This window comes from Vulpes vulpes, chromosome 12 (assembly GCF_048418805.1).
Source record: "Vulpes vulpes isolate BD-2025 chromosome 12, VulVul3, whole genome shotgun sequence".
NCBI lineage: Eukaryota > Metazoa > Chordata > Mammalia > Carnivora > Canidae > Vulpes > Vulpes vulpes.
The window spans coordinates 76,568,890-76,628,336 of NC_132791.1; the positions used below are offsets into that span (position 1 = coordinate 76,568,890).

General features: G+C 41.5%; 1 protein-coding gene and 1 non-coding gene across 9 annotated transcripts; one reads left to right on the forward strand and one right to left on the reverse strand.

Annotated features, from left to right (window-relative positions):
- Positions 1–12,274: 12,274 nt before the first annotated feature.
- TRNAM-CAU (transfer RNA methionine (anticodon CAU)) lies at positions 12,275–12,347 on the reverse strand. Its single transcript has one exon. It is a non-coding gene; the product is annotated as a tRNA-Met (tRNA).
- An 18,289-nt stretch (positions 12,348–30,636) lies between these two features.
- On the forward strand, positions 30,637–53,236 carry ZNF322 (zinc finger protein 322). Of its 8 annotated transcripts, none has more exons than XM_072728921.1 (5): positions 30,699–31,005; positions 31,852–31,938; positions 33,673–33,706; positions 43,602–43,676; positions 48,892–53,236. In XM_072728921.1, exon 5 carries the CDS (start codon positions 49,074–49,076, stop codon positions 50,280–50,282), a length of 1,209 nt encoding a protein of 402 aa, XP_072585022.1. In that variant the 5' UTR covers positions 30,699–31,005; positions 31,852–31,938; positions 33,673–33,706; positions 43,602–43,676; positions 48,892–49,073; the 3' UTR covers positions 50,283–53,236. The 8 variants fall into 8 exon arrangements, with proteins under 8 accessions (XP_072585026.1, XP_025842314.1, XP_072585022.1 ...); XM_072728923.1 differs by having other exon boundaries at positions 30,701–31,005; positions 43,602–43,643; XM_072728922.1 differs by lacking the exon at positions 33,673–33,706 and adding an exon at positions 45,994–46,077 and having other exon boundaries at positions 30,708–31,005; positions 43,602–43,643.
- The last annotated feature ends 6,211 nt before the right edge of the window (positions 53,237–59,447 follow it).

Below are 59,447 nucleotides of genomic sequence, written 5' to 3' on the forward strand. Positions count from 1 at the left end.
CCCAGATTTAGGAGACGGAGTACAGAAGGTGGTATTCAAGTGCAATGCACTCCCAGATGACTCCGAGTAGTTGCTAATGAAGGACCCCTTCCCCCACTCTCATCTAATCCGGAGAGTGAAGCTGGCAGAGCTAGCTGCACAGCTTTGTCCCTCCCTTCTGCACGCAGAGGTGGTGTGTGCCTTTCGGGTCCCAGGCTGTCTCTGACCAGCTCCAGTCCCGGCTCTCCCTTGGTAGTGAAGTTTCCTGAGGGTGTGAACTACCTGGAAACTGAAGTTGCACTGGAATGAAATTTGTGTCAAGATTATAAAAAATAGGCTGAAAAGCAAAGACATTACGGGGAATTAGCTCAAGTGGTAGAGCGCTCGCTTAGCATGCGAGAGGTAGCGGGATCGACACCTGCATTCTCCAGCTTTTGCACCCCTGTCAGGCTCCCCCAATTCCCGGGCTGCATGGGCATCTGGAGAGATGTACACCAGGCAGACTTCTCTTTAGCTCATCTCCCCTGAACGCTTATGTGCTGGTTTAAACAGAAAAAAATAAAACATAAAATGTTACATACAAAACCAAAAAAGGAACAGATAGATCAAAATGTCTTTTACAAACACAGGTTTTGGGGCCTCTGCTCAAAGTTAATAAAAAATGTGGTAGGAAAACCAAACTTTCTCCTTTGGGGTACAAAGTGTGAGGAACAGCCTGAGAATTGTGTCAGGAGGCACACATAGGAGAATCTGGATTTTATTACATCTTAATTTCTTTTCATAAAATACATCTTACACTTTGTAAACAATAAATTTTATTTTTATTTTTATCATGATATTGCTTTAGTATTTCATTCACAGTGACAACCCATGGTATGGTAGCTAATGTAAATTTGTCTATCAGATTCTCTGAGAGTTGGCTAAGTATTAAGAAGAAGACAAAGAAGGAAAGAGGGATTTGGAAGGACGATGGGAAAAGATGTGAGCTAGCTATTAATTCTGCTTTCAGGTATGCCTTCACTAAGAAGGCAAGGTCCAGTGCTTTGCTTATCTCCCTTAATTTTCTGAAAATGTGCTCAACATATATTGGGCTCCAGATTTTCCTTTAACTACCAAGAGGAACCACATTTTTAAAGATGTATTTTTGAAATTGCAAATTATTCCATTTTACTTAGAAAGAGCATGAAGTTCTCATTCAGTTCAATTGGCCCTAGCAGAGTCATGCTGACGGGGGCTTTGATCTCTGTGCTGGATTTTGGGAGATCCTGTGGGTCCTTAGGGCTGCTGCCAATGTTTTACCCTTTCATCAAACATCTTTCTCTTCTCCCCCTCCCAAATCTCCCTCTTTGACACTACATGATCCTTCTCAGTATTGCCCGATAGTGATCAAAGTAGAAAAACATTTTTATTGAATAAATGTGCTTATCTCTTTCCTTGTTTATAAATTTTGCCAATAAATGTTACAAATAATAATGCATGTTGATGAATTTGTTTCTCATATGAGAATCGCATTCTTAGGATGTGCACTCCTCATAAACTGGGACCATGAAGAAGGACCCTGCCCTGAAGCTGCCCAAAACCATCTGCAGTTCCAGAAGGTCAGTGCCTCATGCCTGTCACTCTTTGGATCATGCACTCCTAATCTTCCCCAACCACATTTCCTTCTCACACATAGGAATTCTTGTGGATTTGTCAGGCTCAAGACTTTAAAAAAAAAAACAAAAACATTATTTATTTTAGAGATTGAGACAAAGAGAGAACAGGGGGAAAGCCAGAGGGAGAGAATCTCTAGCAGACTCCTTGCTGAAAGTGGAGCCCGTTGTGGAACTTGATCTCAAGACCCTGAGATCTGGACCTAACCCAAGACCAAGAGTCAAAGGCTCAACTGACTGAGCCACCCAGGCTTCCCGAAAGGCTCAAGCTTCTTATTCACTATCCAGTCTTTACTGAATCTCAAATGACTCTCTCCTTCAAGGCTTCTAAATACATGTATATCACATTTCTCCACACATCAAATACTAATAAAATCCCTACTTGATATTAGTTATAGTTAGAGGAAATGCCTATGTTCTTATCTTAAACAAGAATTCTGCTTGGGAGGAAAACAAATTTGAAGTTCTCTACACTCTGGGACACGAGCTAATTTAGGGACCACTGAGATGACAAGGGAAAATCCCTCTTCTATTGGCCTGTGGAAGTGAAGGTCTAGATAGTAGTAAGAAAGATGTGGTTGCCAAGTGGACCAGAGAAAGAGAGGTAGGGATGGAGGAAGGAGAATCTAAAGAGCAATGTATCACTTCCATTTGTTTTCCCTTTTGGCCATGAGAGTCTTGAGGTCTGCAGCAAGAAATTTTCATAATTTTTTTCAGATGGAAATGGAAACTGTAGGCTATCTCTAGGTATGTTACCTGGATTAATACATGTACAGCATCAAGAACAGGTCTAGACCACAGAAATTGCTCCATAAATTAATGCTAGTGCTGCAGTTTCTGTGTAGGTCACTGGCCTCACCCTCTGGGCCTGGTGCTAAGTGCTTCAGCAATGAATCTACAGATTAAGGTTAAAATGCTCAAGATACAATACTGGCTCCCCTCCAAGGTTCATCATCGCTCCCTGAGCCCTACAAGAGAAAAATGCCATGTGCAGCTTCAGGAATGGGTATTCTCTGAGAAATCTAAGAAATCTCCACTACAGACTAGCATAACTGTGAGGACATTGAGGCTCAGATCAAAGTTGAAATGGAGGCAAGAAGATCAAGCAAGATCTTTTAATGGAATACCCAGATTGTGGTGGACAGCTTGCAACAGACAAAATACTGAGGTCAAGTGTGTTGATTCTATATCCAGAATTGGAGAAGAATGTGGAAGAGTATCCACTGCACTTAGAAAGGAGAAGAGGGGCAAACGTGGTCATTCTCTCAGGCTAACAGCAAACTATTATTTCAGAGTCACTATCCCCACAGATATTCAGTTCTGGGAAGGGACTGATACTGGCAGTTGCCTTCTCTGCCTTTCTTTGAAACTATTAATCCACCCAACTTAACAAAGCTTGTGTTTTCCACTTAGACCTACTGGTCTCAAAATTCTCTCGCAGTCGTTCCTCTTGTCCCCATCCTGGGCGACAGACAGGTTTCACCTTTGGGAAGTTGAACAAAATTAGGTCTTTGGTTTTCTGGGGCTTCTCTAGGAAATGGGAGTAGGGCTTTCCAGTGGCCTGGCCCAAGGATGTGATATGGATGGCTTGAGGCCCTGGACTTAGAGAGGCTGCCCCATTACTTCTCTCTGGCAGCCATGCCTACAATGAACATTAATGATCACAGCTCGGGAGCAGGCTGGAATAGACATGGTGTGTCCACATCTGGAATGTGTTCTCTTTACTTCCAAGAGGTCAAGAAAGTGAAACTGGGAAGACGTGACAAGGCTTTCCAAGGAAGTCCCCATCCTTCACACTTGAGGTTCAGAGATTTGCCCATGGCAATGTCTGATCATCTCCACCCTCAATCTGGTCCTGGCTGGGGCAGCCCCAGCAACAAGGAATGAACTCAAATGAGAGTGGGGTGTGGTCAGTCTGCCCATGGGTGGGCTACAGGAATTAGCTCAAGTGGTAGAGCACTTGGTTAGTTTAGAGGTGTCCTAAACAAGCCCCTTCCTTAGTTTGTATATTGCTTGCTCTCCTATTTACAAACCTGAAGCTTCTCCCCTGGGAAAAGATCCAAGAAACTTTGTCTCCTCTGTTGTACTTTGTTACTGTTCCTCATGGAGAGCCTTGATCCACCATCCAGCGTCCCTTCCTTCCTACTCCTGCCCCAGGCTTGGCATTTCTAAGTACTCTGGTCCCAACTCAAATTTTCCTTCTTCAGACAAGTAAAGCTAAAATGGCGCCTGCACAGTCTCTCACTCCTTGTCCTATCTTCTTCACAAATGTTATGTCTTCCAGAAAGTTTGTTTTTAAAGTTATTGGTTTGTTTTTCTCTTTCCTAGAGCTTCCTGAGTGCCCAGGCACAGTCTGTACAGACCACTGAATCTTACTGTACCCCCAGCATCTAGAGTGAAGGTTCTATGACATATGGCCACTGCCTTGGCCAGATGCAGTGGGTGGTGCGGGAAAATCAAACAGATTAATTCTTCAAAAAATTATCCCACCACATCTCTAAAATCTAAAATAATATCCACTAACTCATTCTGCTTCTTTCTTGTGCTTTCTTCATCTTCCTGTTTTTCTTACATTTGACTGATAATTGGCAATTTTAGGTTTTTGTTTTTTTTTTCAAATGATGAACTAGATTTGCTATATTCCAGCTAATCCCTGTTTTTCCATTTACCATTCTTTTTTCTGTCTTTCTTTAGAGTCTCTTTCTGTTTCTTACTCCTTATATTAAATGCACAGATGATTTATTGTAATGCTCTATAACTAAAGAGTATTTAAGGATAGAGTTTTAAACTAGAGAGCAGTTTCTGCAGAATCCAAGAAATAAGTCATTCAAAATTCCTATTTTTTTGATCATCTAAGGAGTCTGAAAGTATGTTTTTGATTTTTCTCTAAGGTGTTCATTTGAGAATTAATATTTTGTTTGCACTTATGTTTGTTCTTTTAATAGTGTCTAAATTTATTTTGTGTGTCAATTGTATGTATCAATATATGATGATATATATGATATAAATGTTATGTATATGACATTCGAGCCCACGGATGAACGTTAACACTGACGACTAAAAATGGGAAATTCAGATATTATGTACCTCGTAAAGTGATGCACATAATGCCTCTCAAATTTTACTGTTGAAATATTTGAAACTGAAACTAAGTGAGCCTGTACCTCTAACTACCAGTTTACAAGAAGTAGAGCAAATTGAAAAATATGTCAAGGGATGCCAAGAAGATGAGATTGAATAAATCCACAGTGTAGGAAATTATGTAGGATAAAAAAAAAATATAGTCCCTTCAACAAGTCTGTTGGCATAACCAATAATCTGTATGATCCTAGAATAGTGGATACATGTATTGTACATTTGTCAGAACCCATAGAATGTATAACACAAAGAGTGAACCCTAATGTTAACTATGGACTTCAGTCAATGATAATAATGTATCAATATTGATTCACCTGTTATAACAAATGTCCCACACTAACACACAATATTAATAATAGGGGAAACTATACAGAAGGAAGGGTGACCTTGTCTACTGGGAACTATGTAACTGGCTCGATTTTTCTTCAAATCTAGAAGTGCTCTAAAAAATAAAGTATATTAGTTAACTAACGACAATTTTAAAAGAAAAGCAAGGGATCATCTATGAACAAAGAGAGACTTAAAACACTAAAGAAAGTGTGGGTTTTGTTTAAACTGCTTTCCTTCAGGCCACTATGATCTCCTTGAAATTGTAAAATCCAGTGGGAACGTCTATATTTCTTCTTACTTGGGGTTGTAGTTTTTGCGATACTCTCCGTCCTTCTCCCTATCACATAGGAAGAGTAAGATCTCTTCCTTGGATTTAGATAGCACCAATTAGTTCTCCTTTAAAAAAAAAAAAAAGATTTTTATTTATTTATTCATGAAAAGCACACAGAGAGAGGCAGAGACACAGGCAGTTAGGGAGAAGCAAGCTCTATGCAGGGAGCCTGATGTGGGACTTGATCCTGTAACTCCAGGATCATGCCCCTGCACCAAAGGCAGGTGCTGTACCGCTGAGCCACTCAAAGACTCCCCCAACTGGTTCTCCTTGAACTCTTCAGGGGCTTTTGTATCTCCACTTTTTCTCTATCTTTCTCTATAAATATTCTTTGAGGTTCTGTCCTTGGGCCACTTCTTATCTCAAGCTAATTTGGGGGGAGGGCAGGAATCTGTGACGATTCTTGTACGTAAAGAATTCCGCAAATGTGATCCCCTTCTCACCAGGAGGTTCAGAACTATTGCCTTATACCTATGCTACCCAATAGAGATATGCATCATACACATAATTTTAAATATTCTAGCAGTCACATTAAGAAAGCAGAGGGCAGCCCGGGTGGCTCAGCGGTTTAGCGCTGCCTTCAGCCCAGGGCCTGATCCTGGAGATCTAGGATTGAGTCCCACGTTGGGCTCCCTGCATGGAGCCTGCTTCTCTCTCTGCACGCGTCTCTCATTAATAAATAAATAATTTTTTTAAAAAAAAAAGCAAACAGAAACAAGGGAAATTAATACCACGCTTTATCTAACACTATATCCGAAATATTATCAATTCAACAGTGATCAATATAAAAATTGTTAATGAGGGATTTTACATTCTTTTTCTCTCTTACTAAGTTTTTGAAATATGCTATATATTTTACACTCATAGCACATCCCATTTCAAAGCATATTTCAAATACTTTATAGCCACATATCATTAGTGGCTACTGTATTGAGTAGTACAGCCCTATACAATTTATTTCTCTGTGCTTCATTACAAGCCCTATCTATATTCTGAAGGGTCATCTCTCCTGAGTTCCAACCTTTATCCATAACCCCTCACTGATATCTCCACCCCTCACTGATATCTCTGAATATCATCCCATGATATTTCAGAACTAATAGAACATGGCAAGAACCTAATAATTTCTCTCTCCAAATCTGCTTTAGTGAAGAATATCCACTCTTGGAAAAAGCACCACCAACCATGCAATGGACCAAGCAAGAGACTCCAGGACTTTTCTGTCCCTTCTCATCATCTGCATTCAGTTGTTCACTACATTCTATGAGTTCTACCTCTTTGTCTAAATTAGAAACACTAGCTTCTTTTCATTTTTCCCTTTTGATAACTCAAGTGAATTTTGTCTCAAGGTCTTTGCATTACTATTCCGTCTGCTTCAAGGCTCAAGAGTCTTCATATACTTAACTTTCCACATATTTAGACTCACCTCAAAATCATCCCCTCAGAGCACTTGCCCCTGAATCATCAAGTTGTTACTTCCATCACATTTGAAACTATCTAGTTTATTATTTTGTTTTTGTTTTTATCTCCCCATACAACAGTGTGAGGCTGATGTCTGCCCCGATGGTGACTGAACTCCCAAGGCTCATAGGGACAAATGAGCCTACCCTGACTGCCAGAAAAGCCATTCCACGTCTCTTCCAGGTCCACTAAAGTGATGCCCTAATGTTTCTCCTAACCTTTGAACTTAACTTTCAACTCTTCCCTTTGCGCCAGCACCACAGCTATCTTTTGAGAAACACAGACTTGGCCATGTTGTAAAATCACTGAAACAGGGCCCTTTTTGAAGGTGCCTCTCACCTTCGAGAACCTCACCCTGCTCTCCCTTCTATGCATTAGCCACCTGTTGGTTCTCCTCCATTCCTGATGACTTCATGCCTTTGGGACCTTGCCTGTGCGTAAAATGCCCATTTCTAAATTGTTTGGCTCTGTAGCCAATAAAACGTAATTACAAGCATGACCTTGAGAAGAAGAGGAAAGAAAAGGGAAGAACAGGAACAAGTGTTCTTTTTTAGTTTTCTGATTAGAACAATGTTCAATTTCCAGTCATTCCTTCCAGGAGTCCAGCTTCTAAGGGACAGGGGACAGAAAAAAGAGTCAGAGGCCTCTAACTGCGTGGCGCCGGCTCCGTGGACTTGTGGCCAAGGCCATGAGGCAAAGTGTGTGTGTTCACAGCATACCTCTGAGAACACGGCAAATCAATTTTATTCTATTCCTTTATTCATATGTATTCAATTCTATTTTTCTTTCTCTTACATTTTGAGATGTCTCTGAGATTTTCATGCAGTCAGCATCTGGGGTTCTGTCTGCTCTTACTGAGAACCTCCTCTCCCCCCCAGCCTTCACCCCAGGTCCCCCCCGCCTGCAGACCCATCTGGACTGACCTCTGATGGACCGTGGCAGGGGCCCCCTGGGACTTGACCCTGGATCCAGCCTGAGACTCTATCTGGAACTGGACAGCCCAAGGGATGGAAGAGGCATTCTGGGTTCCTGGCCTTATCAGGCCTCTGTGGACACGAAGACTCAGTGAAGACTGTGAAAGGGAAAAGTGGGACAAGTCCTGGAAGGAAGAGAGAAAGGCGCAGGCCCCTTCTGAGCACAGGAGCAACGGGAGTGGGAGCGGCTGGGGGAAGCCCCCCCCCCCGGCAGAATATCTTTTCTTTGTCTTACTGTAACCCCAGAACCTACATGTTTCTGGGACTTGACAAGTCCCACCAGCAAGGAGCTGTACGTCTTCCCTGCCCCAAAATGTGCCCATACAAATGTTGGGCCATTTGAACAAGTGACACTTTCTCTGAGAATTGTCATTCCTGTAAATAAATATCAGTCTCTGAGAAACCTGATCTGTTTTCCTCCCTGACCACAAAGGGTTAGTTTACTTCACCTGTGATTCCCTCCAAATCTAGTACAACACTTTTTGGAGCACAATTTGGCCAAATCTCTCAAAATTAACCCAGCAACTGTACTTCTAGGAATCCATGCCACAGATCCCCTTACATATGCCAAAAAATGTGCGTAATATAATAATCTTAGCATTGTTTGTAACATCAAGGGACCAGAAACCCCCTAAGGGCCCATCAATAGCAGAACAGTTAAACAAAATATGGTAAATGAATAAAATAGAATCTTTAGTGGGATTGAAAGGGGAAAGAGGAGCATAAAGTAAAAAACAAACAGATCCAAGGTCTATTGTTAAAAGCAGATTTTCACAAACCATGTAGCAAGGGACCAGATACATAAATTACACTTAGCTGGACACCTGAGTGGCTTCATAGTTGAGCGTCTGCCTCAGCTGGGGGTATGATCCCGGGGTCCTAGGTCCTGCACTGGGCTCCCCGCAAGGAGCCTGCTTCTCCCTCTGCTTATGTCTCTGCCTCTGTGTGTCTCTCATAAAAAAGTAAAAATCTTTTATAAATAAATCAATAAAATTACACTTAGCTACACAGATAGCTTCTCATACATTCCTTAAGTATCTTTGGAAATATACATAAGCATTTGCTAACTTTCATTGGTTTCAGGGGACAAAATTGAACACCAGGAACATTGTCATCCTTTGGAAAACCTCTTGAATATTGAACTGTGTTAAATTGTTATCTATTCAAAAAAATATAAAATTTAAAAGTAAGGTAACTGCCCCAATAGTCTCTACACTACTAGTTTATTATTTCAAAAGGATAAAAAGAAAAGCAAATATCCATCATATTCTTTTTTTTTCTAAGTAGGGTGGAGCCCAACACAGGCTTTGAACTCACAAGCCTGAGATAAAGAGTTAAGAACTAACCGACTTGGCCACACAAGCATCATGGGGTCATTGTAATCTTGACCCCAAGTCTCATCGATGGCACGTCTTACTTTTTTACCTGCCCAAGGCTGAGAGCAGGGACCAGACTGGGCTGGAGTTGTGAGGGAAGGGGGAAATTTGAAGCAGGCAGCCTCAGTGGTACCCATGAAGCTTTAGCAATTTGAGGGCCAGATAGATGCTCACAGGAGTAAAGAAGTTCAGGCGGCAGAAACTTCAAGCCCAGTATTTACTTCCCCTGCTGCTCAGGCACTCTGTGGGGAGAAGATCAACTAGGGCCTGCTGGGATATAGGGATTTAAGGGAGGTAACAGAATGCAGCCCCTGTCATGTCCCCTGCAGACCCTGAACTGTAATGAGATGGAGCTTTAGCCCTGCTGCTCTGACTGCAGCTGCAAGAAGATCAGCTGGTAATCCAACAGCTGCCATTCACCCTAGAGATACTGCACTCACGTCTCCGCCCAGTCTCAGCTCCTGGACAAGAGACATTCTGCAGATCGACCCAGCCTTTGATCAAGTTTCTATCAGGCTGTCCCAGTCCTCAAAGATCAATCAAACTCTCTTTTATTTAAGTCACATAAGTAGTGTATTTATTCATTCAGTTAGTATGGAATTTGTGGGATGAGATCTCTAGTTGCCAGGAATATGCAGTGAAAGTGAGATTGCTGGGTAGTGAAACTCAGAATTGGAATCCATGAGAGTGACTGAGAACTGAGCCAAGGGAACAGCATGCAGCCCCCAGATTTCCAGGGAAAGCCCCCTGCTGCTGCTCCAGGGGGGGCTGATGGTCTACCTATGAAGGAGATGGAGTAGGGACAGTATGAAGCACAACAGACCAGCAGTACTGTTGGGGGAAGAGTGAGAAGCAGAAGCCTAAATGACAGTCTTCAGACACTGCATGGTCCCTGTCTGTTTCCAAATGGCTCTTGTAGCAACAAAAATTAAAGCTGAACCTTGATTTCTTTCCACCAATTAAGCTCAGCTACTTAAAAAAAACAAAAACAAAAAGCCCCTGGTTCCTTTTTACGTCTAAGGAGAGAATGTTTAACTAGCATTTTAAACAAACAAAAAAAAAGTGTTTATCTTGAGTTACACATAAATGATAATCTTTCCCATAGACATGATCTTTCCACTTACACGTGGACTAGACATGCTGGGAACAGATGTGCAAACAGAGAGTGTAGAATGGCCTACCCCAAAGCTACCAGATAGCCACAGTGTCAGCCACAACAGTCAGCTGACAATCATAACTTTAAAAAATATGGAAGGAAATTCTGGAATTCCTGTATTAACTAGCCAGGCAGTTCCTGGTGTGGTCTTCCCCAGATGGACCACGCTCCCTTCCATGGGCCTGGGAACTTTACTGTTGTGGAGACAACAGAGCCATGGCTGGTCCTCCTGCTCCCACCCTGGGTACCCTCTGGGATGGTAGGCGGTTATTCCATCCTCACTCCAGTTTGGTGGCCTTAAAAGTCAAGGGCACATGGGATTTGTGGATCTGAAAGCCATGATAATGTCTTATTATCCAAGGGTGATTCCTGTCACAGGACCTCCTCATGCCGCCTGCATCATCCTCAGATATCTTGGGGCTTGGGCTCATGCTGAAGCCGTGAAAAGGTTGTGAGAAAGAGTCCAAAGGCAGAGAGTGTCCCACTGCCCAGTATCACCGAGTGAGTCCCTTCCCTCCCACTGTCTAGACCTCAGTAAGTTCTGACAACAGTCGGCGTGGAATTGCTTTTTTGCTTGGGAAGCTGTTGCATATTTGCTTCCATCTCCGGGAGCCTCTAAAACAAAAGAGGGGAAATTATCTGGGTTCTGTGTATGGCACAGACAATGGCCTCTTTGTCTCCATCTCTAATTTTGAAGGGTTTCAGAAGCTATTGTTCAGGACTGGTCTTACAGTTGAAATAGGGAGGCCATGGGGTCCCCGGCAGGTGGGTTAGCACTGAGTTGACAGACCTCCCCACACTTTCTTCCTTCCTTTCTTTCCACGTGAATCCAGTTTCTATAAATTCCACTGGGTGTCCTAACCTGAGTGAATCCAGTTTCTATAAATTCCACTGGGTGTCCTAACCTTCCTTTGCCTGAGTCTCCGGCACTTTGCACTCCATTCTGCAAGCCAGCATCTGCCTGGAGACCTTGCCCCCGCATATTATAAATAGTCCAGCTTCTCCAGGCCCACGACATTAGCTTCCTTTACCCCAGGCTAATCCCGCATGTAAATCCCAGATCCAGGGAGCGGAGAGGTGCTGTCACCACTAAAATTAACTTCTCACAGCTGCTGGTAAGGGGGGTGCGGGGCGCCTGGCACACTGCACCAGCACAGCGCACTGCGGGCGCCCCAGGGCCCCTCCTGGCCCGGACCTCCTCCCTCTCTGAGCCCTTCCGAGGCCGCGGGGACGCCCACCCCGTTTCCCCTGTGTCCCCTCGTCGCACACAAGCGGTCTGTTAGGAGAGTCGATCAGAATATCGCGGGGCCTGCTGAGTGTGGGCGGAAACGTAGGAAAAAGGGCAGAAAGAGCCCATTCACTACGCTTCAAAGATATCCACTATGTCCCCGTCTTCTACGTGCCCCTAAAACTGAAAACAGACGGGAAAAGCAGGCCCCCGAGGTGCACGCGGCGCTGGGATGCCCCTCGGCAGGTGGCCGCCGGGGAAGGCGCGGCCCGACCTCCAGGCACTAGCGCGGCCCCTGCGGCTCGTCCCAGCCTCGGTGGAGGATTTCCTCGCGGCGCCCCTGGCTGTCCCCGCACAGGGGTGGCGCGCCCCCGCCCCCGCGCACCCCCCTGCTCGCGGGTTTCTCGCGACCCGCAGGCTTCCCGGGCTTCCCCGGCAGGAGGCAGAGCGCGGGTGGAATGCGGCTCCGAACACCTGCTGCGGGAACTCCCCGCATCTCACAGATTGTCACCTTCTCGATTTGGGACAGGAGCAACCACATCCCAGGCGCAGTGAGCGCAGCCCTCAGGATGCCCCCGGTCTCTAAAAGTAAGGTTGTCGTCGACTGTGAAAATGAGGTGAGGTGAGCAAGCTTCGAGACAAAAGCGAATGCCCTCTCTGAGACTCGAACTCAGGACCTTCAGATTATGAGACTGACGCGCTGCCCACTGCGCTAAGAAGGCGGTGAGAACTTGCTTCTGGTTAGATTTTAAATGAATCACGGAATTTTTGGAATTTCTGGTGTACCTACTAAAAAACTGACCTGTGGCCAGTATTTTCTTTATTCCCTATTGATCTAGATCGTCTTCTCTTCAGAGATGCCGATCTTTTACCGTCCACAGCCTCTTTTGTTGCAGAAGTAGACTCACTAAATAGTATGTCCATGGTCCATACCTACCTGTCAATTTGACTACATTCCCACTGATGTCTCCGGAGATATTACCCTTGAAATATCACAAACTGATTTTTAAAGTCTCCATGCTTTCTCTACCTGTATACAACCACAAATTCTATTAAAGACTTTATCCATATAAGAAAACCTGGATGGTTCTATGGGTAGAGTGTGTGATCTTGAGATTTTTGAGTTCAAACACCATGTTAGGGGGTAGATTGCACTTGTTAAAAGACTTTTATACACATAATTTCATTTAGTCCCAATTTAATTTCTTGGTCATAAATCTATATATCATTATCCTGGTAAAAGTGAGGCTCTGCAGAATTAACCCCACAGCTGCTAAGTGGCAAAGCCAGACCTTTAAAGCAGATTCTGATTCCAAAAAGCATGCTTTCTCCACTTTAGATCATATTCTCTCCACCATTTTTACCCACATCACTGCATTCATTCAATTAAGCAAATATTTATACAATTATGGATTCTCCAGTCCATTCAACCAACATTAATTCGCTTGAGGACTCAGTTCAAAACTTCCAAGGCAAGCTTGGTCTCTTGTCCTTCAAATCGCCATATTTTAGAACATCAGTTCTCAAAGTGTGGTGAACAGATCCATGGAGATCCTGAGACATTTTCAATGTCTGTGAAGCCAAACTTATTTACATAATAATATCAAGGCTTTTATTTGTTATGAAAAAGGCTGATGGTGCAAAAACAGTAGATAAAACTGCTGGTTCCTCTTATGGATCAAGGCAGTATATCAAGAGGTACTCACCCTCATTGTGTTCATAGGGGTCACATATAGGGCTGGGGCGGGGGTGGTTGTTGGTTTATTTGAGAATATCCTTGATGATGCAGTAACAAAAAAAATCACTTTATTAGCTCTTACCCTTAAGTACATGTCTTTTTAATAATCCATATGAATAAATGTTAAGTGCAGAAAAAGCACTTCAGTTGTGTATAAAAATAGGATGATTGGGATCCCTGGGTGGCACAGCGGTTTGGCGCCTGCCTTTGGCCCAGGGCCCGATCCTGGAGACTCGGGATCGAATCCCACGTCAGGCTCCCGGTGCATGGAGCCTGCTTCTCCCTCTGCCTATGTCTCTCTCTCTCTCTAGTGATAGAGAGATATGATATGTGTGTGACTATCATAAATAAATAAAAATTAAAAAAAAAAATAGGATGATTGTCTAAGAAAAGTGTTTGGATGACTTTTGACTTGCAAACTGATCTAGATGTTTTGTTTTCATGGAACATCATTTTTTTTTTTTTTTTTTTTAATGATAGTCACAGAGAGAGAGAGAGGGGCAGAGACACAGGCAGAGGGAGAAGGCAGGCTTCATGCACCGGGAGCCTGATGTGGGATTCGATCCGGGGTCTCCAGGATCGCGCCCTGGGCCAAAGGCCGGCGCCAAACCGCTGCACCACCCAGGGATCCCGAACATCATTTTTATTTGAAAGCACAAATAGGCAAAACTATGATATATTCAGAGATTTTTCTCAAAAATCAAAGAAATCTGTCTAAAAAACAATTCAAAGAAAATAATTGAGAGGATTTGTTTACAATGATGAATTATTAGCTTTCAAGTGAAAATTAGCAGTTAGGAGACTTCATGAACTTGCAGCTTTGCAATACTTAGAGATATTTGCTTTTTTATTTTTTTTTTATTTGTTTATGATAGTCACAGAGAGAGAGAGAGAGGCAGAGACACAGGCAGAGGGAGAAGCAGGCTCCATGCACTGGGAGCCTGATGTGGGACTCGATCCCGGGTCTCCAGGATCGCGCCCTGGGCCAAAGGCAGGCGCCAAACCGCTGTGCCACCCAGGGATCCCCATATTTCCTTTTTTAAAAAAGATTTTATTTATTTTTTTTTTTATTTGAGAGTGAGTGAGTGAGTGAGAGAGCACAAGCAGGAGGAGAGGGAGAAGCAGGCTCCCTACTGAGCAGGGAGCCCCATGCCAACTTAATCTCAGGACCCTGGGATCATAACCTTAGCCAAAGGCAAACACCCAACAGAGCCACCCAGGTGTCCCTAATACTTAGAGATATTTCTGATGAGATATATTCTGATGAGATTGGTGATGGTATTAATGAATGTTTTTTTCTGTTTGTTTGACATTATATACTGAAATGTTTCAGTATTTGGAAAAGCTGAATACCTCCGTGGACCAATATGCCAACCTATTTACCAAACGCACATGGGTTAAAAGATCCATTCAAACTTAATGATAAGGCTTCAGATTCCACATTACAACCAACCCTAAGAAGATGCCACCTGTCAAGTTTTGTTATAAAATCAAAAAAGAATATCTACAATTTACTAAAAAAGCTATTAAAATACTCTTTCCTTTTCTAACAACATATCTGTATGAAACCAAACTTTGTTCATATATGACATAGCCAGTCATTAAGGACAGTTAAAGAAAAAATATATAGCTATTTTTTCATAAAATGTTATTTAATAAGTTGATTGTTTTTATTTTAGAAAAAATTAACAATTTTTCCAAGATTTTAAAAATTGTTTTTAAAGTAACCTCTACACCCAACATGAGGCTTGAACTCACAACCCCATAATCAAGACTCATGCTCTGCAGACTGAGCCAGCCAGGCACCCAACAAGTAAATGCTTTTAAATTTGCAGTTTTAAATCTTAACATAGTAAATGTTGATGGATATAATCCAGAAAGATCTTTGGTTTCACAATAATATTTAAGAGTATGAAGAGTCCTGGGGTGCCAGCCTGAGTCAGTCAGTAGAGCATGCAACTCTTTTTTTTTTTTTTTTTTTTTTTTTTTGAGCATGCAACCCTTGATCTCAATGTCATAAGTTCAAACCCTACATTGGGTTCAGAGATTACTTAAAAATAAAATTTAAAAAAAAAGGGTCCTGACACCAGAAATCTTGAGAATCGCTACAGATTATTTCTATACAACCTCTCTTAAATCTCTCTTCCTTTTAATCCCATCATTCATTTTACGTATAATTATTGAAAACACATTCTGTGCCAAGCATTATACTGAGGTTGGAGATTTACAGAGACCTGAACAATCCTTAACCTCAGGAGCTGGCCGGATAAACAAAGGCCCAGTTCCCACACTCTCAAACTTCCTCATTCTTACAATTAAATATATCCTCTGAAATACTTCATTTTGATAATATAACCCTTCCCCTCTGTATTCTTCAGCTAGGGCTGCTGCAACAAAATACCACAAACTGGATGGTTTTAAACAACAGAAATTCTTCTCACGGTCCTGGAGGCTAGATCAAATCCTAGTTCAAATCAAGGTGTCAGCAGATTTGGTTTCTCCTCAGGCCTCTCTCCTTGACTTGTCCATGGCGACCTTCTGTGTCCTCACATGGTTTTTCCTTTGTATGTACATGTCTGGTTTCTCTCTGTCCTAATCTCCTCTTCTTAAAAGATACCAGTCAGATTGGATTAGGGTCCACTCTAACTCATTTAACTTGATTACGTCTTTAAAGGCCCTACCTCTAAATGCAGCCACATTCTGAGGTAGCAAGGGTTAGGGTTTTAACATACAAATTTTGGAGGGACACAATTCAGCCCATAACATGCTCAAAATGCTCAGCCTTTGCTGTCACTACTTCCCTTTATGTGTTTGTTAAAGCCTCCTCAATTAAAAAAGTCATTAGAAGAATTCCAACTTCATGCCTGATCCATACATCCATGATTTCTCATCTTCATTCTTCAAGGCCCATTCTTGCTATTTTCATTCGTATATGATCTTGTCTTATTTTCCCTGAGCCCCGTGACTCCTTGTCCATAACTATCTTATGGGTTTGGGACATGATGATATAGACCATATATTTGAAGGTGTTCCATTATCATTTTATTTCCATTCACTGGGACTCATTTTTTCCCCTATGTCCATATGAAGACCTAAGTAGTTTCATGACTTATCCTGAGTAATACAGTCTCAGTCCCAAAATTAAAATGCTGAGCTCCCTGTCACATTCAAACTCATACTTGACATAAATATCAAACTTTTCCCTTCACTCCCTGAAGCTGCTGAATAGCAGCTACTTGACAATTGTTGGGGAAAATGTTTCCTCTCTCTTTCCTCCTGCTTCTTTTTCTCTGAGTTGCTTTCATTTCTCTATTCAGCCCATTTATGCTGGGTTTTTTTTTAAGATTTTGTTTATTTATTCATGAAAGATACACAGAGAGAGGCAGAAACATTGGCAAAGGGAGAAGCAGGCTCCCTGCAGGGAGCCCAATGTGGGACTCAATCCCAGGACTCTGGTATCATGCCCTGAGCCAAAGGCAGACACTCAACCACTGAGCCACCCAGGCATCCCTAAACTGGCTTTAAGTTGCTCCTGGGCCAATCCTCTTTCTATTCTGTTTCCCACACGTGTGGGAAATGTTCATGCCTGGTTGTCCCCAAAGAGCTCTGAAACTGCAGACTAATCTCAATAAAGAACTAATTTGGGTAACATTGCCTTAATATTACCCATGGCCTCCCCACTGTGTCCCCCATATTTTGGTGCCATTGACTGGCATCTCTCTTGTGAAGATTTAGTAAAAAAGAAGAGACAACTCATTCTGAACTTTTGTATGTGGGGAATGTACAAAAATAATAGTTCACCAACAGCTCACTCCAAAGTCCGTTTCACAAATTCTATTTCAATTGCCTTTGCTTTGTACTACAGAGATGCTCTCCTCATCCTGCTCAGGGTTTGACATCATTGGCTGGGCTTCTGCCTCTGACAGATACCTTCCTTGCACTAATTAGGCTTGAACACCTCATACTGACCCACGCTCTTCTTCTCCAACTCCATACTTTGGGCCCGTTCCTAAATGGATGCCCTCTGCACTATGCTTGGGTTAAACAATCCAAGTCTTTGTACTTGTCTTCCTTATCCTGCCTGGGCTCCTACATTCCTGCCATCTCTACCAAAGCAAAAAGAACTTGCACAGTGAAGGAAACCATCAATAAAATGAAAAGTCAACCTACTGAATGAGAAAAGATATTTGCAAATGATATATCCATTAAGGGGTCAATATCCAAAAATATATAAAGAACTTAATCAATATAATAATATTATATATTTTATAATATATAATATTGTAAGTTGTATATAATACATAATATTCTTGTATGATATATAACAATAATCCAATTAAAAAACAGGGAGAGGAACTGAAAAGACATTTTTCCAAAGTAGACATTCAGATGGCTAACAAACATATGAAAAGATGTTCAACATCACTAATCATCAGGGAAATGCAAATCAAAAGCACAATGAGGTAACACCTCACACCTGTCAGAACAACTAGAATCAAAAAGACAAAAAACAACAAGTGGAGCCAAGGATGTGGAGAAAGAGGAACCCCTGTGCATTATTGGTGGGAATGCAAACTAGCACAGACACTCTGGAAAACAGTATGGATGTTCTCAAAAACTTAAAAATAGACCTACTATATGATCCAGTAATTTCACCACTGGGTATTTATGCAAAGAAAACAAAAACACTAATTTGAGAAGATATATGCTCCCCTTATGTTTACTGCAATATTTACAGCAGCAAAGATATGGAAACAACCCAAGTGTCCATCAATAGATGAATGGGTAAAGAAGATGTGGTATATAGAAACAGATATAGGAACATTATTTAGTCATAAAAAAAGAATGAGATCTTGCCATTTGTGGCAACATGCATGGACCTAGATGGTATTATGTTAAGTGGAATAAGTCAGATAGAAAAATACAAATACCACGTGATTTCACTTATATGTGGAATCTAAAAAACAAAAGGACAAACACAAAAGCAGAAAAAAATCCTTAAATACAAAACACAAACTTGTGTTTGACAGAGGAAGAGGTCAAAAGGACGGGTAAAATGGTTGAAAGGGAGTGGAAGGTCCAGGCTTCCAGTCATGGAATGAATAAACCACAGGGGTGGGAAGTACAGAAAACATGAGAAGATAATCAATAGTATTGTAATAGCATTATATGGTGACAGATGGAGGCTACACTTGGGTGAATATAGACTAACATATACAGTCGCTGAATCATTATATTGTACCCTGAAACTTATGTAATATTGTGTGTCCACTATACTTCAATTAAAGTTTTTTATTAATTAAAAAGTAAAATAGGCAAGGGAATCAAAGAGAAATTTCTCTAAAGATGTACAGATGGCCAAAAAGTACATGGAAAGATGTTCATCATTAATCATCAGGAAAATGCAAGCTAAAACTACAATGAGATATCACTTCATACCTACTAGGTTGGCTATAACTAAAAAGAAAAGGAAAATAAATGTTGGCAAGGTTGTGGGGAAATTGGGACCCTCATATAATGCCAATGGGAATGTAAAATGTAAATTGTTGTGCAAAACAGCTGACTTCCTCAAAAAGCTAAACATAGAATTACCATTATCAGCTAGCAATTCTACTCCTAGGTATACACCCAAAGTAACTGAAAACAAAGATCCACACAGATACTTGCACACCAGTGCCCATTGTAGCATTGTTCACAATAGACAAAAGGTAGAAATGACACAAACATCCATGAACAGATGAATGGAGGATCCCTGGGTGGTGCAGTGGTTTGGCGCCTGCCTTTGGCCCAGGGTGCGATCCTGGAGACCTGGGATCAAATCCCACATGGGGCTCCTGGTGCATGGAGCCTGCTTCTCCCTCTGTCTCTCTCTCTCTCTCTCTCTCTCTCTCTCTCTCTGTGTGTGTGTGTGTGTGTGTGTGTGTGACTATCATAAACAAATAAAAATTAAGAAAAAAAGTGGATGAATCTTGAAAACATTATGCTAAGTGAAATAAGCCAGACACCAAAGTATAAATATTATATGAATCCATTTAGAGGAAATATCTAGAAGAAGCAAATTCTTTTTTTTAAATTTTATTTATTTATTCATAGAGACACACACAGAGAGAAAGGCAGAGACACAGGCAAAGGGAGAAGCAGGCTTCATGCAGGGACTTGATCCTGGGTCTCCAGGATCACACCTCAGGCTGCAGGTGGTGCTAAACCACTGCACCAAATTCATAGAGACAACATGGATTTGAGACTATGAGGAGTTGGAGGAAAACAAGATAAAATGGTTGAGTTTCTAGTTGGGTGATAGATAAAGATTTGGAAATAGTAGTGATGGTTGGAGAACACTATAAATTTAATTAATGTTTTCAAATTGTACACTTAAAAGTGGTTAAAGGTGGCGTGCTTTACATTTTTTTACTCACCATATATTTTACCACAATACAATTTTTTAAGAAGAAAAATTGATCTTTTAAAAAGTTATTTATTTATTTATTCATTCATTCATTCATTAAAGACACAGAGAGGCAGACACATAGGCAGAGGGAGAAGCAGGCTCCCTACAGGTAGCCTGATGTGGGACTCATTCCTGGAACTCCAGGATCACGCCCTGAATGAAAGGCAGACGCTCAACTGCTGAGCCACCCAGGCGTTCCAAAAATTTGATTTTTTAACATGATCCCCCAACAATGCAAAATCAGTCAACATTGGAAAAACAGGAACTCTGAAGTAGCAAATGGCAGACTAAGTCATTGCCTGAAAATTACTTAAAACCAGCTGCTTTTGCATAATCCGCTTGAAATAAGGGCAAGAAAGGAGAGGGTGGTGGTCTGAGGTTTCTTCCTCCCAACCCCACTGATCCAGCTGTATGCTAAACTTAGGCTCATTATGTCTCCTTCGCAGTCTGCCTTCTGAAATAGCTGTGCTGTATAGGCACTCAGCTAGGGGAGGCAGAATCACGGGAGTCCCTAAGCTTAGAAATGTTGTGTAGGTGTACACAGGCTTGTACAAGAGGCTTCACTTGCTCATCTGAGCTGAGAATGAATCTCTTTAAACCACCTTCTTGTCTAAATCTGAATCTAATTCCATGGGAGGAATGAATGGGAATTTGACCAAACAACTCATGAACTACGAGAGAGACTCCTAGAGCACAGAATGTAATGCACAGGAAGGCTCGCAGATGCAAGTCAAATATTCAGGTGCTCTCACTACTGCAAATGGTTATCTCAGAAGGCCTCAGTCTATTCCAGGAACATGCTTTAGGCTCAGACTTCCTCAGGTTTTGTTCATCCCTCAAGGCTAGTCCTCCAGGTATATTTGGTTGAGGATGAACTGAAAGAAAGGAATCCTGGGAAATAGAAGGAGAAAGAGAAATTTCACAAAGCCATTGAGATATGAAAACATTGAGAAGTGGAGACAAAAAGAGAAACAGATTTTAACAAGCAGTCTCAAATTGTCAGTATTTGTTCGGTGTTTGCTGGGTTCAGAACAGTTTGGAGCCAAAAGAAACCAAAGGCGTGGTTTGTGCTCTTCAGAGAACTATCATTTTAATGAGTACCTATTTCATCCCTAGCCACTGTGCTGGTCTCTTTGCACCAATTACCACAATTGCAACCTTCCCACAACTCAGGGAAGGAGGTGTTGCATTATCAACTTGTAATAGTCAAGATGGAAAGACACAATGGAGAGTTGCAAAACAGAGAATATGGAATGCTGGACATCTCTCCACCTGCCCCACTCATATTCACATACTGTCAAGAAGGGCAGTCAGGTGGTATTCAGGAGAAGGATAATGGATGTCTTCATATGGGTAGCCAGATAAATTGAACAAATGAGAGAACAGGTAAATGAAGAAGAGGTGGTATGGCATAAAACCTTTCCCTTGACCAAGTTAAAATCTGGCTGGATTTACAGGTGCGAGGACAATCACCAGAACTCAGGAACACGATGAAGTATAAAGTAAGGACACTAACAGGTGACTTGGGGTCTGACTCCTGTGAAAGTCGTCATCGGCAGTGCGTGCTTCAGGAGCTCAGTAATCACAAATGTATCCTCCATGTGTAAGAAAAGTACTGCTCTCTGGAGTCCACCATTGGTGTGAGCTTAGGTTTGAGCAGGAAAAGCCTCAGCCCTGATCTCAGCTATTTCCTTAAAGTGTCCTAGGAAGTTCCACTTTGATCTTGATTATGTCTCATCACTAAGATCATCTGTGTTAGTGCATGTCATACGGGTAAAATAGGCCTGCTTCTTTAGTGTGTAAGTTGCTTTGCAGAATGATTTAAAAAAAAAAAAAAAGACTGCATAGTGTTTAAGGAGGATTCAAAACCTTTTCAAATGGCATTCCAATGTATCTATAAAACATATCCTTCAAAAAAGCTCATTGATCACTTTCCTCTACAACTCATCAATTCTCCACACTTTAAAACAGCCAAGCACAACTCATACCTCTGTACTGCCCACCTGCTTGCCTAATCATGCTTGTCCAACCAATGTAAATCTATCATCCACCTATTTGAAATCACTTTCCATCCAAACTCACCCTTCTACCTAAATATGGCCCACACACTAAACCTCTGCTGTCCCCTGATCCTGTCCTCTCCCCCACATGTCTGATGCCTTGTCTTCCTACCTACCATTAGCCCAAACTTAAATTTCTCCTTTCCCAAATTGCCATACCCTTATTCTTTCCAAATATTTCACCCTAACTACAGATATCACTCCCTCCTATAATCAGATCTCATTATCTTAATCACACGATCTATCTCACTCATGTGGTTGTCTCTTCACCATCCCAAATAGAGGCATCCTAGGAAGGTGTGGAATTTTCTGCCTCATTTGACACGAATCCTCCTACTTAGAAATGAATTCCTTTCACACAATCTGTCTCTCCTTCTACACAAAGGCTACTTCTAGGGCTGCCAAATAAAATACAGGATGCCCATTTCAATTTGAATTTCAATAAACAATGAATCATTTTTTTTTTTAGTGTAAGTAGCCCCATGTAAAAAAAAAAAGGCTTAAAAATACATTATTTATCTAAAATTCAAATATAAGTAGGCCCCCTGTATTTTTTTTTTTTTCATTCTAAATCTGGCAACCCCAGATACCATACACTCTCCTTAGGACCAATATGGCATCTCATTTTCTAGTATCTCATCCTAGAAAAAGGTCTCAGACTGATGAAATATGCCTGTCCAGGGGTTGCAGATCACAATTTCTAACCATTCAAGCCTACTCACAATGTTGTCCCTTCCCCTTCATCTCAATCCCTAAACCCAGATGCTCTTCAGAACCAAAGCAACTGGATGGGGATCCCTTAACCAAAGTGAATTCCCAGACGGCAAAAACAGATGACTCTGAGGGAAAAAGAGGAAAGGTCTGGAAGGATGCTACCAAAATGAGGCTTGAGGAGGAGAGTATAATGGCAAAGACAATGAAACACCAGCCACAAATATGCTGAGGAGGAAGTGGGAAGTCCAGTTTGGGACAGGAGTTGATTCTTTTAGCCTCTAAATTCACATGCTCCTCCCCACCTGACCTACTCATATTCACAGACTGTCAAGAGCAGAGGAGAAGAAATGAGAGAGAACTCAAAGATGGTCAGGTGAGCTCAGGGACAGGATGCTGGAGGACTCAGAGAAGATGGAGAAGATAGAGAAAATGGAGGAGTTCAGGAAGGGTGAGATCTCAGTCTGAGCCTGTTTGCCTGCTGGCACTTACCTAGAGGTAAAAGTCTACCTGGAGGCCTGCATTCCTTTTCTTTTCTTTTTTTAAAGATTTTATTTAAGGGAGAACACAAATGGGGAGGAGGGCCAGAGGGAGAAGCAGACCCCCAGCTGAACAGGAAGCCCAATGTGGGGCCCAGGTCCTGGGATCATGATCTGAGCCAAAGGCAGATGCCAAATCAACTGAGCCACTCAGGTACCCCAGAGGTCTGCATTTCTTAAGTCTTTAAGTCTAACACAATATAAGGTTTGGGTCAGGAACACCCACCTTAGAGGGGACCTAGCCTACAACAAAAGTAACCACTCCCCACAGTTGTCACCTAGTCCCTTTGCACCAGGAGAAAGTAAAAAATCACCTTCCAAACAGATATCCCAGACACTACTGAATGTCAGCTTGTCAAGGAACATGACAGGGATCCAGGATAAGGAGGTATAAGTCTATTTCAGCAAGAAGGTGGCCATGAAGTTGAGGGCCAAGACAGAGACTTGACCTGCTTCCTTGGGTTCTTCCTGGGAGAGATTCATGTTCTGGTGAAGATGGAATGGAACCAGTGATGGCATAGGACAAGACATGCTTAGGAACATCCCTCTGCTGTTTCTCCCTGCCAGGCCTGAGCTAGCTCCTTCCACTTGAGCTCTTTTGAAAGGAGATTTTGGATATGGCTAAATCTCCAGTTGCTTTCTATCAGATTGCGCAATGTTCTGCCTTGGGCAGCCCCAGTGGCGCAGCGGTTTGGCGCCGCCTGCAGCCTGGGATGCGATTCTGGAGACCCGGAATCGAGTCCCACATCGGGCTCCCTGCATAGAGCCGGCTTCTCCTTCTGTCTGTGTCTCTGCCCCTCGCTCTGTGTCTATGAATAAATAAAATCTTAAAAAAAAAAAAGTTCTGCCTTCCCCATATAATCCACTCCCTCCCTATGTACTGGACCCTGCATACTACTAGCTTTATTTCTTGTTGCTTCCCTAAGCTGATTCTCTCTAGGTTTTTGAGGTTTTGTTGTTGTTGTTGTTTTAACCTCTCTTATCCCTCTTACTCAGTGGATATCCCTCTTCATCCTCCCTTGCTGTAAGGGAATTAAGTCTTATTCTGCTGTCCATTTACTTAATTATAGGAGGTTCTATTCCTATGGAAAAAGATATATATATTACACGTCAGGGGTTGGGCATACAAGAGTCACACTGAAAATAAAAATAGACCATTTAATAGAATCCAGTATTTCCTACATTTACTTAACAAAACAACCATTTTCCCCCTCCTTCCCATCCCCCACCCTGGCCCCATGTAATGTCCATATGCATCTTCTTCTATAGGAATGGAACTTACATGTAGGTGTGGCTATGTGACTAAGGTCTGGCCAAGGAGATGAGGGTGGGCTGCCTGAGCTGTGGCTTCTTGGAGACTTCTTTTAATAAGAGCTGGCCCACAACCCTTCACCTTTTCTTGTCTCTTCCTCCATGTTTCTATCTAAAATTTGAATGTGATGACTAGAAATCTACCTACCGGACAAGGGATGATGGAATATAAGTTGGAAGGAACTGGGACCCCTGAAGACTTTGTAGAGCAAAGCCAGAGTAAGTCACAGACTGAATACCTCCTGTTGTAAAGTTCCCTTAGATTCGTCCAAGCAGAAAACCCCTTCCTTCAGTGCTCTTACTGCACTTTGCACTGATCTTTCCTCCAATGCATATCTTATTGAATTAAACTTGTCTCTTATACATAGAGATTTCCCAAATCAAAGTCCATTCTGTGGATGGACTGTATCGAGGTGAACCTGAGTGAATACTGTATCGAGGAAGAACCTGAGTCCAAGTTTTTGTTGAGTAGAAAAGAAAGTCACAACTGCTTGGTGTTACCTGCCTAAATATGGCAAGGAGACTAATAGTTTTCCACCTCTGAGTGAGGCATGCATCTATTTCATTTTAAAATATGATTTCTAGGGCAGCCTGGATGGCTCAGTGGTTTAGCACCACCTTCAGCCCAGGGCATGATCCTGGAGACCTGGGATGGAGTCCCATGTCAGGCTCCTTGTATGAAGCCTGCTTCTCCCTCTGCCTGTATCTCTGCCTGTGTGTGTGTGTGTGTGTGTGTGTGTGTGTGTGTGTGTGTGTCTATGAATAAATAAATAAAATCTTTAAAAAAATAAAATATGATTTCTAAAGAGTAAGGAACCAGTCTCTTATTCTCTATCTCTAGTGCCCAACTAGATTATAGAGTAGAATGTAAACTACATGACTTTTAAAGATAAAATGAGACTCCTAAATTAATGCTCTCAGCAAGGAGCAGCAGGCCACCAAGCCACCTGGGGCAGAAGCAGCTGGATCTCCAAGGCCTGAACACCAGCCACAAATAGCACTCCACAGGCCAGCTGGGAGTGGGAGCTGTGGCCAGTGAGGCACCCACAGAACAAGCAGCAATGGAGATAGTGGTCGCTGGGCCCAGGAGGTAGCCCTGGACAGCAGCTCTCTTCTCCTGGTGACCAGTGGAAGACTTTCCAGGAGCTGTCAGGCGCTCTGAGCTGCTGCTGGATGCCTTGGGATAACACTCAGGAGGCTGCCAATACAGAGCAGGACACTTTAACATTTGGGTCTCAGCAGACTTGTACCTTTCTTTTTTTTTTATGGTGAAAAAATTTATATTTAAATTTATAGCCAGCTGGACTCAGTTTAGATGATCCCAATTTTGTTGGCAACATCCAAAGCATCATAGTCAGGAGCCAGTCGAACATATGCTTTCTTCTCTCCATCAGGCCTGATCAAGCTGTTAACCTTGGCCACATCAATGTCATAGAGCTTCTTCACAGTCTGTTTGATCTGGTGCTTATTGGCCTTGACATCCACAATGAACACAAGTGTGTTGTTGTCTTCTATTTTCTTCATGGCTGACTCAGTAGTCAGGGGGAACTTGATGATGGCATAGTGATCAAGCTTGTTTCTCCTGGGGGCACTCTTTCAAAGATATTTGGGCTGCCTTCGGAGATACAGAGTCTTGGGTCGTTGGAATGTAGGTGACATATGGATCTTCTTTTTTTGTGACTGTGCACACCTCTCAGCACCGCTTTCTTAGCTTTCTTTTTTTTTTTTTTTTTCTTAGCTTTCAAAGTCTTTGCTTTTGCTTTGGCTTTGGCTTTGGGAGGGGCATGGGCTTCCTTCTTCGCCTTCGGCGCCATCTTCCAGACGTGTACCTTTATGACTGCAATTGCAGTATCTGCAAGAAGCAGCAGAACAGATACTTCATTGCTCAGGGTTCTCTCACCAAGCTCCTGAAGGGAGCTAAGGGCATAACCACATATACACTCAAAGCACAACAAAGCCTAGCACACTGGCCCATGCCAAATGAACAAGCCTTTTAGAATCTCTAAAAGTAAGAAAGAGTGTTTTACTTGAGCCCAATTTAGGCCAGCTGCCAGGGAAACACACTGTTCACAGATTGGAAAATATTCTGGAGAATGAACAGTTTTTACAGGGTTATATACTTTTTTACATCTTGTAGAAGCTCAGAAGATCATAGATTAGCATATAGGCAGGAATGAGTTTTATAGCAAAGGAATGCCAGTGGTAGGAACATTGACAGCTCAAAGATAAGTTGATTTTCCTTCAGGCTACTCATTTACAAAGCAGATGTACAATGCATGTGTGGTGGGCCATAAATTAGGCTTTGGGTTTGAACCACATTTAGGTACTCATGCTAACTTAGAAAGAATGGCTTCCCTTGTCTTTCAAGACTTTTTTTTTCTCATCACACTTCTATGAGAGCTGTGGCATTCAGGGCTTTTACACATCCTGCTCACACCCTGGAGGCTTTGGAATTGCCACATGCTGTCCGCCTGGAGGAGAGTGGTGTGTGGAGCATGGCCACTGAGGAATTCAATGCCATGGATTGGGAGAGGGCCAGGAAGGAGCACAAATGCATCAAGGCCGTGTCTGAAGAGGGAGCTCATGCTTCTCCTTTCCTAAAAAGTTGTAATGACCGGGGCCAGCAGCTTTGCTGCCCTCACTACACCCCAGTGGTGCTTGTGAATGTGGCTCGTGAATGTGCACCCAGGCAGCTGACTCCACTGGCCAGTGGCCATTGTGATCTCTGTGGTTTGTTCCAGCTACTCATTTCTTTAGGCAGCTCTTTGTCCTCAGATTTGGACATGGGCTAGTTGACATCCATCTTTCTCCTCCCAACTTTTGTGTGACCTAAAATACTTAGTTAAAAATAAATACTTTTAACAGTGAAGCAATTGCTGTGGCTTAACAACAAAAAGATAAAATGAGACCCTCAAATTAATTTGATACCTGTGACAAGCCACTTTGGGGTGTCTGCTCATTTTCCTCTTGCTTGGGTGTTCCTCAGTGAGAAAATCTGAGCTGCCCTAGGAAATCAAAACATGAAGGACAGCAATGCTATCCTCTTGGAATTGTTGAACCAGCAAGATGGTGATTTTTTAAAAATGTGCTGTTGGTTGTTGACTTTGGAGTAGATCAAACAGAAGACACCTTTGTGAGACTATAACTCTGCTGAATCAGGGTTTTAGTGAATGACTAATATAACAAATTGGAAGCCTGATGAATAAGGTACCTGTGGCTAGTTGGGATTCCTCCCTCCAAATCCTAAAAGGGATTCTGAACAAGCCCCAAGCAGCGCAGATGTATTTTCCTTCCTCTGATCTCAGACTCTTTCTCAGTTAAAGGATTGATTCCCCTGATATTTTAGAACCTAGCCTCTCCTATCTCCTGAGTGGCCTCAGATACTCCTTTCCTGAATCTCCATCCTCTCCACTGCCATTTTCCCTTTAGCAACATATTCAAATCTCTTTCACCCTGAAGCTGTAGGCCCTACTCCCTCTAGTAGTCCTATGTTCTACAGTAGAGATGGCCTTTCATTGTTCATTTTTATAACCAAGATTCTGGAAAGAAATGATACAGCTTGTGTCCCCTTCTTCCCTTTCCACCATACTGCACGCAAGCTGCCCCTATTAAACACAAGACTCCTGGTTATCCTAAATTCCATAGATCCTCTTCAGAGAGAGAGAGTATAAGGTAATGGTAACCAGCACAGACTCAGGAAGCCAGACTGCCAGGGTTTACATCCCCATTCTGCCACGTACCAGCAGCATGATTTTGCACAAAACACTGAACTTCCTTGTACTTCCATTTCCATCATCCCTAGGATGGGGTTGTTGTGAGGATTAAACAGCAAAGGGTTCTTGGATGATTGAGTTAGTAGGTATAAGGAGCTTTATAACATGCCTAGAATATAGGAATTCCCAACTGATCTCTATAACATATAACATTGCTGTTGTCAACGTTTTATTTTATTATTATTATTTTTAAATATTTTATTTATTTGACAGAGAACACAGCAGGGGAAGCAGTAGGCAGACAGAAAGGGAGAAGCAGAGCCCAATATACTGAGGTCATAACTCTAGCTGAAAGCAGACACATAACTGACTGAGCCACCCAGGAGCCCCTGTTGTCAAACTTTTAATTGAAACTCTCCTCCCTTGGTTGTCCTGACCCATTTTTGTTTGTTCATTTTCCTCATAATTTGCTGCCTACTCCTTATTCTTTATCCTTTTCTCCCAGCTTCCTGTTTTGCTTCTGTCTGTATTTTAAAGTAAAATCATCTTTCTAAGTAACTAAATAATAAAAATAAAACCATTATTTCTAAAGATTTTAAGCTTGAAAATAATTAAGCTATCTCATGAATAGCATCCATTTCCTACAAGATAAATCCATTAATTGAAATCACATTCAAGTATCTCTTTTTTCCCATCTTTCATTCCAGTCACATCTCATTGCTTCTGTTCTTTTAAGCTCCACCTCATATTTCGTCCCCCCCCTCCGAGTCTTTCCTGAACTTTTCTCAGGCTCCCAGAATATATTATGGAACTTCTACCTCTGTCATACCACTTATGGCCCCTGCTGTCTCCATGCTAGGATGTGAGCCATTAGAGGAATGGAACTGAGTCTCACTCATCTTTAAATTCCTAAGATCTAGGATCCAGGGGTGGCTCAGTGGTTTGGCACCTTCCTTCCGCTCAGGGCATGATCCTGGAGTCCCGGGGTTAAGTGGAGCCTGCTTCTCCCTCTGCCTGTGTCTCTACTCCTCTCTCTCTCTCTCTCTCTCTCTCTCTGTGTCTTTCATGAATAAATAAATAAATAAAGTCTTTTAAAAAATAAATTCCTAAAATCCAATATAGTCACATGAATTGGCAGTGCTTGAGAAACACCTGTTGAGTGAATGAAACAATAAATAGGATGAGCACTTTGATTGGGCCAATGTCTCTTGAAAGAAAAGGCTGAAGAGTTCAACATGTACTGAATCCTTCCTACATGGAGTGCAGGGATCAGAACCATTTGCTTGATTTTTACTACAGTACTTTCCCAGAATACACTCACCACTATCCAGGTAGCCATACAAATAGAGCGGGTGCAAGCACAGGCTCTGGTATCAGACTGTTCATCTTTCAGCTTCACCAGTGACTAAATGTGTGATCTTGGGCAAGTCACTTAATCTCTGCGTGCACCAGTTCCCTTCTAAGATAAAAATAATAATACATATCAGAATTTGTGTTACAGGCTAATGAGATAACACATATAAAGTGTTTAGAACAGTGGAACACACCACATGTATCAATTTAAAAGTTGTTACTTCAAATATTAAGACGACTCTGGATAGATAGAATATTTTGGCCTTAGTTCTCAAAAACAAAGGGGCGCCTGGATGACTGCGGAGTTTGCTCAAGAGTCTGTCCCTCTGTCTCTTCCCCTACTTGTACGCTCTCTAAATAAATCTTTAAAAATATATATGAAATTAAAATGAACTGCAGCTCCTCTGGAGAATTCCAGGATTAGAAACATGACTGGCTACTCCTGAAGGCGTGACTGGTAAAACACTGATGTTTTCACCGCTCCCCATCCCCAGTACTGAGCTCACAATCCAGGTCCCTGGCTACCTCACCCAGCCTTTCCTCCTTTATTTTCTTAGTATTTATCCTCCCTCTTTGCTGTCTGAGGGCCTTTTAAAAACTTTTGTTCCCTGAACAATCGAACAGGGAAAGCAGACCTTCACAGATTTCTCACTGTGCAGGCAATCTTATTTCTGCTCCAACCCAAACAAAAGTGATTGGTCTTCGCTGACTGCACCCAGCAGCAGGACCGGGGACCCCCGTGATCCCGGGCGGTCCCATCCTCCGCGCGGCTGCTACCAGCACCCCCGGTAAAGTACTTCCTCCGTTTCGCCAGCCACATCTCGGGTGGCTGAGCGCTTCCGCCGCGCTCCGGGAGCCTCCGTCTCTCCCGGATCCTTCCGGGTGTTCTCAGGGTGGCCCTCGTCTCCGTGACGCTACTTCTGGCTCGAGTCCTCTTTTAATTGCTTTTCAGGAAAGAGCACAGAAGGCAGACACTGTAACAGAAACAACGTTGTTTCTCTTCAAAGTGGCAAGGGGAACCGCCCTCAACCCAGGACCCCAGGGGTCTCGCAGGCCCCCGGCTGTTGGCCGCCCCGCCCCGAACCGCCGGCGGCCCGGAGCGCAGGCGCCCCAGGGCCCCGCCCCCTCACAGAAGCTCATCTCCCATTGGCCCAGAGGCCGGGGGCGGGGCGCCCCAGCCTCCGAAGCAGGGGCGGTCATGTGACTCTAGGGGGCGGGGCTACGCCGGCTGCTTCCCAGCCGGTTGAAAAGGCTCGCGGATCCGGCCTTGTCGGCCCTTAAAGCGCTCCTTGGGCGGCCTGGCCTCGGCTCCCCTCCCGAGCCGCGCAAAGGAAGCTGCTTCTGGCTCTCGTCGGCTCCCCAGGTTTGCTTTCTTTCTCTTCCCGAAGGTGGGCCCTGAGGTCCGCCGCCGCGAAGCCTGCGGCTGCTGGGAAACCCAAACCCGAGTGTCCGAAGACTAACCGGAAGTGCGGTCCTAGACGGAGGGGCGGTGCCTGCGGCCGCCGGGGTAAGCCAGGCCGGTGGGGCCTGGGAGGGGCGCGGCCGCGGGGACCAGGGGCGGGGGCGGAGGCGGGGGGGGGGGGGGGCGAGGCCGGACAAGAGACCGACCACCCCACGCCCTCCACGGTCCCTGGGCCCCTGCAGCCGGCTGCCGAGCGGGGTCCGTAACCCCTCCCCCGCCTCGCCCCCGCCCAGACAGCGGACTGAAAGACGGTCAATGAAAAGTTGAAAGAAGAGCAGCTCAGTCCGGTCCTTCCTGGAGAGGATAACAATAAACATTACGCGGCACTTTTCTGAGCGATCTGTATCTCTCCTGTTGGGGAAAAACCCAAGGACATTGAATGAAGCGCCCCCCCCCCCCGTCTTTTAAGGCGGAGATTAGTTATGTTGTACTCAAATCTATATGCAGAAGAATACCGTTTTTTAACTATTCATAACTATGGAAAAGTGTGTTATATACACTTACTGGTGTGTCTTGGGATGTATTGTGGTCGAATAATGAATGGGTCCTTGATCTTAGAAGTGGAGATAATGCAAAGAAAAAATGAGCAAAAAAATACTTTAGACAAGTAAAACAAGACTCAGAGTTTTCCTAAGAAAGTTAGTCATTATGCAGAAGGATTCTTGATGTTTTGTCAAGGGCTGCTTGGGAAGGAAGTGATGGCTACCAGTGGCAGCTATTTCTTGCAGGAGAAACGGAATGTAAGCAATTGTGGGAAGAGTTAGATGTGATTGAAGGATGTTGACCAGACTGGGGCGTAAATGGGACCAATATTTAGACGTCCAGCTCCAGAAAAATATATAAATTTCACCAAAAAATTATAAATTTCTACATTATTGGTTTTTTCTCTAGGAGAGGGAAGCATTGAGTATTGTGAATACTTACGGACTAGAGACTGTTTGAAGCCAAAAGGAAGGCCATCTTCAATCTTTGTTAATGGTAAGTGGCATACCAGACTACATGTTTCTCTATAAATATGGATTTGGGAACAGGAGGGTGGGGGAGGACAAGAAGGATTGGAAGAAGATAACAGGAAAAAGAGATTGATACTTTCTTAGGTCCTGAGATAGTGTTTTTTTTTTTTTTTTTTTCTGAGATAGTGTTAAAACTGGATCCTATTCTGCCAATTTAAGTGTATTTTCTACTTCTTTCCCACGTATGTATTCCCAGTAGGCTTGTAGCAATTGCTTCTTGATTGATTTCCAGCCCAAAAAAGGCAGTATGCCCAATGCTTAGGCAGCCTCCTTAGTTAGAAGATTGAAATTTCAATCATTGCCATGCTACCTAATAGCCATGAGTTCTTGAGTAATTATTTAATTGCCCTACGCATAAGGTTTTCTGTTAAGTGCAAATATTGGTATTAATACCTATTTTACCATTTTACCAAGCTCTTGGGAAGATTAAATGAGATAATCCATGCAGTCAATGAAAGATAAATGATAAATGTATCGCCTCGGGCCTGATACAATAAGCATTATCTGTTTTTTAGATTAATGCCTTATCCACTTTGTCCCATATATCCTTCAACTGTAAGAATAACCTTGAGCTTTGAAGTTCAATACTCAGATTCTCTGTTTGGACTTCTGTTGCATGCCTGCTTATTGTGCACACTCTGACCCTAGCCATGGAAGAGAGAACCAGTCTCCCCCTAGGGTGAGGTAGGATAAACCTCTTGGAGGAGGGCACCCTGAAGCTAGGACACACAGGATATGTTTGAGATTGCCAGAAGGACCAGCCAGGACTGCCAGCCTGGCCAGTTGCATTGCTATGGGGGCCCTAAGAATTATGGTGGTCGGTCCTTTTTGTTGCTGTGGTATTTATTCATATTTTTCATTCATTCAACAAATGTGTTCTAGAGTATAGGGATAGTGCAGTGAATGAAATACTAAGTCCTAACCCTAATGAAAGTTGTAGTCTAGTAGGAGAGAGAAACAAATGAACAGATATAAAATGTGTACCATAAAGCTGGAGAATGATAAGTGCTGTGAAGAGAAATAAAAGAGAATAAGAGGACATAGCTATTTTATATAAAGTCGTCAGGATGTGCCTCCTTTTGAGGAATTAATTTTCAGGCAGAGACTTGGATCAAAGAAAGAAGCAAGCTACCTGGGGAAGAATGTCCCAGGCAGAGGGAACAAGTGCAGAAGTTCAAAGGTGGTTCGTGAGGGTAAAGATAGTTGGAGGTGCCACATTATGTAGAACAGTGAGAACTGGGTTTTATTCTGAGTGTGATAGGAAATGATAATATCTTGAGCTAGGGAAGTGTCATGGTCTACTTTAAGTTTTGACAAACCAGAGTGTTTTATTTTCTAGGTGCTGGCTTCTAAAAGACTTAGATAGGAATAAGAAAATGATTTCCTAATTTTTTAATTTTTTTCTTTTTGGTGTCCCACAGTTTATTGGCTACTTAGGATAAATACAATATCCTGGGCTGATAACTTTAGGCAAGACTCTGATTTCATTTACCAGGCTATTGCCAAACTCATAATCCTTTATTTCCATTCTGCTGTACTTTTGACCTGAGCAGTAATACACATTTTAAAAGACAAAGCTTCCACAAAGTCTCTACTGTCTTCTACTAGCTATTTGTCCATATGCCTGCATATCTTTACTTGGTTTTGATTCTGAATTTTTCTTTTTTTTCCTAATATTTATCCATTACTGTTTTTCTAGCTTTTGCAGAATCTCCATATTCATTGTTAACTGGGTGAGTTATTTTATTGCTTGTGATTTAGTTAATTTTTAGTGGATTCTGAACAAAGCTTTAACACGAGGCAGATGCAGAGGATGGACTGGATAAAGAGGGTTTTTGTGTGTGTGAAGATGAAATTAAGAAAATAATAGAATCTGTCATTTATTGAGCATCTGTAGAGACATAGGTACTGAGCTGAGTCCTTTCGTGGTGATGTCTGAGTTCTCATGGCAGCTTCTTGAGGCATGTAATGGTATCTTTCCTATTTTATCAAAGGGGAAATTGAAGCTGAAGGAAGTTAAGTAATTTACCCAAGTTCTTGCAGCTACAGAGAAGCATAGTGGGAATTTGAACCAAAATCTGATTCCAGAACTTGAACATTCAGTTTTAACTAGTACAATATATCAACTCTCAGCTCTCGTGTTCTTTTAAACAAACTAAAATACCTTCTGATTTTGAAATAATTTTGGACGTAAGAAAAAGTTGCAGAGTAGTACAAAGAATGCTTATATACCTTTTGTCCATGGTCCTGAATGTTAACATTTTACTGTATTCACTTTATGATTCTGTGTGTCTCTATATACACATACATATATATGTTTTCCCTGAACCCTCTAAGACTAGGTTATAGGCATAATGATTCTCCTCAAACTATGAGAGAATTAAGCCCTAAAGTCTTATGACATGCTAAGCCCTAAAGTCTTAAGAGAATTAAGCCCTAAAAGTATGTAATGCATTAACTTCTCTCCTATGCATGTCCAGTGCTCCTAGTTACATGCCATTCTTGGGAGAATTGAAAAAATACTCAAATTGTTTCCTATAGAGCTTTATTCTTTCCTAGAACCCCAGTTGAGAATGCCTGTCCTAAATACGCAGCAGTTTATTTCCTGAAAACAAGGCTGTTCTCCTTACCATTATAGCTATCAAAGCTAGGAAATTAAAACTCATATAACACTATTATCTTATTCAAGTTGAGTCAATTGTTCCACTAGTGTCCTTTTCAGGAAAGGGAAGAAACCAGTTTCTGTTCCCCAAGATCAGTCCATCATTCCCCATTTCATTTAATTGTCATGTCTTCTTTATCATGGAATATATGTCCTCAGACCTTGACTTTTTTTTTTTTTTTTTAAGATCTTATTTATTTATTTATTTGAGAGCAAGACAGAGGGAGAGAGAGAGAGCACAAGCAGGGAAAGAGGGAGAGGGAGAAACGGACTCTCCGCTGAGCAGGGTGCCCCATGCCCAGGGTTCTATCCCAGGACCCTGAGATTGTGACTTGAGCTGAAGGCAGCTGCTTAACTGACTGAACCACTCAAGTGCCCCATTGGCTTTTTTTTAAGAGGTTAGGTCATGTATTTAGTAGAATTTCCCTCAATTTGGTTTGTCTGATGTTTCCGCATATTTAGGTTATACATTTTTGGCAAGATAGCACAGAGGTGATGTCCTGTTCTGTTCTTTACCTTCTGTTGGGTAACTTGGACATCGTGTTACTGGTAATAGTAACTTTGACCATTTGGTTAAGGTGGTATCTTCCAGGTTTCTGTAGGTTTCGGTACTGTGAAGTACTCTTGTCTCGTAATTATTGAATATCTAGTAAGGAGATACTTTCACATTGTATAAATATCCTGATCTCATAAACTTTTCACCCACTAGATTTCTACCTGAAACAATTAAATACTCTTCTTTTGATTGGACATGGTGGTTTTTATTTTTATTTATTTTTATTTTTATTTATTTTTTGACATGGTGGTTTTTAAAATTCCATCATTTCTTCTACATTTATTTATTGACTTTTTTAAAATAAGAAAAGCTCATTTCTCCATTTTTATTCACTTTTTTTAAATCTGTATGGATTCTTATTACATTACATTACATTCTTATTACATAAGTTATGTTATTAACTTATTACAGTCAGGGGATCCCTGGGTGGCTCAGCGGTTTGGCGCCTGCCTTTGGCCCAGGGCGTGATCCTGGAGTCCCCAGATTGAGTCCCGCATTGGGCTCCCGGCATGGAGCCTGCTTCTCCCTCCTCCTGTGTCTCTGCCTCTCTCTCTCTACGTCTATCATAAAATAAATAAATAAATCTTGAAAAAAAAAAACTTATTATAGTCAATATTTATTTTGATGTTCTGTTTGTTCCAGATTTGTACAGTAGCAGCCCCTTCGGCCTGGCTCCTGGGTCCTTTTGGCATATTGTCACCACTATTTGAGCACTTCTTACCTGGCACAATAAGATGTTCTGGGTTCATCTTATACTTTCTAAGCCCGGGAATCAGCCATTACTCCAGGAGCCCTGATAGCATTAAGTGGAGAATGTGTTTAGAAACTAAGACCTGAGTGTTTAGTATGCACATTACTACTAGGATTTCATTCTTTATATAACCTTTCAGCAGACGTCATTAGAAAAATAAAATAAACACATACTTTGACACATACACACCTTTTTTTTTTCATATATACTATAAAACCTTGGCCTCATACGGATACTTCTAATTCCATTTAATCACTACAGAGTTCATTCTTGCCTTTGCCTTTTCTATATTTATAATTCCCTTCTCTGAAAGAGGAATCTGTGTGCCATTTTACCCAAAGTATATACTTGTTCAGTTCTAGGGTATACACTAAGTAATATATCTATACCACAGGAGAGAAAAAAGCCCCACTAATGAGAATTTAGTAATTGTTTATAGTTCTTTTATGTTTAGCTTGAGTTTATATAATCCTAAGACTGTATTAAAGTGCTATTTGAGTTGTTTTTTTTCCCTTCTGGGTGTTTAATCATTTGAAAAGCAGACTCATTTGTTTTTGTTTGTATTACATTTTAACATTTCTCTCTTGTCTGTTTTATTGAATGTGTGAAATGTAACAGTTCTAAAAGTAAAAATGTTGAGTGTGTTACAAAAATGTATAGTCCTTGACCTATTTACACTGATGCCGTTTGCTGGTCCTTTTAATCCCATTTCACCTACCTTGTGATGATAACCACATGCAGTAGTTTCTTTAACCTTTTGCAAAGTTCTTTTTGGCCTGGGATCCCTGGGTGGCTCAGTGGTTTAGCGCTTGCCTTTGGCCCAGGGCACGATCCCAGAGTCAGGGATCGAGTCCCACGTCGGGCTCCCAGTGTGGAGGCTGCTTCTTCCTCTGCCTGTGTCTCTGCCTCTCTCTCCTCTCTCTCTATCATGAATAAATAAATAATCTTAAAAAAAAAAAGTTATTTTTGGCCAAATGAATGGATTTATAGTTGTTTGTTTGTTTGTTTGTTTGTTTATTTATTTATTTAAGAGAGCATCAGCAGGGGGAGGGCAGAAGGAGAAAGAGAACCCCCAAGCAGGCTCCAAGGCCATCACAGAGCCCAAATGGGGACTAGGTCCCACAACCCTGAGATCATAACCTGAGCCAAAACCAAGAGGCATGCTACCCAGGTGCCCACACATACACGTGTATTTTTTTATTTTTACTTCATTCTTATACAAAATGTAGCATGCTTTTTTATACCATTGTTTTTAAAGTTTACGGAATATCCTGAAAATCACTCGACGTCAATTCATAAAGGTTTTCTTCATTCTTTTACAGCTTCATAGTACTCCATTATATGTGTCTTTTACAGCTTCATAGTACTCCATTATATGTGCCTATACCGAGTTTGTTCAACCACTTTCTTACGTATGGGTATTTAAGTTGTTTTAAATATATTCAAGTTACAAACATTGCTACAGTGACTAACCTTATGCTTGTATATTTTTATATTGTTGGACGTGTATCTTCAGAGTCAAGTTCTAGAAATGGAATTCTGAGTCAGATAGAAATGCATATTTAGTTTTATTAGAAATCATAAAATAACCAATACTTTGAAGCATACATGCATTTAGTTTTATTAGTTACATTGTCAAATTCCCCTCCAGAGGTTGTACCAGTTGGTGTTACCTCTGGCAACATATGAAAGTGTCTTACTTCCCCACGGTTTTGACAACAAAATGGGTTGTCATACTTTTTAGTGTATGTCAAATTGATTTGGCATTTCCCATACCCTTTTCAATTATTTCATTTTTTAAAAATAGACTTTTTTTTTTTTTGAGTACTTTGAGGTTCACAGCAAAATTGAGTTGAGTACGTATTGTTGCTGTATGTCCTCTGCCACCCTCCACCCAACCGACCACAGCCTCCCCAGCTATCAATGTCTCAGCCCAGAGTGGTACATTTATTGCAATTCTTTTTACATGCAAAACTGTTTTTATTTTTTTCAAATGGCCAATTTTGTATCATAAGCCAAAAACCTTTCTATACACTGAAATTACCTGTATGTTCAGTATGTGTATGATTTCAGTTTGTAAATTCACATCTTTGATCAGTGTGGAGTTGATTTTGGTATATGGTATGGGGTATAGATCAAATTGTATCAACTTCCATGTGACTATCCTGATGTTCTAATCATTTAATCTCATCGTTTAATCACTTATTTAAAAATTCATTATTTTCCTGGTGATTTGAGACATCATCTTTATTATGTACTAAATTTCTGTATATGATTTTCTATTCTATTCCACTTATATTTTTATGTATTTATGTACCAGAATGACATTTTTTAAATATAGAGTCTTTATGGTATATTTTAATGTCTCCTGGGATTATCAGTCACCTCTCAATCTTTTCATCGTTCCTTAGCTATTTTTGCATGTTGGTTTTTCCAAGTGAATCTGAGTAATAACTAGCTCCGGCATTGTTGATTTTTTTTTTGTAAAGGCTCAGAAAGTATATACTTTAGGCTTTGGGGGCCATATGGTCTCTGTTCAACTAATTAACTCTGCTTGTGTGAAAGAAGCCATGAGCAATACATTCATGAATAAGTGTTACCTTGTTTCAGGAAAACTTTATAAAAAGGCTAGGCTGCAAGCCAGAGTTACCTGTGGCCATAGTTTACCCACCTTTGGTCTTGTTCCATGAAGAAGTTTATTATTTTTGTTGGAATTGTATTAGTTTATAAGTCTTTTTAGGAGGAACTAACATCTTCATCATACTGAATTAATCTATCCGAAAAGATATCTTTCCATTTGTTTAAGTGTACTCTTGGGTCTTTCGGTAGTGTTTGAAAGTTTTCCTCTTCTTCATTTTACATAATTATTGTTTAATTTATCTTTAAGTATTTCATATTTTTTTGTACAAAGAGTATTCTCTGTCATTGTATACTCTAGTTATTTGTGTACAAAAAAGTGCTGTTCATTTCTGTGTGTATTATATCCTGCTGCCTTGCTGAATTCCTTTGAGTCAGGTTTTTTTTTTTTTTAGATTTTATTTATGTATTCATTTGAGATAGAGCACAAGAGAGCAGGAGCAGGGGAGCGAAGGGTGAGTGAGAAGCAGACTCCCTGCTGAGCCAGGAGCTGGAGGTGGAGCTAGATCCAAGGACCCAGAGATCAAGTCCCAGGCCTAAGGCAGATGCTCAACTGACTGAGCCACCCAGGTACCCCTAACCTTTGAGTCAATTTAATGTTGATTCTCTCTAGGGTTTTTGAATTATAACCTATATCTCCAAACAGATATAAATTTATTTCTTTTCTATTATTATACTTCTAATTGATTTTTATTTTCTTATTGCATTAGCTAATACTTCCAAGTCAGTGTTTAGTAATGGAAGAGATAGTGATTGTTCTTGACTTGTTCCTGATCTTACTGGAAATGACTAGTTTTTCTCACTTAGATACTAGCTGTTAGACTAAAGAATGTATAATTTATTATTTAAAAGGAAGTCCATCAATTCCTACTTTGAGTATTTTCATTAAGAATAGATGTTGATTTCTGTTGTGAGTTCCTTCAGCATCTATGATGATAGTCATGATTTCTCTCCATAGATCAGTTAATATGTGGTATCATATTAATGGATTTCCTAATTGAACAAATCTTACATTTGAATAAGTTCATCTTTCTTGTGATGTTACTTTTCTTAATATGATTTTAGATTTTTATTAGTATTTTTCACACTAATGCTGGGCTATAAACATTTTTATACTTTTCATCAGATTTAGTTGTCAACATTAAGCTATTTTCACAAAAGACTAGAAGTTTTTCTTAATTTTTAGTATTCTGGAAAACATTTTTGCAGCATTGAGTTTATTTGGTCTTGGTAAGTTTGTTAGAATACCCTTTAGAAATGATGTCGATCTAGTGCTTTTTTGTGGGATAATTCCTTAACAATCTTCTGTTTATTCTGTGCATATTAGTGTTCTAAAACTTTCTGTCTCTGATAAGGGTGATTTTGGTAAATTAGGTTTTTCCCAGGAAACAGTATTTCATAGGTTATCCCATTTATTTGTGTAGAAGTCTGCAAAATGATGTTTTGTGTATGTGGGGGTTTTTTTGTTTTACTTGTTATTTATTCCTTTTCTTTTTTAATAAATATGTACATTCTCTTTGTCTTCATTAAATCATTTAAGTTTTTCCAAATAAGTAGGATTTTTATTTATAATTAGGTTGCTTTTCTCTTTATCTTTAGTTCACTGATTTCCATTTTTATTTTTATTTTCTTCCTTAATTTCCTTTGATTTACCTTTCTCTTAGTTCTTTGATCTGAGAATTTAGTGTTTGTTCATTTAATCTTTTTATTGATATAAAAGTAAGACTATGAACATTCCTGGATCACTGCTTTAAGTTTACTCTATAGATTATAATCTGTAATAGTTTTAATTATCAATATTTAGAAATTTTATTTCAGGGGTGCCTCTGTGGCTCATTTGGTTAAGTGTCTGCCTTCTGCCTTTGGGTCGGGTCATGATCCTGGGGTTCTGGGATGGAGCTCCTCATGGGGCTCCCTGCTCAGTGGGAAGTCTGGTTCTCTCTCTCCCCATCCCCTATCGTGCTCTCTCTCAAATAAATAAATAAAATTTTTAAAAAAAGAAATTTTGTTTCATCTCCCCATTTGCTGAAGAGTTGTCTTAATAGCTTATTTTCCCCACTTAGGAGGGGCTTTTTTAAATTTGGCATTTTAATAAATTTTTAGTTTCATGTCACTTTATGGAACTTACTGATGTTGTCTCTGTGACCTAATATATAACAGGATTCTGTGACTGAGTCACATGTGCCTGAGAAAAAAGTTTACTTCGTATTATTAGGGCATAAGTTTCCATAGCTCTTCTTAAGATTTACTTGATAATTAGATTATCTAGGTCTTCTGCATCATTATTTATTTTTGTTCTGCTTTGTAAGTCTTTACTGATTGTGGCATGTTGTTTTATTATTAATGTTTTTATCTGTATTTCTTGTTGTCTCTTGTAGTTTTTGCTTTGTAAGGGTGACTGCTATGTAACTTGGTTCAAAATTATATCTTACAAGCTCTATTTTAATTACGGCTTTCAACATTAAAAAGTTATTCATCATGTCTAATATTTTTCAGCCTGAGTCCTGAGTTCTTTTCTTCTTGATATCTTGGATACAGGGCCTTCCTTTATTCTTTCTATTTACCTCTGATCCTTTTTTTTTTTTTTTTATGGCCTGTGATCCTTTTTCTCTCCCTTTAGTTTCAGCCTTTTTGAGTCTTTAAGCATCTCTTGTAGTTGGCATGTAGTTGGATCTTGCTTTGTGAGCCATGGTAAAAACATTTGAAGAGGTGAGCCAAACTCCTTCGCATGCATTGATGATTGATACATTTGGTCTCCGCGTGATCATATTGTTTATATTTGTCCTAATTTTTCAGCTACTTGTGTTTTCATTGCTCTTTCATTAAAAATGTTTTTAGAATGTTTGGTTTTTGTTATCATGGCATAGATCTTTTGTGATGTTAGTCCCATTTTCTTATTGAGCCTTTAATTATCTGGTTTTTCAGTTTTTAGTAGGAACCCTTTCCTCCTGTCTGCTACTAATGCACTAACTAGTGAGGCCACTTTCTCTTTCTTCTCTCAGCTTTTAGTTGAATTATGTCTATTTTATTGAAACATAAAGTGTTTAACAAGACTGCTAATTTAGTAACACTTTGGCACTTTTGTCATTGTGGTAAGGTTTTATGGGGTTTTTGTCTTTTTTAATGAGTTGGCATTTTTTTAAGATAATGGGGAGATAGAGTGTGTCTCTAATTTTCCTTTTTTCTAAAAAAAAAAAAAAAAAAAAAAAAAAAAAAAAAAAACTTCATCTTGAAGGACCCTTAAATTTTCTTTCTTTTCTCCTTCACTATGCAGCCCAGAGGGTTCGTTCCTCTCCCTCCCTGTTTACTCTCTCCTGAAGCACCTGCCAGGACTGCCTCTTTTACTCTGGTGTGGGTGCTAAGTCCCTTTCTGATACCATTTTCTGATCAGAACCTTCAAAATGTGTTTTGTACTTAGAGTGGGTTTTCTCTCTCTGGCAGGAAACTCAGTTGATTTTGTGTACCCCAAGCCCTCATCTGCACCCCACATACTCTCATGGGCAGCATGCATAGCTTACACTTGAGAGCCGGCCAGCTGTGACTTGGTGAAGATGTGGGCTTGTGTTGTGCGTTTGTTTTTCTTCTTGCTCCTTTAGCTTCTAAAGGAGGTGTCAGGAAATTGGGCTTCCTACAGCCACCATTACCCCGACTTTGCTTTATTACTGTGTTCTGTAGAGTTCTCCCAGAGGTATTTTGCCCTTTTTCCATACATAAGTCAGTTTTCTATCCACTGAAGTCAGTTTTAAATCATTGTTGTAGAAGCTCATAGGTTTTCTGAAAAATCCCAGTTGAACTACAATTTATGGTTTCCCTGACTTCTTTGTTTCAGGCTGTATTGGGTTCACCCTGAAGGAAACAGCAATCAGAAGAGTCAACTCACTGCCCATTGGGTTGTGCTTGAAAGTTTGGTCTTCCTTGACCTGCGCACTGTTTACTTTTCAGAGGCCTTAAGTGCCTAGCTCATGGATTCTGTCCAGATTTCAGAAATGCATTCTGGGGATCCCTGGGTGGCGCAGTGGTTTAGCGCCTGTCTTTGGCCCAGGGCGCGATCCTGGAGACTGGGGATCGAGTCCCACGTCAGGCTCCTGGTGCATGGGGCCTGCTTCTCCCTCTGCCTATGTCTCTGTCTGTCTCTTTCTCTCTGTGACTATCATAAATAAATTAAACAAAATTTAAAAAAAAAAAAGAAATGCATTCTGAGGGAGAACAAAAATGGCATGTGTTTACTCCATCTTAGCCTGGAACCAGAATCATGCCACTTGTCGTCTTTATACTGGCAGCTACGTAGGGACTCCATGTCATAGAGAGCCTCAACTAAATGTGCCCACTTGTTTTCTGGGTCTCAGGAGTTCTTTCTTGCTTCTGATCCTCCGGAGCAGAAAGGTTCTTGAGGAAACGGAAGCCTCCGTGGCCTGAAATAGGCAGGTTAAAGCTGCCGAGGGAAGGAATCAGTGGACAAGTCTGAGCTCTCTGACTTCTTTTATGCCCGTAATGGACTACCTCCCGAATTGTTTGTGGCTGAAATACAAGTCCCCTTAGGCCACTGTAAATTTTGGATAACCAGAAGTGTGATGATGGCATGCCCTCCAGTGAAGGAAGGATGTCTATTGTCAAGGAGTGGTTTCGTGGGAGTGCAGCTATAGTGTGTGTTCCCTACTGCCCTGTAGGTCCCTCCTGCAGCCTGAGTTCCTGCTGGGAGGATGTTGCCTTAGCATGTGTTGTCTTCCACTGAGATTTAGGGATAGGGGCCTTTTTCTTCGATGCTGTTAGAATCCCCAAGGAAGCTGTAGATTGTGCAGGTGGTCTTCAGATTCTCCCTTGTCCCTTTTCTGTAGAGTTCTCTGAGATGGTGTAGGATTCCGATTAACCTCAGAATTGAATTTAAGGCATTGTATAAGAAAACCCATCTGCTCTTTTAAGGAAACCAGTTTACCCATTTTCAGGTTCTTCGAGTGAAATGATCTGGTGCTAAATTTGCTCATTTATGATGGTGTATTCTTTTCTCATCCTTGTGTTTTACAGAATGCTGTCTTCCTTGAGAAATCAAATTCTTAGGACCAGGAGGTAAATGCTGCTTTCTTTCCAGTTAGATTCTAGGTAAGCTAAGTTTCTCTGGTCCTCAGGGATGTACCTTCTCTTAGATCGTGCTCTGTCAGAGTGGCCCCCTGTCTTCTGGAACTCGGCCTTTTGCTTTTACCATAGGGACACGAAGAATTACAATGAGGTTTATTCACGCACTCAGCAGATGCTTAGTAAGCTCCAGCTGTGTGCCTGGCACTGCTCTGTATCCTAAAGAAAGAGCAGTACACAAGACACATAAACATCCTTGCCATATTTTAGACCATAAAAAAACAAATTATGTAGCATATCCAAAGGTGATCAGCGTTGTGGAAAAATCGGAAAAGCAGTCTTGGGAACACTGGGCATGGGGATGGCCCACAGTTCTGAATATGGTGGTCACGGGAGGCCTCCTGGAGAAGTGACAGCTGAAGAAGTAGTTGAGGGAATTAAGAGAGCTGTGCATACCCACATACCCACAGGGAAGAAAGCTGGAGAAACCAGCAGGGAAGGACTGAGGCCCTAAAGGGAGTTGGGGTAAGGACAGCTGGGAAGCCATTGTGGGCACATCATGTGGAGAACAGAGAGCAGATCAGAGAAGCAGTGGTAAGGTCGCAAAGCAGCCCCTTTGAGGCCTCTAGGGCCTTTGTGGGGGCTGAAAGAGGTGGGGAAAGGGGAGGCCACTGAAGGGAGCAGAGAAGAACGGATTCTGTTGTTTTATTTTTATTTTGTTTGGATTTTTATTTGTTTGACAGAGTGCAAGCATACAAGCAGGGGTAGGGGCAGAGGAAGAGAGAGCCCAAGCAGAGGGCAGATCTTCACTGACTGAGCCCCACCCCAAGCACCCCTGTTCTGTTGTTTTAACAGGAGTTCACTGGTTGCAGGGTTGAGGGCTTGTGGGTGTAAGGAGGGTAATGATAGGATGGCAGGAGTTGCTGGGGCTACCATGATGAACTGCCACAGACTGAGTGCTTTAAACAGCAAATTGGTTGCCTCACAGTCTGGAGGCTAGAAGTCCAAGATCAAAGTGTCAGGTTTGGTTTCTTCTGAGATCTCTCCATGGCTTGCAGACGGCCACCTTCTCTTGGTCCTCATATCATCTTCCCCCTGCCCACAGATCCTAAATACCTCTGTGTCCTAATCTCTTCTTATAAAGACATCAGTCAAAATGGATTAGGGCCCACCTAAATTTCCCCCCCCCCCTTATTTTTTTAAGATTTTGTTTGTATATTCGTGAGAGACACACAGAGAGAGACATAGACAGAGGGAGAAGCAGGCTCCATTCAGGAAGCCCAATGTGGGACTCGATGCCAGGACTCCAGGATCATGCCTTGAGCCAAAGGCAGATGCTTAACCACTGAGCTACCCAGGTGTCCCTAACTTTACCCTTTAAAAGTCCTGTCTCCAGGGCCTCTGGCTGGCCTAGTCCATAGAGCAGGTAACTCTTGATCTCAAGGTTGTAAGTTTGAACCTCACATTGGGTGTAGAGTTTACTTTAAAATCTTTTTAAAAAGTAAAATAAAGATCCTGTTTCCAAATACAGCCACATTCCAAGGTAACGGGGTGTGGGGTTGGTTAGAGCTTCAACATACAAATCCAGGAAGCACCCCCTTCACCCCTTAACTGATAGGAACCAGTTAGGAGGTTTTTACCATCATCCAAATGAGAAATGAGCATGATTTGGACCAAGGTTGCAGCAGCAGACACAGTGAGAAGTGGTTGCATTCTAGTTTTGAGAATGGAGCCCATGAATTTGTTGATGACTCAATTGTAGAGAGTGAGAGAGATTGCAGGATACTCCAGGGTTTGGGCCTGAGGACAGGAAAGGATAGATTTGCCCTGAACTGCGATCAAGCAGAGGAATAGTGGAGTAGGTCTGGATTTCAGCTCGGTGCAGCTTCTCTGCTGGCCTGCTTTTTGACTAAGTAAGGCAAGAGCAGATACGGGACATTGAGTTCTAAATTCTACTAACAGAAAACGTTCTTTGTGACACTTTAGGCTTTGGGGGTTGATTGTGGAAGCTGCAGCATACACTCTGGTACTTAGTAACTAATAATATGTTATTATTAGTAGTTTTTGGTTTTGTTTTAGCTTTGGGGGTTTTGTTTTGTTTTGTTTTGTTAGTAGTTTTCAGATAACTTTTTCTCAAGAGGCCCATGGTTCATCAGTAATCAAGGGTATGTGTTCTGTGGCTGCCTGCAGCCCCTTAGAACTCAGAGACTCAGCATCTTGGTAAATACATGGAGTAGTATTCACTCTCTTGTATCATCAGGTCAGAAAGGTACTCATCTTTAAGATACTTCATTGGGTAGCAGGAGTTCATTTGACTGGTCAGATGTGTACACTTATTTCCTAGGATCCATTATCGAATGAACAGAGAGAAATGATCTTGGAGTGTAAGGAATTCTTGTACGATAACTATGAGGGTCACCTGGAACAGGTAATTTGGACCAAAAAATGTAATTTCTATGACAGTTTTGTTGATCACGGTGACATGATAGAATATTTGAAATCTATGATGTAGAGTTAACTGTATTTAGCATAAACACGCCATCTCTTGTGTGTAGCCCACCTCCTTCCCTTCTCCGAGCTGTGGACGTCACTGCTCTTTCAGCCATGCATCAGTTTTCTCTCATACTGTTCCTCTGTAGTGGTTTGAACACTACCTTTCTGTGGACCTCTCTCTGGCTTCTTCAAGAAACTGCTCTACTCCCACCCTGTTCAGTTTTAAGTTGACACCTAAAGCCTTGGTATTTCTTTTTCTATTTATAAATAACTTTTTTTTTTTTTTTAATTATGACAACCATCTCTGTGCCTTACGCATGGAGAGTTTGCAAATTGCTGAATGGAAATTGGGAAACCAATTAGCAAATGGATGAAACAGAAAGTCCCCCATCTTCTGGATCCTTTCGCCTCGTTGTTTACTCTGAATTCAGGTGGCCTGCCTATTGTTTCCTCACACATACACAGGCTCTAGTCCTATATGTCACAGTTGATGAATGGTGGACCCTGTCCCCAGAAGAATGTACATACACCAAATAACATTTGCAATCAGTTTCACAGTTTTTGTGGTTATTTAGGAGTCTATAGATGCTGCATAAGGACTTCTGTTCTAGCTTTGAGCACCTGCTATGTGCCAGGTACTAGGGAAACAGCATTGAAATGAAAAAAATCCCTGTCCTTTAGGGGCTGACATTCCAAGGAGGAAAATACAACAGTATAACAGGAGTGTTATATGTGTGGGTCAGCTGGGATGCAGGTGTATTACAACGTAAAGTAGGATGGCCAGGCAAAGATTTGAAGGTGATGAGGGGGATGGAACCTTGAAGATCTAGAGGGGATAGCACTTTAGCCAGGAGACAGCACACATGCAAAGATCCTGAAGTGGGGGTGACCTGCTAGTTTGAACAGCAGCAGAGAGACAATGTGACTGACATGTGCACAGTAGAAGAAAAGCAAGGAGAAGAGTCAGAGTGGTAACCAGGAGGCAGAGTTCTTAGGGGCTTGTTGGTTTCTAACAGGAGCAGTCTGGCAGAGCGATAAGGGCGAATGTTAGATTGGAGGATGTTCCAGAAACCTTAGAAGACAAGACTTGGAGGCAATAAACAGATTGATTTCTTTTGAAGAAATTTGCAGGAAAAAGAAACAGAAGTGGGATGATAGCTTGAGGGCAAGGTGGTCAAGAGAAGTTCTCATGTTGGTTGTGCTTTTGTTTTAGGAGAACAGGACAGCCAGCTTGCTGGTTAGTGTGATCCACACAAAAAGAACAGGTGCAGGATAGGGAGGATTGAATTGCTGGAGTGATGTCCTTGTGGAGTAAAGGGATAGAATCCAGTATGCCAGTGGAAGGGCTGTCTGTCCTTAGACTGAGCAAAGGCAGTTTGTCATCCGTAAGGACAGAGGAAAGATGGAGCCATGACCATGCTGGCAAGAAGTTAGTTGATGTGGTGGGAGCATGTAGAAGTGGTTTTTTATGTTTTTGTTTTGAGCATAAGTGTATATTGTGTTGTATTGTGGGGGTTTTTTTGGCTTACTTAAATTTTCTCAAAAATAGGAAGCAAAGTCGTCAGCTTTTACTCCTTAGATGATGAGAAAGGTTTAGAATGTATGAGGGGAGGATCCACTATGGAAATGATCACTGAAAAGAGTGTAAAGGGCACAGAATATGATGTTTTTTTCCCTTTCTTGTTTCTCCTGTGTTTCTTCTTTGGTATATTGTGAGTGGTTGATTAAATGACCAATTCATTGCCCCCTCCCCCCCCCCCGCCGTGCTTCTCTCTCAAATCAGCCCAGTGTACAGCATTAGTCTGTGTTATTTCCTGTTGACCATGGCGTCTTTAATTCATCTACTACTATAGCTTCATGGAAAATAGGTCCTTAGTTGAAAGACCTCCGCATTTCTCTCCTCTCCTTCCTTTTTAATCTCCTACTCAATTGAAGATGTGGCTGCATCCCTTATCCAGGAAGAGTGGAGCATTGGCAGCCTAAGCAGAGGGCCCTTTTCAGTGAAGTGACAAAGGAGAGTTATGTAATTGTGATCTTTTTTTGTATAAGGGCTTATTTCTTCAAGATGCTCAACCTCAGTTGTTTTAATACTTGCACATCCCTCGAAAGAGGAAAGAAATTCTTCCATATCTCTTCATTATATAAGGAAGAGCCTGGTACAAAAAGCAGGCTTGAAGCCCAAGCTTTCATCTATAGTCAGGATTTTTCTTTTTGAGCAGGGTTTGTGCTCATAGCAAAGCAGAATCTTCATCTTAATAACAGTGAGCGTGGAAAAAAAAAAAAATAAATAACAGTGAGCGTGAGAGCTAACACAGAGTGCTTACTGTGAGATATGTAGTGATTAACTTACGTGTGTGTTCAATTCTAATGATCATTCCTGATTCCTTCCCAACTTTGCTACCGAGAGGACTGCATAGACCTTCCCAGTCCCTTTGGAGTTGTTCTCCTCTTGAGCAAGCACACTAACTGTTAGGCCTGTTGTGATTACTCAGTTGAAGCAGGGGAAAGAGGAGGAAGCCTAGTGTTGAGATCACCCAGGCTCATGACAGAAATAACTCTTCCTGGACTTTTCCCCATATGTGTCTCTGACTAGTTGTATGTTAGAAAAGAGGAAAAGATTGCAAGCCCTATAAAAACTAGAGCACTTATGAACTCTGATGGAACAGTTCCATCTTTCCTGCAGTAATAACCTTGTGCATTCTTTTCCTAGTTACAGGAATATAAATAATATTTCTTCTTTGTCTCACAGGGTTGGAAATACCAAGTGAAGAATTAGTGTGTATAATGCTGGAAGCTTGTAGAGATGAGCTGCTCATGACTGAAAGGCCTACAACAGATGTATCTTTCAAGTTCATATCAAGAAAACAACAATGAAAAAAATGATGGGTCAGGAAGACAAGTGGAAGACTTCCTAGGAGAGAGCCATAGAAAATGTTCACTTCACAAGAGAGATATAATCAGAGAACTCAGAAAAGTAAAATATATCATGTATGCCCTCAGAAGGGTAAAAAGATTTTTATTCATGTGCATGAGATTACTCAAATAGATGATCAGATATACCAGTGCCTTGAACGTGAGCAAAACTTCTGTGAAAACTTAGCTCTTATTATGTGTGAGAGATCCCATACTGGGGAGAAACCTTGTAGATGTGATATGTGTGAGAAAACCTTCATCCAAAGCTCAGATCTTATTTCACACCAGAGGATCCACAATTATGAGAAACCTTACAAATGTAGCAAATGTGAGAAGAGCTTTTGGCACCACTTAGCTCTTTCAGGACACCAGAGAACACATGCAGGTAAAAAATTCTATACATGTGATATTTGTGGCAAAAATTTCGGTCAGAGCTCTGATCTGCTTGTCCACCAGCGAAGCCATACAGGCGAGAAACCATATCTGTGTAGTGAGTGTGATAAATGCTTCAGTCGAAGTACAAACCTTATAAGGCACCGAAGAACTCACACAGGTGAGAAACCATTTAAGTGTCTGGAGTGTGAAAAAGCTTTTAGTGGGAAATCAGATCTGATTAGCCACCAGAGAACTCATACTGGTGAAAGGCCCTACAAATGTAATAAGTGTGAGAAAAGTTACCGACACCGTTCAGCCTTCATTGTTCATAAAAGAGTTCATACCGGGGAGAAGCCCTATAAGTGTGGTGCCTGTGAGAAATGCTTTGGCCAGAAATCAGACCTCATTGTACACCAGAGAGTTCATACGGGTGAGAAACCATATAAATGCTTGGAATGTATGAGAAGTTTTACCCGGAGTGCCAACCTCATCAGACATCAGGCAACTCATACTCACACCTTTAAATGCCTTGAATATGAGAAAAGTTTCAGCTGTAGCTCAGACCTGATTGTGCATCAGAGAATTCACATGGAGGAGAAACCACATCAGTGGTCAACATGCGAGAGTGGCTTCCTCCTAGGGATGGACTTTGTTGCCCAACAGAAAATGAGAACTCAGACTGAGGAGCTGCATTATAAATACAGTGTATGTGATAAAAGCTTCCACCAGAGCTCAGCTCTTCTTCAACATCAGACAATCCATATCGGTGAGAAACCATACATCTGTAATATGGGCGAGAAAGGTCTTGACCTCAGCCCTCCCCATGCGTCAGAAGCCTCACAAATGTCTTGATGAGACAAGAAGTTACAATACCATAAAAAATGTATTTACCTGTGAGAGAACTCATTAAAGAACTCTAGGCAAATCTCACACTTTCCTCAGAGCTCAGACTTCAGTGGGGACCAGAGAATGCAACTGGGGAAGTTGAGAAATGGTTTGCCCAGAGAACTACCCTAATAGAACACTTAATCAGCCACTCCGATGAGAAACCATACAAATGCCTTGAGTTTGGACAAACCGTTAGTCCAGGCTCATATCTGATCACCCGCAAGGGGATTCCTACAGGTGGGAAACTTTACAAATGCAGTGAGTGTAAGAGAGCTCTCTAGCAGCATTCACCCCGCCTCATCCCAAGAGAATTCGCTCCAGAGGACTTTTTAAATGCCCTCATTGTCAATAGAGCTTCAAACAGCATGTACGTCGAATTGGATGTCAGAAAGCCCATCGTGGGGAGAAACCCAGCAAGTGCGTAAAAAGCTTCTAACAGAACTATGACTTTCTTACTTTTCAGAGAAGCCATACTGGTGAAAATGCGTGTATTTGTCTTGAATGTGGCAAAAACATTAGCTAAGAGCCTTCTTGGGTTTGCACCAAAGAAACCCAATCTGAGGAAAGACCTTACAAAGTCTCTGAGTAAGAAAAACTCCTGTCAGTGAGCAGCTCTTGTGGTACACCAGGGAACTCCCATAAGGGAAGAACCCTCCTTTGAGTCTGAAAAAAGCCTTGCTAGAAACTCCTACCTTATCAGGTCCCAAAGAACGTACTCTGCACAGAATTTTGCGCAAATGAGAGATCTCATTGTGGACTGTGTACATATGATAGGTAATAGTTGACCCATATGGTAGAGATGATTTTTAATGGAGTCAGTATGTAAACAGTTGCTTAGATGCCCGGAACCTTGTTCTGGGAGGAGCTAGGCAGGTCAGAAGTGGCCTGATGGGTAACTCAGGTAAAGATACTTTTATCTGAACCACTTAATGATTGCTTTACTTTCACTTGTTAAAATTTGGAAATCCAATAAAGGAAAGGACTGTAACCTTGTGATAGAAGGTGTGGCATGTGTTACTGTCAGGGGGAAAGGATTATACTGACTTTGCCTCTGTCAGTTTTTTAATTCTTGGCAAGAATGGGGACTAGTATGTTGTCAGTAGCCTGGGAACCTTTTGCTGGTAGTGAAAAGAACTGAACAGCTAGGGAGTAGCCAGATCAAAACACTCCCCAAAGTGCCCTCTTTGGAGGGCTAACCTCATAAAGAGGCAGAATACTTAGCTTTTTACTGTGTGAGTTAAGGGATCCCCCCAAAAAAGTTTCCTTTCCCTCGAACATCTTTGAGATTATCACTGGTATTTGAAATTTCAGCTTTAGAGAGTTATTTTCAACTCAGAAATGCAAATTTAAGTATAATGGTCATGCTGTTATGATGTTGCTAGCATCTGTATTTTTGTGACTTTATTTAATACGTCTCTTTTGATGAAAAGATGCTCTTCATCTCCTTGCAAAATGATTAAGGGAAACCAAAAGAAAGATTTAAGCCTGAACAGACACAGAGTAAAAACACATAATGATACATTATTGATGAAGGAGCTAAACTTTGATTTTGAGTATCCTGACTTCAAAGCTGGTGTTTTTCACTCTGTTATCCTGCTGTTGATAGTAAATCAATCCCCATAATGATATGCCTTTCATTTATTTCAGTTCTGCCAAGGAAAGAGAGAATACTTTTTTCCCAGGGAAAGGATTGCAGTCACCACAACATAAGGTATCTGTTTGGCTTGGAATGTAGGATTCTGAATGCTAGGAGGCACAAGTAGTTGACAGATTCATCAGAGACTTAAGGATAAGCACTTATCTCCAATTTAACAGGATAATTAATGATTATCTCTAACATTCTCAAGAAATACTGTACTTAATCCAGGGATTATAAATGGACCATTCAGAGGTTTTTTTTCCTTCCCTCAAGTTAAAAGACATTTACTATAAATAAGATTCCTACAGTATTTGGGACTATAGACTGGTGAGTAAATATTTTGTTGCTAGTCTGGGTTCTCTGGTGTATTTTAACAAATCCCTGAATGATCGGAGAGTGCTGGCATTCAGACTCATGGTGGTGGCCAGCTGTTACCTTGTGTATGGCTCTAAGCTTTGGTCCTATTAATTGGTTAATGAGCTTGATAATCTAAGAGTCAGTGGATATAGCGTATAGTAATAATAAGGAATCTGGTTCTAGGGTGGGGTTTTCTTGTTTTTTCCTTTGGTTTTTTCGGGTTTTGTTTTGTTTTAGGAAACAAATGCTGGAGGGTTTCTTTGATCTGTTGTGTTTTAGTAATTTTCATAAATAGCTCTTATACCATGAAAAGTTGCCCAGTGTGATTAAACACACAAGATGTATTTGTTTCTCTTTGGTGCAGATCATGCCTGTCACTAGTATATGTTTGACGGTTGTAATGCTTAAAATAGTATTGGGTGTATGGCATGGTGGTGATGAGAGTTATTCCTCATGGCTACTTGTTAATCGTTACAGCTTAGAGAAGGGGAAAGAGTTTGTATTGTTGGCAGGGCAGTGACTTGCCCCTTCTTTCAACTAATCTTACTGATAATTGTCTCTTGTCTTTAAATAAATTAAGGATGGACCATCCCTCAAACGGCAAACAGGCAGGGTATGAGACAGGTCTGAGGGTGAGGGCTTTTACCCATTGAGAGAGGGGTTGGTGTTATTTGTAGAGCATAACCTGAGGTTGGAGAGGACCACTGGGAGCCTGTAACCAGAACTAGAAGGTAACTTCTGGGATGGATGGAGGTTCTCTTGAGACAGTGCCAACCTAAATCTACCTCAGGTAAGTAGTTAGAATAACTTTTTCAAGACTTCAGACCAAACAAGACACTTGTATTCAGTCTATGTATTCCTATGCTTTAATGTTTTTGTTTTCCCTTAAATTCTTAAATAAACATTTATTCTGAAAACTCCATTTTTGTCTCTGCTCTACTAAGAACAAGCACTTCCCCTACACTTGCACGAGAATAAAGCAGGTATTCAGGAACCTTTTCACAGTGTATACATATGTCAGACCATTAGCTTGTTCACTTTACCTTCCAGTTTTGTCAATTATACCTCAGTGAAACAGCAGAAAAATAAAGTGGGTATTCATGTGACCCTTCCACCTGGTAGGGGTGATCGTCATTAAAACTGTCTCCAGAATTCCAGTTTTTGGTGCTAAGGCAGAGAAGTGAATGGAAACCTGGAAGAAATACTGTCTGTGCTCTGCTGTGGGTACTGGATCCTTTTGGAGCCTCCCCACTGCATTACCTTAATAGCACAGGAGAGAGTAATAGGTTAAACTGACCGTAACAACAAAATCCTCTATTGTTTGAGTAACCTCCAACGTCAAAAATCAAGAAAAATGTTGAATTTGCAGTCCTCCTTAGAAGCTGCATAGGGCTGCAGTGCAGTCTTCCCGCCTTGGTTGGAATGCAGCTCAGGAGGCGGGGTCAGAACGGTGGTGCCCACTTTCCTCCCATTAGCAAATTTGCTTGTTGGTATGTTTGCTCTGCCAACTAGAATAGGTCTCAGGTTTCAAAGTGTTTGTGTGTGTGTGTGTGTGTGTGTGTGTGTGTGTGTGAAAAGAATAAGGGGGAAGCATGACAGCTGGGTAGATGAAAAGGGAAGGGAGCATAGCACAATGTCCTTTTGTTTTCCTTCTGAACTTGAGAGGGATGTCTGGAGTGGAATACCTGGAACAAGGCCCGCAAGCTCCTGTGCCCACTCCACCACCTTACAGTACTGTTCCAGCCCTGCACTCCGGTGGTGGGGGGGGTAAGAGATTACCTGGAAAACAGCCACATCTCTTACAAGTAACCAGAAAAGAAGTGGTGTCTCTGGGGAAGTAGAAAAGCAAAGATACATCCTGGCACACATACATATGCCACGGATGTTTCTTGAAATCATTCTTTGCATTGCTCCTTGAGCAAAACAAAACGCTTGCAATGAAATTGAAGGTTCCTTGTTTGATACCCCAACATTAGCTTGTGTTGTCACTTTACCCAAGCAGAAATTTGGCCTTTAGGAAGTGAGAGAAGCTGAAGGTAGTTACTCTTGCAGAGGAAATGCTCCTCCTGTCTGGCCAAGGAAACAGCAGTAGGGGCTGCACTGTGAGTGGTGTCTGGTAACATGGAATAATTGGTGCTCTCAGTCCACTGAGGGAAAGGAAGGACTCCCAGAGAGGCTCCCATTACCTTTTGTGCCTATTTTCAAAATCTGCAATTCTCCTGTGCCTTAGTTCCTGTCGTAGACAGTTGCATTAATATATCTGAAAACTAGGAAAAGCCCTTTGTATGAAATTCTAAGTGGACCTTTCTCATTGAATCCAGATCTTCTAACTGGGGAGCCTGGCCTTAGAGGTGGAGGAAGTTAGAGCTGTCCTGGGAGACCTGGGGCAGGCACTGAGGGGCAGCAGGGCCTGTGGTTTACATTGGGCAGCTGAGTTCCTGACTGGGCAGTGGACTGATGAGGGAGTTGTATGGAACAGTCGCTGCTGGTCACCTCTGCTGATGTGCTAAATCCACACTCCCCTCATTCTTCAGCTCCCTCTCAGCGCCCCCACAGGATCACCTATACCAAAAAGAGCCTTCCTGACCACTGCAAAACAAATCGTTTTATCTAGCCTGCTTTTCTTCTCCCACAAGAATAAATGTCCTGATTCCTTTCACACGCTGAGCACATGGTACAACCACCTCTGGAACTTTCTTCCACTTGTTTTTTTCTGTAGAATTTTAAATTAGGTTTCCTTCATTGAGATTGTTCCTCGTGTATTCAAATATATATAGATATCCTTTCGTTTCCTGTGTAAAAAAAGTTTAGGTTGCCCTTAAGATGCTAGTTTTTCCTCTTCTTTTTTCCCCTTCCAGAATATACCCGCTTAAAATCTATGCTGTTTCCATTTCTAAGTGTTCATTTCCTACCTATCATGCTACCATCTGCCTTCTCTCAGTTTTCTACTGAGATGCTCTCAAAGATCACTGATCTCTGAACCAAATTGCCAGAAGATGTGCACTTTGCCGTTCCGCTGCCGTCTCTTTTATCGTCTTCAGCAATCCAGTACATAGGGTTTCTCACCCTGTCTTCCTGACGTTTGTTTTCCTCGCACCAAGCCCTCCAGCTGGCCACGCCCCATGCCCTCCAGTCACGCCCCGCCCCGCCCCGCCCCAGGCTGTACTCGCTGTGGCCCCGCCGCCCTCCCCTCCAGTCGCGCCCCGCGCGGGGGCTCCGGCCGCGAAGACGCGCCGCCTTCTTCCCGCTGTCCCGTGGCGCGTGGGTCCGAGGCTCCCTGCTACCCCTGCGGTCCAGGACTCGAGGCTCGGATGTCTCTGTCCTCCTTTTCGCGCTCGCCTTCCTCCGGGCCCTCGGTGCCAGCTCCCGGAATCTGTCTGGGGCGGAGTCCTGTGTGCGAGTGAGCACCCGCGTCCGCGGGGGTGGGGGGCATCGGGATCCGGCCTGGCAGCGGCTCTGTACTAAGAACCGCAGCATGAAATGTGCTTTTACAGTTACGTGTCCACAGGGAAACTAGAATGTTGCGCTTGCTTCGCGGTCGTTGTTGAGTGGTATAAACTAGATGGAAGACCGCTGGGAGGTCCTCGCTGCAGACCCCGAGCGATCAAAAGCTCCTGTTCCTGTGAAGGGGGTAGAGAGGACAGAATGCAAAGTCCAGACACAGAGCTGCATTTTATATGGGAATTTACTATATTTTAAAAGGTGTCATTTTAAATTAGTGCAGAAGGCATGATTCACTCAATGGTGTTAGATTAGTTAGATGAAAGCTTGGGAGAAAAAAAAAAGTACATCCCTGCAGCGTGAAGCGTAAAAATAAAGTACAGGTAGGCTAAAAGATTGGAATTTTAAACCAAACTCTACCAAGATAAAACCAGATGACCTTGAAGAAAGTCCCTTAATACCCCTGATCCTCAGTTTTCCACTCTATAAAATTAGCATTTGGACCATATAATTGCACTATTAGGTAGCTAGCCACACCTGGCTATTGAACACTTAAAATTTTAGTCTAAATTGAGATATACCTGTAAGATACACACTGGATTTGGAGGACTTAGTACCCAAAAAATGTAAAATACCTCCTTAATAATTTATATCAATTGCATATTAAAATAGTACTTTTGATATATATTGTGTTAAATAAAATATATTACTCAAATTTCACCTGTCTCATTTTTCTTTTCATGTGGCTACTAAAAAATTTAAAATTGCACATGAGACTTGCAGTATATTTCTTTTTTTCTTTTTTAAGTAGGCTCAGTGCCCAGCATGGAGCCCAGCACAGGGCCTGAACCCTGAGATCAAGCTGAGATCAAGCTGAGAACAAGAGTTGGAAGCTCCACAGACTGAGCTCCCCAGGTGTCCCAGAGGCTTGCATTATATTTCTATGGAATTGTACTGCTGTATAATTTTTAAGGCCATCTCAAGCTTTAAAAGCCTATTGTGATTCCTTACATTTGTATAGTAAATTACATCTTCTACAGCTGTTTTATGATATATTGTCTCAATTAGAGCTCCCAGGCAGGATCACAATGATTATCCCCATTTCTCAGATGGTGAGGAAACTAAGCCTTTATTAGAGACAGTTTCAAGATTCCTATGATGGAATCAGGACTAGAGCAAGTCCCTTCTGTGCTGTGCTCCAAGGCTGGATCCTGGGACATTTCATTTTATATCTGAGGCATACATGGAACTTGATGTTTATATTAGAGTTTGAGTGTCTTGCAATCTTCAAAGCTCACACCAGGACTGATCTGAGTGGCAGTGGTGCTGGTGTGTATGTATTGGGGGAAGAGGTCCCTTCTTTTGACCTGTTGTCTGTCTCCCTCTTTGGTGTACAAGTAAGCCTCAGAGTTCGAGAGAAAACTGAAGGGAGTTTGCCTCATTAGGTACGAACCTCCAGGTTCTATAGGAACTAAAGAGAAGACATAAAGAAGCAAAACCCCAGAAAGAGAGTGAGTCTTGAAAGAGACCTACATAACTAAAGAAACAAGCATCGGGGCTGCTCCACATAGGTCTTCTAACTAGCTTCTCTGTCTACTCAGAAAATTCTATTACCATACTTACAGGCTTATGTTTCCTCCAGAGTCTGTGGAATAACTAGTCCAGAAACAGATCAGTGATTTCCATAGGAAGCAATGTATCTTCAAATTGGTATTCAAATCATAGAGAAAGGGTAGTTTATTTTAAAATATTCTTGGGACGTTAAGGGTTGGGGAAAATAGCATTAAATTCCTACCACACCAAATCTAAAAACACTCTGGAGAGGTTTAATTGGAAAAATTAAATATTTTCTTAATGTAAAATATAAGATCATGGTTGTACCAAAATAAAGTTAGGGTAAATTAAAAAAATAACAGTCCTTTCTTGTGAAGGCCTTTCTTCACATAGTATCAGTGCCAGAAATCATGCAAGAGTTACCAGAAGTGACGGTGTAAAAACTAAAAACTTATATTACCTAATTACACCATCAGCCAGGTAAGAAAGTATATTTATTGTATGTCATAGACAAGGGCTCCTATTCATGCTATAAAAGAGCATCTACAAATCAATAAGTAAAAGAAAATGGGAAAAGATGTGAATAGGGAGTTCACTGAAGGAATACAGCTGGCCAACATACACTTGGAAAGAGAGTCACATTAATATTCTTAGTAATATAAAATACTTCCACTATTTTGAATATCCAACTCTTTTGGTAATGTTTCCTATTAGCAAAGATGTAAAAAACTGTAATAGCCATGTAGGTGGCAGTTAGAAAAAATAGACACTATGCTATAGATTGAATGTTTGTTTGCATCTCCCCAAAACTCTTATGGTTTCAAGCCCAATCCCCATATGTGATGGCATTCGGAGGTGGGGCCTTTGGGAGGTGATTAGGCCACGAAGGTGAAACCCTCACGAATGGGATTAGTGTCCTTGAATAAGAGACCCTAGAGAGCCTTCTTGCCCCTTTGGCCATGTGCAAGCATAGCAAGAAGACTGCCATCTTGAACAGAACCAGGAAGGGGGCCTTCACAGAACTCTACCATTTTGGCACCCTGATCTTTTTTTTTTTAATTTTTTATTTATTTATGATAGTCACAGAGAGAGAGAGAGAGAGAGAGAGAGGCAGAGACATAGGCAGAGGGAGAAGCAGGCTCCATGCACCGGGAGCCCGACGTGGGATTCGATTCCGGGTCTCCAGGATCGCGCCCTGGGCCAAAGGCAGGCGCCAAACCGCTGCGCCACCCAGGGATCCCTGGCACCCTGATCTTGGACTTCCAGAATCCAGATTGTAAGAAATAAATTTCTTTTTTTTTAAGAAATAAATTTCTGCTGTTTATAAGCTGCCTAGTCCATGCACAGACTGACACTCATACATTACTAGTATTTCATATTTATATGTGGATATACTTGTATATAGTCTTAATGGAGTAACAAACTTTTGCCTGAAATGATTGGAAACTAGGAGAAAACAGTAGCTTTCATATGTAATGTATATACTCTACCTCAGTAATTTCATGATTAAGGATGTTTCCATAAATATACTGATAAAAGTCTGTGTCTCTGTATCTATATGGACAGTTACTGTAGCCAGCTTGTGATATAATGATATAGCAAAAAACAAACGCCGAGTTAAATAAACTATTTATATAAGGTGAATGTATTTGATGAAATGTCAAAATATATTTGTGTAAAGAGTAGCAAGGTAGTATGTACATTATTGTAAAAAATGGTATGTTTGTAAATGCAAAGAAAAATAATATTCTAGGAGGATATTGATAGTATTTTTATGAATGTTACAAATAGAGGACATTTGTATTTTCTAATTTATGTATTTTGTATCATTTCATTATTTAAATGTTAAAATTCAGAGAAAACAGTCTGAGCAGAATATTAAGAATACAACTATTTTACTGGAGTTGGGCAACTCTCAGAGCATAGCTATACCATAAACCATGGAACATTTACATGGCAGATTGTGGTATTCAAAACCCAACAGCTTGTCTTAGTTGTTCATCATTTTTCTTCTCTCTCTACTCTAGAGTTATATCTACCCCCAGTGTCCAAGGAATTTCTTCTTTAGTATTCCTCAACACTCAAATCCTTTTGGATTTGATCTTAAATTATTTTAAGAAATTTACCACTAGGAAGCA

Coding starts and splice junctions, on each gene's coding strand:
- ZNF322 (XM_072728925.1), top strand. CDS start 49,074: ATGTTCACTTCACAAGAGAGATATAATCAGAGAACTCAGAAAAGTAAA.